The 71,021-nt window shown below is 39.8% G+C and overlaps 2 protein-coding genes across 2 annotated transcripts; one reads left to right on the forward strand and one right to left on the reverse strand.

Annotated features, from left to right (window-relative positions):
• On the forward strand, positions 45,751-49,756 carry LOC109225593 (guanine nucleotide-binding protein subunit gamma 3). The gene is made up of 5 exons (XM_019390312.1): positions 45,751-46,379; positions 48,068-48,120; positions 48,258-48,302; positions 48,399-48,443; positions 49,352-49,756. Exons 1-5 carry the CDS (start codon positions 46,230-46,232, stop codon positions 49,692-49,694), a joined length of 636 nt encoding a protein of 211 aa, XP_019245857.1. The 5' UTR covers positions 45,751-46,229; the 3' UTR covers positions 49,695-49,756.
• On the reverse strand, positions 53,798-57,933 carry LOC109225594 (subtilisin-like protease SBT1.8). Its single transcript, XM_019390313.1, has 2 exons — positions 56,151-57,933; positions 53,798-54,722 (listed from the first exon to the last, which is right to left on the reverse strand). Exons 1-2 carry the CDS (start codon positions 57,772-57,774, stop codon positions 54,052-54,054), a joined length of 2,295 nt encoding a protein of 764 aa, XP_019245858.1. The 5' UTR covers positions 57,775-57,933; the 3' UTR covers positions 53,798-54,051.

The raw sequence follows: 71,021 nt of genomic DNA on the forward strand, positions 1-71,021 counted from the left end.
TCGCAACTACTAGCTCGCATCATAGAAGCTTTCGATGAAATAGCCGATAAGTTCGTAACCGCCCATGCCGGAGCCAAGAAATCTGAGGTGCGAGTAAACAACATATTTGATATTAGGCAGTCCTTGGGAGATGGGCTAAGGGACTTTCTCGCCCAGTTCAACCGAGTAAAGATGACTATGTCAAACATATCCGAAGGGATGGCGGTCGCAGCCTTTCAGAATAGGTTGAATAGAGATCGTTCAAGAGCAACTAGAAAACTGTTGAGACGATTAATGAAGTACTACCAAACACTTGGGACGAAATCCACAATGCTTACTGTGCCGAGGTCCGAGTAGACGAGGACGATCTCAACGGGCCAACTCACTGACTAAACTCAGTACAAGCTGAATCCAGAAAAGAATAAAGAGACGGCACCAGAAGAGATCATTCAATTTCGCGACCTAACAGGGAACGACACCAACCATATGTTAGGACAGCTGCCGTGCCCTCCCTTTACGAAGAAGGCCCGTCCCGGCCAAGAACAAGGACTCATCAGAGAAAAAGATGTATGCCTCCTTTATTATCTGCTCACAATTTTTGTGTCTCACCTACAAAGATAGTCTAAGCTCAGGAGAAACTCGAATTGAAAGTAAACTGGCCGCTGAAGATCAGATCAGACTCGAACACCAGGAAATCCGACGCCCTTTGTGAGTTCCACCAGGAACGAGGGCACAAAACTGACACATCAAAGAGCTTCTAAGCTACAGGGGGAGAACCAATTTCTCCAGAGGACACGAACACCAAGGACCGCAGAAACCATCATCACCGGCTGGTACCATCAACATGGCCATCGGCGGCGGCGATGCCGCCTCTATCAATAGCATGAAGTTTACCACCACCCACAAACTCAAGCGGTCTATCACCCGTGAACGGTACGACAAACTCGAAGAATGTATCATCTTCGACAAGTTTTGACTTTTCTTCATAACGACGCCCTCGTTATTGCTTTACGCGTTTTAGATACCGATGTTAAATGCATTATGATAGATGATGGGAGCGGCGCATGCATTATCCATCCCCGAGTACTCGCCCATAAGACTCGAAGATAAGATAGTGCAGCGCTGCATCACGCTAACTGGTTTTAATAATGTAGTTGAACGGACATCCGGGGAAATTACACTCCCTAGCTTGGCCGGCGGCGTAACTCTAGTAACGACGTTCCATATCATGGACCAGGCCACAGCGTACAACGCCATAGTAGGACGACCATGGGTACATCCCATGAAAGTCGTCCCCTCCAGTCTGTACCAATTGATTAAATTCCCAACACCATGGGTGATATTCTGTATACACGGAGAACATCATACATCCCGTGAATGTTACCGCATTGCCTTAGACAACACGACCACCCAATTGAGAAAAGACAAAGAAAAAGAATCATAGAAATCAATAGGGTCGAGGTCGAATCAAGACGAGACCGGGGACGTCATCAAGGATCCCGACACGGTCGAAGTTGCAAAATTGACCATTGAAGACCTCGACCCTGTTCAACTAGACCTCGGCGACCATAGAAAGAAGGCCTATATCGGTTGCAAACTTCAGGAACCAGGTAAATTCCGTCAATTCTTAAGAGCTAACACAGATCTCTTTGCTTTTAGCCATGCAGATATTCTGGGCAACCCAAAGGAAATCGCCATGCACAAATTAAACGTTGACCCATTCCACCCCCAGTGAGGCAGGTCAGGCGTAAATTCAACCCTGCTATCAAAGATGCGGTCCGCGTGGAGGTGGAAAAGCTATTAGAGAACGACAGTAGCCCAAGTGGATCTCCAATGTATCGATGGTTAAAAAGAAAATAGGAAATGGAGGATGTGTGCGGACTTCACACATTTGAACAAAGCGTGTTCGAAGGATTCATTACCGTTACCTCATATCGACCAACTCATCGACGCAACAGCCGGGCACGACCTATAAAATTTCTTAGATGCTTATTCGGGCTATAACTAGATCCTTATGGAAGAGGAAGATCAGGAAAAGATCTTGTTCATGACCCACCAAGGAACATATTTTTATAGGGTCTTTCCATTTGGACTATAGAACGCAAGGGCCACTTACCAAAAATTGGTAACAAAGATGTACAAGGACCAGCTCGGCAAAACCATGGAGGTATATATAGACGATATGCTGGTTAAGTCCCAAAGGGCAGAGGATCACATCGATAATTTGAAAGAAACTTTCAACATACTTAGACGGTACGGAATGAAGCTGAACCCGAAGAAATGCGCATTCGGTGTAGCCTTAGGAAATTTTTTCGGTTTTTTGGTATCACGGTGAGGGATCGAGGTCAACCCAAACAAAATAAAAGCCATCTAGGGGATACCAGAACTCTTAACCACCAAAAAACAAGTCCAAAGGTTGACTAGTCGTATAGCCGCCCTATCAAGTTTTATCTCACGACCGTCGGATAGATGCAATAAATTTTTTGGCGTACTAAAATTGGACAACGGTCTCGAATGGACTTCCGAGTGCGTGCACGCTCTGCAAGAACTAAAGGCATACCAATCATTACCGCCTCTACTTTTAAAACCTGAGCCAGGGAGCAACTCCTCATCTACCTAGCCGTATCTAAAGTGGCTGTAAGCATTGTCTTGATTCGAGAAAACAAAGGTATGAAATCTCCCATCTATTACATTAGCAAAACATTCGTCGATGCCGAAACGAGGTACCCACACCTCGAAAAATTAGCTCCGGCCTTGGTTGTAGCTTCATGAAAGCTTAGACTCGATTTCTAATTCCACCCCATCTCGGTCGTTACGACTTTTCCCCTGAGGAGCACTTTGCATAAACCCGAGCTATTGGGGAGGCTGGCCAAATGGGCTATCGAGCTCAGTGAGCACGATATCACAAGTGCTCGCTGACTTCAGTACAAAAATAATGTCTGCGGTCGAAGGGGAAGCCATCCAAGCTTCCTTCCAAACACGAGACCTATGGGTTCTATACACCCATGGCGTATCTATCGCATCACGGTCCGGACTGGGACTCGTACTCGAGGTCCCAACAGGCAAAGTGATTCTCTAGTCCATAAGGTGCCCGGATATGACTAAAAATGAGGCCGAATAGGAGGCCTTAATTGCAGGTTTAAAACTAGCACTCAAATATGGAGCAAAACGGTTGAACCTGTACTGTGATTCCCAGCTTCTAGTCAACCAAGTCACATGGACTTTCTAAATAAAGGAATAAAGATTGCAAAAATACCAAACCGAAATGTGAAAGGCACTTCTTGAGTTCGACTAATGTCAGCTCGATCAAATCCCACGAGTATAGAATGCCGAGGCAGATGGCCTCGCCAAACTTGTCACAGCTACCAAAAGCATCACGACCGGAGACAAAAACATGGTCTCCTCAACTTATCACTAGACCAAGTCGAGGTAGAAGCCATAAACTTAACTTGGGACTGGCGCAATCATATTATCGCATATTTGCAGGACGACACACTCCTTGGCGACAAAAATTAGGCCAAGAAACTGAGAACGCAAGCTGCCAGATACAATATCCTCCACAACAACCTGTACAAGAGGATCTACGGCAGCCCTCTGGCAAAGTTCTTGGGCCCGAACCAAACTCTTCGCCTCCTCGAAGAAGTCCATGAAGGCCATTGCGGGGCTCACTCTGGCAATCGAGCACTCGTCAGATGCCTCATACGGGCCGGATATTACTGGCCCACCATGAAAATGGATGCCTTGAACTTCATGAGGAGATACGAGCAATGCCAAAAGTACACCCTAATGATTCACCAAGCAGGCGAACATCTCCACTCGGTCACCTCCCCTTGGCCGTTCATCAAATAAGGAATGGACATCGTGGGCCCCCTCCCGGCAGGGCGAGGTAATGTACAATTCCTTTTGGTTTTAACTGACTATTTCTCTAAGTGGGTGGAAGCATGAGAATTTGCCCAAATACGGGAACATGAGGTAATCACCTTTATATGGAGAAATATCATATGCTGGTTCGCCCTACCCAAAGAAATCAGGTGTGACAACGGACCCCAGTTCACAGGAAAGAAAATCGCCAAATTCTTCGAGAAGTGGAATTTTAAGAGGATACTCTCAACCCCATATCACCTCGAAAGGGAAACCAGAGTCCTCCAATGAGTCAGCACTAAACATCATGAAGAAAAAGCTCGAAGACGCCAATGGATTGTGGCCGAAAGTACTACCAGAAGTATTATGGGCCTACCGAACAACTCCGAAGACGAGCACGGGAGAGACACCCTAATCTTTGGTCTACGAGACCGAGGCAGTAATACCAGTGAAGGTCGGAGAACCCAGCCTAAGGTACTCCAATAAAAGCGGCACGAGTAACAATTAGTGCAGAAGGCAGGAACTCGACGAACAAAGAGATAAGGCCTACATAACAATGGTCACCCAAAAACAACAAGCAGAACGCTATTACAACAAGAAAGCAAAGGTCAGGCCGCTCAAAGTCGGGGACTACATACTGAAAGCTAAAACTCAAGCAAGCAAAGATCCCAGGAAGGCAAGCTCGGAACAAATTGGTATGGTCCGTATAAAAGCACAACCAAAGCAAACAAGGGTTCATTCCAACTAGAGACAATGGAAGGAAAGCTACTACCAAACAATTGGAATATCAGCCACCTCAAATACTTTAACTTCTTAGAGAAAAAACGTCCCCTAAGTCGTACTCTTTTTCCCCTCACTTGAGTTTTGTCCCATTTGGGTTTTCTCAAAGAGGTTTTTAACGAGGTAGCGAATGGAACGCTTCGAGTCGAAGTATGCGAAGGTAGGGCCGTGGTTACTATTTCATTTCTCGACCTCTCAATACTCTCCATGACGACCTATGAAGGGACAAGATAGACTGGGACTAGGAATGGGACTGGAACGCCAACCAACACCCAAAAATATGTAATTTTCTCCAAGTATGTAATTAAAGCAACAATGTCAAAAGAATAAGAAACTTACGCTTATCAACACACCACTCTCGCATAAAGGTTACGTTCGACCAAGCTCGAATAAATACCTATCGTCCCTCGTCCCCAATCTAACAAAAGGTTATGTTCTATTACGAGGGTCCTCGACCGTAATATAACAAAAGGTTACGTTCGACCAAGCTCGAACAAACACCTACCGGCCCTTTGCCGCAATCTAATGGAAGGGTATGTTCGATTATGATCAAACAAACACCTACCGGTCCTCGACCGCGATTTAACAAAAAGGCTATGTTCGACCAAGCTCAAACAAACACCTACCGGCCCTCGGGCTCGTAGTACCCCCTTTGATTGATCCAGCCTTTTCTTCGCTTCGGTAGTGAATCAGTGATTTAACGAAAGGTAATGTTCGACCTCGCTCGAACAAACACCTATTGACTCTCGGCCACATCTCAACAAAGTAGCAAAAATATACACAAGGTACGGAAAATAAACCAGAGGAAGAGAAAAAGATGCAAAGAACAACATTGATATTTCACATACTTAAACTGTTTACAACAAGCTCATGAAGATGCTGGCAAAAAATATATACACCAAAAAAACCCAAAAGAGGAAACTACTGGTCACCATCATTACGGCCTTCAACATCTGATGTAAATGAAGAATCTATGTTAAATTTTTTAACTGTGGCAAAGATCATGTTTCAGAGCTCAAGTCCAATCATATGGACTTATTTTTAAGAAGTCCAAGAAGCTCAAGATTGATTTCAAGAAGTCAAGATTCTTTCCTTCTTAAAATGTGATTTATTTTATTCCTTTTAGAATAAGGATTTTTCTTTTAGTAGGATTCTAGTTTCTTTTCCTTCTCGAATAGGGATTTTACTTTTGTCTTTAATTATTTTATTTCCTTATTAGAATAGGAATTGTAGTCATCAAAGAAGATACTGTAGGCCTATATAAAGTCTCTTGCCTTGTAGAAGGAATTCACGTTTTTTGAGCTTTACCCTAATTTGCAATAGAGTGTTTTTCTCTATTTTGTCTTCTTTATCCTTATTTTTAGTTCCAAGCAAGGTGGTGATAGTCTTTATCTTATTTTCAATTGCGTGTGGTGTATCTTTATCACGTTAATTGATTCCAAGTGGTGACTTTAGGAACTTTTTAGTTCTTGATCATTCAAGAACACGTTTCTTGATCTAAGTTCGTTCGTTTAATACCCTAGAATCAGAACTTTCATTGAACCTTTACAACACCAATACTTACTTGTTTTGAGCGAATAAATAGTCTTTCTTATAGTTCATATTGTTATCTTTCACCTCGTTTTTGAATCATCAGATTCCGAGTCCTAAAACTTGAGACTCGTTGTTTTTTGAAATTGACCCACAAACCACATTTTCGTTTCAAGATCTTGATCCTGGTCGGTTGGTTCTTTTTTAACTTGAAGAATCACATCAACATCCTTTCCAACTTGGCCCTCAACAGCGTCGCCACCCTGACCATCAATACCCTTGCCTTTTCTCCTCGAGCCGGTCTACACCCTCGCCCCCTAGTCTTCACCGGCCTCAGGCGTAGCGGGATCATAACCACAAGCGACTTGAGCTTCATGAGCGTTAATACGAACGCCTTCGAGGGCAGCCTCAGAAACAGAACCCGCCGCGTGCAAATCTCAAAAGACATCTAAACGGGCCTCGACGTGAATCCACTCCTCATATAAATACCAAGGAACGTTGGGAAAATCTTAAGCATGGGAAGAGGACAATTGTGCCAGTAATTGGGACTTCTATGCCTCCAAAGCAACAACTCAATCGTGGAGGCCAGAAGTCTCTCTTTCCAACTCCCTAATCCTTTCATCGTGTCATTCTTCTTTGAGCCTGGTCATCACTAAATTATTTTCCTGCTCAGAACAGAGAGTTTGAATCACCGCCTCAAGGCACTCTACCTTCCTCAAAGCCTCCAACCGCGCAGACTCCACCTTCTCCAGCTCTTCTAGCTTCTTAGCAACCTCACCACTAAGAGCTTCCGCCCTGAGTTGACATTCCTCGAGTTGGTCGTATAACGCAACTGCTTGATCTTGGAGATCGATGCACTGGACTTCGACCCCCTTGTTAAGCTCTAGTTATTCCTCTTTGCTCCTCAGCATCCCCTCCAAGACGTTACACTTCCCCACCATCCGCACCAATTCCTTGTCTCTAGCCTTCAAATCTTCCCTCAATTGGCGCACATCGCCACCATCACGAAGCTGAAGCTCCCAGTACTTCTCAAGGACTCTAAAGTACTTGTCCTTCAACTTCACATAGATATCTTTGCATCTCTGCTCCCTACGGGCACTCTCAATTTCTAAGACAACTGTCTACAAAACGAACAAATGAAGTTAACAGACTATGAAAGAGCAAAACCCAAGGAAAACAACTAACAACAAATGTACTTACCCGAAGGGCGAGGCCGGAAATACTATTCGATAGGTTGCGATCATTCATAATATTGAGGGACGTATCTTCAACCTCAGAATTAAGAGGGACAAGGGAAGGGACAATCTTCTTGGTATACACGAGAAGATTATGGTCCATCGGGATCGTAACAATCCTCGAACCCCCCTCCAACCTCACTTCGAACTGAGTAAGCCCCTCGTTGATCATCTTCAGCTCTTTTATGTCTATGGCAGAATCGGATCCAACATCCTCCTCTATCATCAGGCGAAGAAGGCACGTCCACCGTAAGACTGGAAGATGAGGCCTCTTTGCATCTTGGAAGAATAGTCCTGTCACGGCCCACCACGTATTTGACCGCATCCTCTACAGGTCGTGTATCCATATCCTCTAAGCAAATGGACTCTGGACTAGCCTTTGGTCTCTTCCCAATATGCATTGTGGCCGTCTCCCGAAGGACGAAGCCGTAATCTCCTACATCGGTGGCCACCGACCTCTCTCTCACGACGTCCACGGCTCTCCTCTTACGAGGCATCAAATCACCCTCACCAGGAAAAGGCTCGTTGTCCTCATCTATAAGTCGGTATAATGGAGAAGCCGAGGACTTCGCGGTCGATGTCTCCATGGCCGAAGAAGGAACAGATTCGTACGTAGCAATAGGAGGGACCGATACACGAGTAGAATCAGCCGCAATAGAAGAAGGGGTGGGAGCTAGGGACGTAGTAGCTTTCCTCTTTCGAAACAAGGGTGCGTGAGCTATTGACCTCTTCGAAGATCCCGTAGCCGAAGCTAAGAAAAACACAGGGAAAGGGAAGTGTCGGCAATGGTAAACAAAAAGAAAAAGAACTAAGACACCAATGATAAAAGGAACTTACCAGCCGAAGGGAGAGCAGTCCTAAATTTCTTAAAGAAACTTGACCACTCACGAAACCCTACAATGTAAGGGAGGAGTCGACCAACCCAGTCAGAAATATATTTGACCGAAGGAGGAAGCGAGGCCTTGGCTGCATGAGAAAAGGACAAGAGGTCAAAACCCACGACCGAGCACAGGAGAAAAATCATATACCTACAAGCAAGGAAATTAGGTACTTACGAGTATAATTCCAAAAATCAAGAAAACCGTCAACGTTGGCCACCTGACGAGGACAATGTGTATAGGATCTTCCTGCTCGTGCTTTATCAAATTCTAGTGTAGTTTATGATATCGTCCCACAGAGATTAGAACATCTATGCTACAGACTTTTAATATTTCAACTACTATTTAAGAGAATCAATTTGATGAAAAGTGAGTGAGGTTTAAAGCTTGTTAGTTACTTAAACAAAAACCAGGAACTTTCGGAAGATTTATAATTTAAAAAGAGTTGGGAATCATTGAATTCACTTTATAATATATTACAATAAAATCTCAATTTTTACATGTATTTCTCTGAGGAATAAGTGCTTATTGCTAATACTATTATATTTAGCTCACTAAGAAGTAGTCAATTAATAGCACTCCGTGAGGTTATGTGATAAATTGAGTTAAAACTAGTTACGATTAGACCGAAATATTTTTCTTGCTTGAATTGTGCTAAGAGGTAGGAAAAGCTTCGTGAGAATAGTTTTACTAAAAAGTCAGTAATCTTGCCTACAACAATTCCTCCGTGAGAATTAAAACTGAGGCAAGCAAGATCACGAACTTGGAATAATATTTTACTAAAAATTGTTGGACTAATCCCTTTGATATCCTCTACAGTCCACCCTAAAGCTCTTTTATGTGCTATTAAGACTTGAATACGTCTTTCTTCTTGTTCGGCAGTCAAAGAAGATGAAATTATTACTGGAAATAATTCTTGCTCAATATAAACATATTTTAAATGAGAAGGGAGAAATTTGAGTTCAATTTTTGGTTGAACTTCTTCTGATTGCATCTCTTTATCCTTTAGAATTGCTTTCCAGTCTTTCAACTTCTTTCCTGATCATGGGATCATCATCTTGTGTAGTGCCTGATTTGGTCAAACATCTTTCCATTGAGTCAGAAATTAATTGATCATCTTTGAATTCACCTGCAAGATCACTAATCATGTCAATAGAAAAACACGAAGATGATGCCTCATTTCCTGAAAATTTTAGTATCTTTTGCATATAAAAAATGACTCTTTCTTCATCAACCCTCAAAATTAGTTGTCCTTGATGAACATCTATGATTGCTCTTCCTGTAGTAAGAAATGGTCTACCCAAAATTATTGGTTCATCAGGGCATTCTTTCATTTCAAGCACTATAAAATCTACAGGGAACACAAACTTATCTACTCATACAAGTACATTTTCAATTATTCCCTTAGGTTTCTTAGTACTTTGATCTGCAAACTGAAGAGAAACACCTATGTCCTTCATTTCACCAAGATCAAATTTTCCAAAGATAGAAAATGGCATCAAATTTATTGAAGCTCCAGATCGCAAAGTGCTTTTTCAAAATATACCCCTCCCAAAGTGCATGGAATGGTAAAACTGCCAGGATCACCAAGTTTTTGTGGTAGCTTATTTTGAAGTATAGCACTATATTTTTCAGTAAGCATTACCACAGAAACTTCTTTCAATTTCCTTTTACTTGACAAAATTTCTTTTAAAAATTTAGCATATGAAGGCATTTGAAACAAAGCATCAGTTAAAGGAATATTAATATGAATTTGTTTCAAGATTTCCAAAAACTTTGCAAATTGATCATCAAGCTTTTCTCGTTTCATTTTTGTGGAAGAGGAATTGTCATAGGTGGGGCAGCCATTTTTCAGAATTTTTTTCTTCCTTATTCTTTATTTCTTTCTCCGTTGATGGTTTAGATGATTTTTCAATATTCTTACCCTTGTCTACCTGTTGTTCTGTTTGGTTCTTTTCATGTCTGTCTTCATAAGGTTCATCAAGTTCCTTACCTGACCGTAAAGTGATGGCCTTAAGATGCTCCTTTGGATTTTTCTCAGTATTGCTTGGTAAAAGACCCTGAATCTTTTCTGACACAAGAGCTGCCAATTGGCTTAACTGAATTTTCAGATTTTTGAGGGATGAATTTTGGCTTTCCATCTTTTCATCAGTGACCTTAATATACTTGTATAAAAGGTCATCAAGACTTGGATGAGCTTGTTGGGGCCTCTGCTGGTATGACCCTGCTTGTTGATATGGTCCTGCTTGCTGATAAGGTCTGTAACTTGATTGCCCATGATTTTGACTCTGGTATCTCGGCAGACCCTGTATCTATCATTTCTGGAAGCTTTGAGAGTTTTCTACACCATTTGGGGTACTCCACTGAAATCCTGGATGCCTTTGTGCCATTGGACTCCCAAAAGGATATGGCTTGTAATCGATGACATTAACTTGTTCATCCTTTTGATTGGTTTCTTGACATTCATGGTTCTGGTGGTTTCCTCCACACATGTCACAAGCCTTAGATTGGTTTGATTGATGTGTATTCATCTGAAAAGATTCAAACTTTTGTGCCAAAGAAACAATCTCATCAACCTGATTTACCATAGCAGCCTTTTTAATGATTACACGCTCAGATGGCCATTGGATAGCGTTCTCAAAAATTTCATTCAATAGTTGCAATGCTTCCTCTGTGGTTTTTCCCATTACAGAACCTCCTGCAGCTACATCTATCATATTTCTAGTAGAGGGTTTTAACCCGTGATAGGAAATGTACAATTGTATATGTTCAGGAATGTCATGGTGTGGGCATTTTCTTTACATTGCTTTCAATCTTTCCCAAGCTTGATAAACTGACTCAGTGTCAATCTGCAAGAAATTAGATATGTCTTGTCTTAACTTTGTGATTTTAGCAGGGAAAAAATATTTGTTCAAAAACTTCTGAGTCATTTGGTCCCATGTCGTAATGGACCCTTGAGGCAAACTTCGCAACCAAGTCTTGGCATCTCCTTTTAAAGAAAAAGGAAATAGCCTTAACTTGATAGTTTCAGGAGGTACTCCATTGTACTTAGCAGCTTCCACAAGTTCTAAGAAATTAATTAAATAACTATGTGGATCTTCACTTGTATCACCACTGAAGATACAAGATTGTTGAATTGTTTGAATCAGGCCGGTCCTGATTTCAAAGTTGTTGGCTGCCACTGGGGGCTTCCTGACACTAGATTTACAGTTGAAGCGATCAGGTCTAGCATAATCCCTAAGGATTATGTTTGTTGCCTTGGTGCCACTTCATCATATTGCTCCTCTACATGGCCTGGTGGTGGGATCTCAAGTGGGTTAATGTCCTCTGCTTCCTGATTTTCCATTTCTTTACAAGCTGCTCCTTGAGAAGACGATGTTTGTTCTTTCCTGCGCAATCGAAGAAATCTTTCAATTTCAGGATCGTAACTAGCCAACTCTTTTATAGAAGAGTGGGTCATAAACTGCTTAAAATTTTGAAAGTAAAAAAAAATTAACATTCTAGTGTAGTAGTAGTAGTAGTAGTAGTAGTAATTAATAACTAAACTAAAGTAAATTTCAAAGATAATATAGATAGTGAAGAAAAACAAATACCACAATATTGTAGATAATAATACTAGTAATTAGTCTAATAATAAAATAAAAATATATATAAAACAATGAAACTAACAAGTAAGTGTCACTAGTAATACTAACAACGAATTGAGATAGTATAGTATTATCAATTATAAACAAAAGTTATACTAGTGAATAATAATGATCAGTAAGAATAACATTGTAGAAGTACTACTACTAACAATAATATTATAATATTATAAAAATAATAATAAATAAACAGTGATAAGAAAATAATAATATGTAACAACAAATTATATTGAAAAATAAAAAAAAATACGTCGAAGTACTGGCAATGAGAAAAAAATGATACAACAAGTGATAGTAGTAATAATAGTTACACTAAATATAATGAAGGAAAGCTAATGATAGCAATGATAGGAAGAAGTACTAATATATTTTTTTCTTCTTTTTAAAGTGTTGTTACAAAAAGAAAACGATAATACTAATATGACAGTAGTAGTTATAGTACTACTTAGTAAATAGTAATAATAATAATAATAATAATAATAATAATAATAATAATAATAATAATAATAACAGATAAATAACAATAATAAGTTCTCAAATTAGTACCAAAATATTTAATCTGAAGTAGAAGTATGCCAATCCCCGCCAACGGAGCCAAAAATTTGATGAGGCTAATGTGTATAGGATTTTTCTACTCGTGCTTTGTCAAATTCTAGTATAGTTTATGATATCGTCCCACATATATTGGAACATCTATGCTATAGACTTTTAATATTTCAACTACTATTTGAGAGAATCAATTTGATGAAAAGTGAGTGAGGTTTAAAGCTTGTTAGTTACTTAAACAAAAACCAATAACTTTCGGAAGATTTATAATTTAAAAGAGTTGGGAATCGTTGAATTCACTTGATAATATATTACAATAAAATCTCAATTTTTACATGTATTTCTCTGAGGAATAATCGCTTATTTCTAATACAATTATATTTAGCTCACTAAGAAGTAGTCAATTAATAGCACTCACTGAGGTTATGTGATTAATTGAGTTAAAACTAGCGACGATTAGACCGAAATATTTTTCTTGATTGAATTGTGCTAAGAGGTAGTAAAAACTTCGTGAGAATATTTTTACTAAAAAAATCAATAATCTTGACTACAACAATTCCTCCGTGAGAATTAAAACTGAGGCAAGCAAGATTAAGAGCTTGGAATAATATTTTACTAAAAATTACTCTCATCTACTATTTTATTCAATGGTTATTATATATGAATTTTGCTTCGTGAGAATTACAAAATCAATATAAAAATAACTTAGAGATAAAAATATGTAGAAGTGATAATAATAATAATTAATTAAAACTATTATTACGGCACAATATAAAGTATAAAAAGAAAGTTTCAAGCCAAGGATGTATTAAACTGAGATAGTATTATATAATATATATNCTAAAAAAAGTCGTTTACTAGTTAGTTTTTAAGAGGGGTTAAGTGCGGTTAAAAAAAAAAAGGGATAGTGACATATAGTATCAATATCAGAATCTGCATGGACAACTCACGTGCTATAGTATTAATATCCTCACAATTAGGGCCTCACTCACACATCAATCTCTCTAGTCTCACTCACGGGCTTACAATGTCATGAAGCTAGCCCGGCAACAATGATATGATGTGTCAATATATAATAACTGATACTGCGATATGATATGAATGCATGTATAAGACTGAGTATGAAATATCAATGAAATAAGGGCTATGAAAACAAAAAATGACCACTATGGGTCCCAAAAATTTCTTCATAAAGCCTAAACATGATATCTAGCAAGATTGAGAGGTCAATTACTTTATCACACGGTGAAAACATAGATATCAATAAAATAGGACCACTATATAGTGCCCTGGAAATAACAAAGTCATAATTCACAGGGTACACGTCCATACGCCCGTCAGCTAGAATGTGCGTCACCTCAACATCAATCACATACCACGTAATTCGGGGTTTCATACCCTTGGCACTAAGTTTAGAAGAGTTACTTACCTCGAACTAGCCAAATCTAATACCGAGCAAGCCAAACGATACTCCACAATGCCATCCTGCGCGTACCGACCTCCGAACGTCTTAAAACTAACCAAAAGCAACTCAAATCAAATAATGCCAGAGGAAGCAAACACAATCGATAAAGGTAGAATCTTTAATCAAAAGCCCAAAATCGGCCAAAAAGTCAAAACATGGGCCCGTACCTCGGAACGTGTCAAAACATACAAAATTTGACAACACATTCAATTACGAGTCCAATCATACTAGTTTTACTCAAATCCGACTCCAAATCGATGTTCAAAACTCAAAAATTCACATTATAAAACTTTAGGCAAAACCCCCCAAATTTCTCTTTAAATTCACAAACAAATTACTAAAAACGAAGTTAGATCTACGAAATATAATCAAAACTGAGTAGAGAACACTTACCCAAATTCATATGGTGAAAATTGCCTCAAAAATTGCCCAATTTCAAGCTCCCCAACTCAAAATATGTTAAATTAACAAAACCCTCGTTTTAACACTGTTCTGCCTCGTTTTTGTTCTAAATAACTCTCAAACTCGCTTTTGATGCCTCCAATGGATTGCTTGGTTTCAATTTTTGGAAATAGTGCATATTTTTAAATATGAAGTCAGTGGCAATTTTGTAATTAATCTGTAAAATCTTGTAACCCAATTCTTAGTAAAATGATCATAAAATCCTCATACGATGTCCAAATTCAAAAATTCTTTTGCTATGGCTCCGTAATTACGATACGGATCTAATGCTTCAATCTAAACAGAAATGGGAGCTCATTTTTCAATGTGGTACCATTTATGTTTAAAGAAACGACGTCGAAACATAAGAAAAACAAGTGCAACACAACCCAAACTTATTTGAAACTCACTTGAGCCCCTCGGGACCTCATACGAACATACCAACAAGTCCCGTAATATAAGACGGACCTACATGAGGCCTCAAATCACACATAACAACATTGAAACGAAGAAACGCACCTCAAATAAAACTTAATGAACTTTCGAACTTTCGACTTCCAAAAAATTACGTCGAAACATATAAAATCAACTCGGAATAAACACAAATTTTACACACTAGTCCTAATACATCACACAGAGCTACTCGTGCCCCCAAACTACTTAGCGATGTGCAAATGCTCAAAACGACCGTTCGGGTCGTTACATGCACGAAGGGTGGTGTCGTGCCATATTATTAAGAGTAAAAGCACGAAGGATGATACCATGCCACATTATTGAGAGTAAAATCATGAAGGGTGATGTCGTGTCATGTGATCTTAGAGTTAAAGCACAAAGGGTGATGCCGTTTTATTTCATTTATATTGTTATGCTTTTATTATCGTGAGATCATGGAACGATGGGTGTTTCCGTGCAGGTGAGGACGAGGGACATGCATTATAATGTGATATTTGTTTATCGTGTATACGTTTATGCCTTTACCTTGAGCTGATATTGTCGTACTTATAGATCTTGTATGACATGTTGTTAATGTCCTATCCTTGAACTCTATCTCAATTGTTGTTGTGTTGCCCATGTCTTCTACTTATTTAACTTGCAGATACCATGCTTTCTTCCTGATGTTATAACCTCACCCATGTCGTATCTATTCTATTGCACTTTAGTACAAGCCCTTTTTCTATGAGAGTAATTCAAGCCACTACTTGTTAACTTGTATAGATCATGTATTTCCTTCTTATCTGTTATACATGTATATAGGCCTCCACTATGCTAGTTAGTTGAAGTTTATGTTCTTTGTCTTTCAGTTGCTATCATTACTCATATGCTTCCGCCTATTCTATTAATGTTGCCCACATGTATATCCACGTTCACTATTGCTACTTGCGCATTTCCTACTTGGTAATTCCTGTTATCGGTTGGTATGATTATACATATATTGGGCGAGGATGAGATAAAAGCACGAAGGGTGTTGCCGTAATTGACTTGATATCTGAGTACATTCCTCATGCTATGAGAGTTTTGAAGTGACTGTTGTGATTTATTGGTTTCATTCTATGGAAAGGATTGGTCGAGGTACTTGAATATGCCAAATTGTGATCCCTAGTAACACTCGGTTATTGTTTTGTGTATCCGTTTCATGTATATTTCTCTATTATATCATTGTATAGTTCTATTGCTGATTTATAGTGCAGGTTTTACCAATAAGTATCTTTTAACTAAAAAGCCTTGTTACTAATTCGACGAGGTTAGAAAAGATACTTACCAGTACATGGGATCAGTTGTACTGATACTATACTTCTACATATTGCGTGCAGATTTTTGGAGTGGAGCTGTTGGTAATGTCGGGTGTTGACCTTGAAGATGTTCGTGCATTTTGGATATAGCTGCCACTTGTCCTTTGTAGCTTAGAATAATCTGTTGATGTACATTTCAAACTGATCGTGTAATTATTTGTACTAGCTTTGTAAATTCCAAGTCATACAAGCTCAAGAGTCGTACTACCAGTTCTTGAGTCAATTTGGAAATATTCAGATAATTCTTCACCATTTCCCTATAATCTCATTTGGAATGTGTTTTCTGTTATTTGGCTTACCTAACGAATCGAGTTAGGTGCCATCAAGACTTGTGATTTTTGGGTCGTTACAAGGTTATGATATCGTCCCACAGAGATTGGAACATCTATGCTACAGACTTTTAATATTTTAACTACTATTTGATAGAATCAATTTGATAAAAAGTGAGTGAGGTTTAAAGCTTGTTAATTACTTAAACTAAAACTAAGAACTTTCGGAGGAGTAATCACTTGATAATATATGACAATAAAATCTTAATTTTTACATGTATTTCTCTGAAGAGTAATTACTTATTTCTAATACAATTATATTTAGCTCATAAAGAAAAAGTTAATAATAGCACCTCGTGAGATTATGTGATTAATTGAGTTAAAACTAGTGACGATTAGACTGAAATATTTTTCTTGCTTGAATTGTGCTAAGAGGTAGTAAAAACTTCGTGAGAATATTTTTACTAAGAAAATCAATAATCTGCCTACAACAATTCCTCCGTGAAAATTAAAACTGAGGCAAGCAAGATTACGAACTTGGGATAATAGTTTACTAAAATTACTCTTACTCTACTATTTTATTCATTAGTTATTATATATCATTTTGCTTCATGAGAATTGCAAAATCATTATAACTTAGAGATAAAAATATGTAGAAGTGATAATAATAATTAATTAAAACTATTATTACGGCATAATACAAAGTATAAAAAGAATGTTTCAAGCCAAGGATGTATTTAACTGAGATAGTGTAAATATATATACATATATATATATATATATATATGTATATGTATATGTCAAGCTTCATCAACTATTCCAACAAAAAAATATTACTCCATTATGAAGTAAGAAAAAACTAATTTAGAAACAAAGAATTTATGAAGAAATATTATTCTTCTAAAAGAAAGACAACAAGTAGAAAATACTAAAGACAAAAGAGAGAGACCGAAGAGTAGTTTTCTCTCCTAAGACTCTTCTATCACAATACAATATGAGTGCCTATTTATAGAAAATGTGTAGCAAAGGTGAGATGATGTTGTAACTTTAAGTCTTGATGTTGTACTTCAAAACTTGATGTTGTAACTTCAAAACTTGATGTTGTAACTTCAACACTTGATGTTGTAGCTACAACACTTGATGTTGTGATTTCAAAGTTACATTCACTCTTGTTTACCACGTGCATTGCTCTTTTTCCTTCTTGTTTTGCTTGTAGTCCTCTTTCCTCAATTCATCTTTTCTCCGCAAAACTTGTTAGAAAATATAGGAGAATTGAATATATTTATTCATGTTTTACTTAAAAATCCTTATTTATACGTATGAAAATACATGAATAATTATATTCATCACCACCACGTCCTCGGTTCTAACAAAGAAAAAGTTGAACCATAATTGGCGATTAGCTTTGTCGTCCTTCTTCACCACCAAGCATGTCACGCCCCAAACCTGGGGAGGCGTGGTTGCCACTCGGTGCCGTACTGGCCCGAGCGAACCACTTTGTATCTCTTTCTTTTTGTAACTATCATGGGTCAACATGGCCACAACTCGTAATGTATAACTATAAGTGGGCAAACGATGTATCAATGAACCATCGTTATTAAAACATGAATACATATGGGCCATCAAGGCCTCCGACTGTAATGACCCGGCTGGTCGTTTTAAGAGTTATAGCCCCGATCCCCTATTAACTGCTTCCACCGTATCTTTTTCTGCTTATGTGACTTACCGGGAGGTTTCATTTTGGTTTTCGGAGTGTATTGGGACACTTAGTCCCTAAACGGAGGCTTAAGTCTTAGAATTTGGACTCTACTCGAAATTGTGTGAAGACGGCTCCGGAATGGAGTTCCGTCAATTCCGTTATCTCCGTTGGGTAATTTTGGACATAGAGGCGTATCCGGATTGTGTTTTGGAGGTCTGTAGCATATGTAGGCTTGAAATGGCGAAAGTCGAATTTTTGATGTGCTTTGAGGGCACGACTAAGTTTGTATGGTGTTTTAAGACTTGTTTGTATGTTTTGTTGAGGTCCTGGAGGCCTCGGGTGAGTTTCGGGTGCTTAACGGATCAAAAGTTGGATTTGTGCTGTTGCTGAAGTCTTCAGGCATCGGGTGGGGAGACCGCAGGTGCGGGACCGCAAGGTGAGGGGTCGCAAGTGCAAGGTGAATTCCACATCTGCGATGCCTGCAGATGCGCTAGGGAGATCGCAGGAGCGGTGAAGGGTCGAAGAAGCAGACATAGGTCCGCAGGTGCGACTTTTTGATTGCAGAAGCGGACGCCGAGTTTTAAGTGAAATCTGCACCTGCAATGGAATTTCCATAGGTGCGGGACCGCAGATGCGGTGGACCCCTCGCAGAAGCGAGATCACTGGCAGAAAAAGGGCCAAGTCGAGGGTTTTATCCCATTTTCAATTTTGGGATTTGAGAGCTCGGATTGGGCGATTATTTGAGGGATTTTTAGAGAAAGCTTTTGGGTAACGATTCTTAACTCCTTTATGGTTATATTCCACTAATCTATGGTTGATTTCATCATCTAATTAAGGAATTTGGTTGAGAAATTTGGGGGGAAATGGTAGAAGTTCTTCAACTAAGATTTTGGTTTTTGATTGGGATTTTGACATCTGATTTAGATGATTTTTGTACGAGTGAACTCGTGAGTGAATGAGTGTTCATATTTTGTTACTTTTACTCGATTCCGAGACGTGGGATCGGGGAGATTTTTCGGGGCGATTTTCCAATTTCTTACTTTAGCTTTGATTTCATTAGCTATATTAGTTTCTTGTAGTTATATTTATGATATGCAATTGATTTTGGCTAGATTTGGGCTATTCGTAGTCGGATATTTGTGAAAAGCGCATTGTTACAGATTGATTTGAGCTTGGCTCGAGGCAAGTGGCTTGCCTAACCTTGTGGGGGGGGGGGGGGAACTCCCCTTAGGATTTGGTACTGTTTGATATGTGAGCGCTGTGTACGTGAGGTGACGAGTACGTACACAGGCTAATTGTTGTGAAATCCGATTTCTTCTGAGGAATAACCTGTCTTGTTTCTATTGGAGTTATATCATCATGTGTAGTATCGTGTTAGCTTAGAATAGCATGTCTACTTGCCTTAATTGTTTATCTGAACTCTGTGCAGCGTGTTTAGTGAATTTCCTGTTTTCCCTTGACTTGAACTTAGTCCAAACTGTAGGTTTTCTTGCGTTAATTTTTATTTCCGTTGTTTGAGATGCATATTTATTTTGGGACTACGGAACGGTATTTCGGGAGATCCCCTTGCACATTTACTTTGGGACTACGGAGCGGTACTCCGAAAGATCCCCTTGCATATTTACGTTTGGGACTACGAGACGGTATCTCGGGAGATCCCCTGTTGTTATCTCTGTGTACTGAGCTGTTACCTTCTATGATTTCATTCTTGTTAATTTCAGTCTTTATTTTACTGATATCTCATTCTATCTTGTTTTTATTATATATATACCAGTAGGGCCCTGATCTGACCTCGTCACTACACGACCGAGGTTAGGCTTGGCACTTACTGGGTACCGTTGTGGTGTACTCATGCCTTCTCTGCACATGTTTTCGTGTGCAGATTCAGGTACCTCCTACCAGCCTCGTTTTTAGTTGCACAGTTGCTGCCATTCCGTAGACATCAAGGTACATGTGTTGCGTCCGCAGACCTCGGAGTCCCCTTCTATCCCTTCTGATGTTGCTTCCCTTTTATTTATTCTAGTACAGATGTATAGAATAGTTAGAGATTCGTAGAAGCTTGTGACATACGGTGTTCCGGGTCTTGGGAGAGTTGTGTACATTTAGAGAGTAATTTTTTGTATATGCCAAGCGGCATCGCAAATGTTTTATTTAAATTATCTGTTTCTAATAGTTATTAATTTTTAAGTTTTTCATTTCTTTTCCGCAAATGTTAGGCTTACCTAGCCGTAGAGACTAGGTGCCGTCACGACAATTCACGGAAGGATAATTTGGGTCGTGACAAGTTGGTATTAGATCTCTAGGTTCATAGGTGTCGTGAGTCACAAGCCGGTTTATTAGAGTCTTGCGGATCGGTACGGAGACGTCTGTACTTATATTCGGGAGGCTATGGAACTGTTAGGAAAAATTTCACTTCTTTTGACTCCTTGTCGTGCGAAATTGTTGACTTCGAAATTCTAAACTTCTATTTTCTATTCTCTCTCAGATGGTGAGGAAACGTGTAGCCGGAGATGACCATGCACCTGCGCCCCCTGCTAGAGCCGCCAGAGGCTAGGGCCGGGGTAGAGGCCGAGGATACCCACGTGGTGCTGCCAGAGCACCCAAACGAGATGCCATAGAGGAGCCACTTGTAGCTCCCATCGGAGCGCATGCACCTGAGACGCCTACTATTACTACACCAGCTCTTCTGGAGACCCTTGCACAGTTCCTGAGCATGTTCGGTACTCTAGCTCAGGCAGGGTTGATTCCCCTTGCTCCAACCACATCTCAGGCCGGGGGAGGAGCACAGACTCCCCTCGCCCGCACCCTAGAGAAGCGAGTTCAGGTTGATCATATTCTTGAGGTTTTACCGGTGCCACCTATAGCCTCAATTCAGCCCGAGGGTAGGGCAACAGTTTCAGAGGAGGAGGAGCATAGGCTCGAGAGGTACAAGAAGTACGACCCTCCTACATTCAGTGGCCTAGCGTCAAAGGACGCTCAAGGATTTCTGGAGGAGTGCCACCATATCCTCCGTACTATGGGCATAGCAGAGTCGAGTGGGGTTTCTTTCGCTGTGTTTCAGCTTAGAGGAGCAGCTTATCAGTGTTGGCGTGCTTATGAGTTGGACAGTCCCGCTAATGCAGCTTCACTTACATGGACTCAGTTCTCGGATATGTTTTTGAGAGAGTATGTTCCCTAGAGCCTCGGATATGCATGGCGTGCCGAGTTTGAGCACTTGCGCCAGGGTGCTATGACTGTGTCAGAGTATGCAGTTCATTTCAATGATTTGGCTGGACAAGCACCGGCCTTGGTTTCTACAGTTCGGGAGAAGGTCCGTCGGTTTATTGAGGGACTCCATCCCATCATCAGGACTAGCATGGCCCGGGAGTTAGAGATGGATATCTCGTATCAATAGGTTGTGAGTATTGCTAGGAGAGTGGAGGGCATGCTTGCTCGGGAGAGAGAGGCCAAGAGGTCTCGAGAGTCTGGCCATTATTCTAGTGCTCGTGTCCCAGCGACAGTTCGACATGGTAGGGGCTGTTTGAGTCGCCCCATTCATTCAGCTCTTCTAGCCGCCAGTGGTATCCCAGCTACTTCTAGGCCTCAGGAGCCTTATTATGCACCTCTAGTGTCTAGTGTGCCTCCTGCACGGGGTGTATTCAGCGGTCAGTCTAGCAGACCTGGCCCGAGCCAACCACTGTAGCCACACCCTCCCAAAGCTTGTTTTGAGTGTGGCGACACCCGCCATATGATGAGGGATTGTCCCAGGGTGCACCTACACAGACTTCTCAAGCACCGCTTTCTCCACCGGGTCCTCAGGCTATGATTCAAGCATCAGCTACTACTCCACCTGCTCAGCCAGCTCGAGGTGGAGGTCGGGGAGGTAGAGGTTGCCCTATAGGGGGAGGTCAGGCCAGATACTATTCTCTTCCTGCTTGTACAGAGGCAGTTGCTTCTGATTCTGTCATTACAGGTATTTTTCTGGTCTGTCATAGAGATGCATCGGTTCTATTCGATCCAGGCTCCACTTATTCCTATGTGTCATCTTTTTTTGCCTCGTATTTGGGCGTATGTCGGGATTCTATGAGTTCCCCTATTTATCTGTCTGCTCCTATGGGATATTCTCTTGTTGTGGACCGCGTGTATCGGTCGTGTTTGATTGCTCTTAGTGGCTTTGAGACCAGGGCTGATTTATTATTGCTCTGCATGGTAGACTTTAATGTTATCATGGGCATGGACTGGTTGTCGCCCCATTATGCTATTCTTGATTGTCACACCAAGATCGTGACGCTGGCTATGCCAGGCTTACCACGATTAGAGTGGAGGGGTACCTTAGATTACACTCCTAACAGAGTTATTTCATTTCTTAAAGCTCAATGAATGGTTGAGAAGGGGTGTGACGCGTATCTAGCTTATGTGAGAGATGTCAATATTGATACCCCTACAGTTGAGTCAGTCCGAGTAGTGAGGGATATCCCTGATGTATTTCTAGCTGATCTTCCGGGCATGCCGCCCGACAGAGATATCGACTTTGGTATTAATTTGTTGTTGGGCACTCAGCCCATCTCTATTCCTCCTGATCGTATAGCCCCTTCTGAGTTGAAGGAGTTGAAGGAATAGTTACAGAAATTGCTTGATAAGGGCTTCATTCGGCCCAGTGTGTCACCTTGGGGTGCTCTTGTCTTGTTGTGAAGAAAAAGGATGGTTCTATGCGTATGTGCATTGATTATTGCCCGTTGAACAAAGTCACAGTGAAGAACAGGTATCCTTTGCCTCGTATTGATGACCTATTTGATCAGTTACTGGGTGCCAGAGTGTTTTCCAAGATTGACTTGCGTTCAGGTTATCATCAGTTGAAGTTCGGGAGCCAGATATCCCAAAGACTGCTTTCAAGACTCGGTATGGTCATTAAGAGTTCCTTGTGATGTCACTTGGGCTGACCAACGCCCCTGCAGCATTTATGCATTTGATGTACAGTGTATTTCGGCCTTATCTTGATACATTAGTCATCGTGTTTATTGACGACATTCTGGCGTACTCCCGAAGTCGTGAGGATCATGAGCAGCACCTGAGGACTGTGCTTCAGACCTTAAGAGAAAAGAAGTTATATGCAAAGTTCTCAAAATGTGAGTTCTGGTTGGATTCAGTGGCATTTTTGGGTCACGTAGTGTCGGGTGAAGGGATCAAGGTGGATCCAAAAAAGGTGGAGGCAGTGCAGGGTTGGCCTAGTCCGTCCTCAGCTACAGAGATCCGGAGCTTTCTTGGATTGGCATGGTATTACAGTTGATTTTTTGAGGGATTCTCATCTATTGCAACACCTATGACCAGACTGACCCAGAAGGGTGCTCCGTTTAGGTAGACGCTTTCAAAAGCTCAAGACAGCTTTGACTACAGCCCCAATATTGGTATTGCCTACAGGTTCGGGGTCTTATACTATTAATTATAATGCTTCGCGGATTGGTCTTGGCGCGGTGTTGATGCAGGATCGTAGGGTGATTGCCCACGCGTCCAGACAGCTGATAGTGCACGAAAAGAACTATCATGTCCACGACCTTGAGCTAGCAGCTATTGTTTATGCCTTGAAGATTTGGAGGCACTATTTGTACGGTATCCCATGTGAGATCTACACTGATCACCGGAGTTTGCAGCATCTGTTCAAGCAGAAGGATCTCAACTTGCATCAGCAGAGGTGGTTAGAGCTGCTTAAGGATTATGATATCACCATTTTGTACCATCCCGGGAAGGCCAATGTGGTGGCCGATGGCTTGAGTCGCATGGCAGGGAGTTTGGGGAGCTTAGCATACTTGCCAGCAGCAGAGAGGTCATTGGCACTGGATGTTCAGGCCTTAGCCAACCAGTTTGTTAGATTGGATATTTTTGAGCCGAGTCGAGTTTTGGTTTGTGTGTTCTCTCAGTCTTCTCTTTATGACTGTATCAGGGAGCGTCAGTATGATGATCCCAGATCTGCTTATCCTTAAGGACACGGTTCAACACGGTGATGCTAAGGAGGTCACTATTGGGGATGATGGTGCATTGAGGATGCAGGGCAGGCTATGTATGCCCAATGTAGACGGATTGTATGAGTTGATTCTTTAGGAGCCTCATAGCTCGCGGTACTCCATTCATCCGGGTGCCACGAAGATGTATCAGGACTTGAGGCAGCATTATTGGTGGCGTAGAATGAAGAAGGACACAATGGAATATATAGCCCGGTGTCTAAATTGCCAGCAGGTGAAGTATGAGCATCAGCGTTCTGGTGGATTGCTTTAGAAGTTAGAGATTCCGGAGTGGAAATGGGAGCGGATCACCATGGATTTTGTTGTTCGACTCCCACGGACTCAGCGGAAGTTTGATGCAGTTTGGGTGATTGTGGATAGGCTGACCAAGTCAGCTCATTTCCTTCTCGTGATGACTGCCTATTCTTCCGAGCAACTAGCTCGAGTTTATATCCGCGATATTGTCAGGCTTCATTTCATCTCGGTATCTATCATCTCAGACCGGGGTACGCAGTTTACATCACAGTTCTGGAGGGCCGTACAATATGAGTTAGGTACTCGGGTGGAGTTGAGCACACCATTTCACCCTTAGACAGCCGGACAGTCCAAGCGCACTATTCAGATTCTAGAGGATATGCTCCGTGCGTGTGTGATGGAGTTTGGAGGTTCTTGGGATCAGTTTTTGCCACTTGCGGAGTTTATCTACAACAACAGTTATCAGTCCAGCATTCAAATGGCACCGTACGAGGCTATGTATGATAGGTGGTGTCGGTCCCCAGTGGGTTGGTTCGAGCCGGGCGAGGCCAGATTATTGGGTACGGACTGCACAACCCAATCCAGACAGAAAAGTTATGCGGGTCGGAAGGTTCGCGATGTTGCATTCATGGTTGAAGAGCGGGTCTTGCGCTAAGTTTCGCCTATGAAGGGCGTTATGAGGTTTGAAAAGAAAGGCAAGTTGAGCCCAAGGTTCATTGGTCAATTTGAGGTGTTGCAGCCAGTTGGGGAGGTTGCTTATGAGCTTACCTTACCTCCTAGTCTAGTAGGAGTTCATCCGGTATTCCATGTTTCTATGCTCTGCAAGTATCACGGTGATCCATCTCACGTGTTGGATTTCAGCTCAGTCCAGTTGGACAAGGATCTATCTTATGTTGAGGAGCCAGTGGCTATTTTGGACAGACATGTTTGAAAGTTGAGGTCAAAGAACATTGCTTCAGTGAAGGTTCAGTGGAGGGGTCAGCTGGTCGAGGAGGCGACTTGGGAGACCGAGCAGGATATGCGCAGCTGTTATCCTAATCTTTTCACCACTTCAGGTATGCCTCTATGCTCGTTCGAGGACGAACGATTGTCTTAAGATGGGGAGGATGTAACGACCCGGCCGATTTTTTTTAGAGTTATAGCCCCGATCCCCTATTAACTTCTTCCCCCATATCTTTTTCTGCTTATGTGACTTGCCAGGAGGTTTCGTTTTGGTTTTCAGAGTGTTTTGGGACACTTAGTCCCTAAACGGAGGCTTAAATCTTAGGATTTGGACTGTAGTTAGAACAGTGTGAAGACGACTCCGGAATGGAGTTCTGTTGATTCCGTTAGCTCTGTTGGTGATTTTTTGGACTTAGGGGTATGTCCGGATTGTGTTTTGGAGGTCTGTAGCTTATTTAGACTTGAAATGGCGGAAGTCGAATTTTTGGAGATTTCGACCGGTAGTGGACTTTTTGATATCGGGGTCAGAATCTGATTCCGAAAGTTAGAGCAGGTCTATAATGATAAATATGACTTGTATGCAAAATTTGGGGTCAATCGGACGTTGTGTGATAGGTTTCGGCATTAGTTGTAGAAATTTGAAGTTTCAAGTTCATTAAATTTGAATCGGAGGGTGATTCGTGTTTTTAGCTTTATTTGATGTGATTTGAGGGCTCAGCTAAGTTTGTATGGTGTTTTAGGACTTGTTGGTATGTTTGGTTGAGGTCCCGAGAGCCTCGGCTGAGTTTCGGGTGCTTAACAGATCAAAAGTTGGATTTGTGTTGTTGCTGAAGTCTTCAGGCATCTGGTGTTTTCGCACCTGCGGTGGGGAGACATGGGTCCGCAGGTGCACACACACAGGTGCGACCTTTTGATCGTAGAAGCGGACGCCGTGTTTTAAGTGAAACACACACCTGCGATGGAAATTTCGCAGGTGCGGGACCGCAGATGCGGTGGACCCCTCGCAGAAGCAAGATCACTGGCAAAAAGGGCCAAGTCGATGGTTTTATCCCATTTTCAATTTTGGGACTTTGAGAGCTCGGATTGGGCGATTATTTGAGGGATTTTCAGAGAAAGCTTTTGGGTAATGATTCTTAACTCCTTTATGGTTATATTCCACTAATCTATGGTTGATTTCATCATCCAATTAAGGAATTTGGTTGAGAAATTTGGGGGGAAATGGTAGAAGTTCTTCAACTAAGATTTTGGTTTTTGATTGGGATTTTGACATCAGATTTGGATGATTTTTGTACGAGTGAACTCTTGAGTGAATGGGTGTTCATATTTTGTGACTTTTACTCGATTCCGAGAAGTGGGTCGGGGGAGATTTTTTAGGGAGATTTTCCGATTTCTTATTTTAGCTTTGACTTCATTAGCTAGATTAGTTTCTTGTAGTTATATTTATGATATGTAATTGATTTTGGCTAGATTTGAGCGATTCGGAGTCGGATATTCATGGAAAGAGCATTGTTACAGATTGATTTGAGCTTGGTTCGAGGCAAGTGGCTTGCCTAACCTTGTGTGGGGGAACTCCCCTTAGGATTATTGTTTGATATGTGAGCGTCGTGTACGTGCGGTGACGAGTACGTAAATGGGCTAATTGTTGTGAAAACCCTATTTCTACTGAGTAATAACCTGTCTTCTTTCTATTGGAGTTATATCAGCATGTATAGTATCCCGTTAGCTTAGAATAGCATGTCTACTTGCCTTAATGGTTTATAAGAACTCTGTGCAGCATGTTTAGCGAATTTCCTATTTTCCCTTAACTTGAACTTAGTCCAAACTGTAGGTTTTCTTGCTGTAATTGTCATTTTCGTTGTTTGAGCTACATATTTACGTTGGGACTACGGAACAGTATTCCGGGAGATCCCCCTGTTTTGCAAATTTACTTCGGGACTATGGAACGGTATTTCGGGAGATCCCCCTGCACATTTACCTTGGGACTACGAAACGGTATTCCGGAAGATCCCCCTGCATATTTATGTTTAGGACTACGAGACGGTATCTCGGGAGATCCCCTGTTGTTATCTCTGTGTACTGAGTTGTTACCTTCTATGATTTCATTCGTGTTAATTTCTGTCTTTATTTTACTGCGATATCTCATTCTGTCTTATTTTTATTATATACATACCAGTAGGGCCCTGACCTGACCTCGTCACTACTCGACCGAGGTTAGGCTTGACACTTGCTGGGTACCATTGTGGTGTACTCATGCCCTTCTCTGCACATATTTTTGTGTGCAGATCTAAGTACCTCCTACCAGCCTCGTTTTTAGTTACCGATCCTTCGTTGAACGCTAACCTCGTCTATTTTGAGGGCTCGTCAAACCGATTACCTATACCTGCAAGCATTAATGCGGCGTCCACAACAAAAGGATGTCAGTACGAATAATGTACCGAGTATGTTAGGCAGAACTAAAACATAACAATAAGTCAACATTAATTAAAGAGATATAAGAATCAACCTGAATCTCTGTATATTCATACTTATTATACTTATATATATAATGCTTCTCTTTGAGACTATTATCCATATCGTATGATGCATGACTGCCCAACTTATCAGTGGTAACTGCCAGACCAGCCGTAGCTCGGTGGTAAATGCATAACTGCCCAACTGGTGTGGTAAATAATGATACATAACTGCCCAACCGGTGGTAAAGTAAGATGCATGTCTGCCCAACCGGCCGTAGCACGGTGGTAAATGAAGATGCATATCTGCCCAACCAGCCGTAGCACGCTGGTAAATAAAGATACATGTATCACTATATTATAAATATTAACATCTTTATCAAATCTTAAATAGAGACTTAGAAAAATACTTAGACATGCTTGAATATCACTTTACAGGAATGAATCACATAGACATCCTTAACTGCTAAGAGTAGAACCACTTGTGGAATAACATTACGTTTACGTATCGTTACTTGGATCATGCCAAAAGGAAAGAAGGGATAGCCTTAACATACCTGAGCCGATTCTCTTAACAATCCCTCTAACCCACCTCTTTTGCGAAAAACACGTAACGGCGGATCGAAGTAGGAAAAAATCCGTATGATATTCTTGAGAAAGATTGCAGTCTTCTTCCATAGAATACCACTTACGTCTGCTACCATAATATAAATTCACGTTATATCTCCTCCAAATATGGAAATATATGATTGCTCATGTACTTTTGTTGTTGCTATTCATTGAGCTTAAGGGTATTTCTATTATTCTTGCTGTATATATCCTTTGTTTGTTTCCTAGAAAGCCACCTAAATAAGGATCCCCACTTATAACTTCAATGCTTAGCAAGCCTTCTCATCCCAAAATGTGACACCACCGTATGATTCACACATATTAGTCACAACTTACTTTAGTTGTCATATACAATTCTTACACTTATCCACTTAAATCAATAATTAATCAATTATCCACATAATTAAGGATTATCTCAAATTACTTAAAATACTACTCACTTTTAACACACTTTATGTACCTTACTATAATATAATTTACTATCATGGTCGTGTGGTATATTGTATAGCACTAATCCATAAATATCGGGTGTTATAGCTTGGATCGTATTTTATCCCAAAATGTCAAACTTCAGCGATACTCAATTTCTTCTATTCGTTTACCCTCTGATCTTTATAATACTTACTTATCACTTGTTTGACATATCATAAATACTTATAACCTCAAAAATAGTCTTGTCCTCATTCTAAAGTACTACTATTAAAATATTAATAAATCATGGTATCATATAAAATTAATACATACATTATTATTTTATTAAAACATCCATGTAAAAATACATATATTTTTTCAACTTCTAATTTTCCTAATCTCATATAAAGAGTACAAATTTTCGTACGCTTAATTCTTAAAATGGTAAAAAGATAACCTTCTTTTCTTGTGAAAAAAATAACTTCTATCTTTACAATAAAGAAAATCTCATAAACTTTCTCATATTATGTGTATAATTTAAAGCATATCCGAAAGTAGTAATATCAATAACTATATAAAATCATATTTTTGAAACTTTTTTACAAAGATATTCCACTCAAAATACCATATCAAATGTATATAACGGTATCAAGGTTGTTAAACTTACAGAGTCTTACAATAACATAGTCACAAATCCTATATAACCTCATGAATGGTCTTAACCCCTTCAAGCTCATATGGATTACTATGACTCATCCTAATATTAAAGTACGGGATGTAACAAAGCACTTGACTCCTCGGTGGCGAAGATTCAACATCGCCCCTATAAAAGCTAGGGGCGAACATATGTATTAAATGCCCAAGTGTCCGTTCGACCTCGGCTAGCTCGGCAAATTTTGTAAGCATCCTTATAAGTTTATAAACGTATGGCGCGAGTTGAGCTGGGCAAATGCCATAATAACGACAGAATTCCTCTGCCAGCGGAAGGAGAGGGAGAGTGTAGCCGACTTGGAAGGGGTAGGCATGGAAGGCGCAGTACCCAGGACGGTGGACCTGCACCGTATTCCACCCAGCCGGGATTAATTCAATGTGACTGGGAAGGCCGAACTTAGCCTTAAGATCTTCCAATTCCTTCACCGTCATCACTAACCGAGAGGCTCCAGGGTCAGTTATAGGTAATTTGGTGAAATTAGATCTAGAATCAGGGTTGCAGGAACATTCTCATCGTGAGGGGGAAACACCATTGCCAAAGGGATCAAATCACTTCCCTCACCAGACTCAAAAGGCATGTGAAATATATTTTGATAAAAGAAAGATAGGTATCAAACGATGAAGAACTAAGAACAATACAAATCACTGGACAGAGAAGAGGGATTTAAAGCAAGAAAAGAGAAAGAGAGTAATGTAGGATTTCGAAACAACGGAAAACTTAAAACCTCAAAATTGCATCCAAATACCTCTATTTATAAGGGTCTTGGCACCAGGACCGAAAATAGCTCATAATTAAAGAGCACCGGAACCGAAGCGGTAGGTTCAATCAGAGGTCACACGCGAAACGAAGCAACGCATCAGGAATGTAAGCCCTAATGGCAAGGTTTTACGTAAGAAGTTTCAAGGTATCAGTAGTATATTGTAGGTCAATATTGCGGCAAATCATAATGGATGGACAAAAGTCACAAAGTATGAACTGAGATTAGGTCGTCATTCTTAAGATGAATAGTAATGAGGAAGCATTAAAGGACTTGGATTTATACAAATGGGATGAGCAACAAGAGTAAGCTGGAATCTGGTAGCAGACCTCCGCAACGATAAATCGAAGTAAGAATTATGGTATAGTATGGCCTACTTAGATGTAGTAAAGCTAATGACGCCCAGAGGGACAGCTTGACATAATTTTGTATATGTTCACAAAGTGAAGCCTAGAAATTGGCTAAAAGCTGGAGGAAAGAGAAGAAAAGAGTCGCATAGGCGCACATACAAAGTTAGAGTCGTAAAGGCTACACGATGGAAGGTTGCAACAGTTACGAGATTAGAAGGATTCCGACTACAAGTCGTGGTGTGAGAAAGAGTCTTAAAAGGGAGAATGCCCTAGCATTTGGGATTCATTCACAGAATAGTTGCCTAAATGGCAAGAAGAATATTAAAGTATTCGTAGGAGCTATGGGTTATGAGAATGATAAGTGCATCAGTCAACATTCGAGGACGAATGTTCCAAATGGGGGAATGATGTTACACCCCATATTTTCGTACGTAAACGTATGCCATAAGCGAATTGGTGAAAGCTCGAAAATGAGATATTACATCCCGCTTTTTTCGTACGTTAAAGTTTCATCGTAAGTTAATCGACGTAAGTTCAGGAATGAGATTATTTTAAGATTATAAGCATTCTATGCTATTTCAAACAAGTAATGAGTAAATTCGTAAAGGTGAGAAGGTAAGCAAATCGAAGAAAAAGAATTTCGTCGAAGTATGGCATTTTGGGATAAAGTACGGCCCGAGCTAAAATATTCGGTATTTATGGACTAGTACCATACAAGGTACCCCATGGCCATGATAGTAAGGTATATAAAGTATATTAAAAATGAGTAGTATTTTTAGATAATTCTCAATAACGCGGGTAATTGGTTAATTATCGGGCAACGAGATATTACCTAATTACCTAATAAGTGGATAAAGATTAATAACTTCCACCCCACCTCTCCAAAAACGTGGCAATTGGCCACTTTGATAGGTGGCAATTAAATAGCAAAGGAAGGGACACTACATGTCTTGTGAATTATTACACAATTCAAAGACATTAAAGTTTGGCAAATCTAAAAAACGTTAGCCTTCTTCTCACATCTTGAAAACATTAGCTTTCTTTAGCTATTTCAAAAGCTTTCGACAATCAGAATCTTAGGAACTTTTACAATTCAAAAGGCATTAGCATTTACAATCCAAAGAACGTTAGCTACTTCAAAGCTTTCAACAATTAAAACGTTAGAAACAGTGACGATTCGAGCTCCTACAAAGAATATTATACAAATTTTCCCTACTCCAGGTATGTTAAGGCGATCCCTTCTTTTTTTTTTGGCATGATCCAAATTATACAGAAGAAACGAGCAAACGCACTGTTTCCATAAATTATTCTATTCATAGAAATACTAGGGGTGTCTATATTCTTGATTCCCCGTGTGTCATATTATTATATCTTCTGTTCATAGGTCCCAGAAATACGTATTTGATAATGTTTATCCGAAAGGCATATTAATTTTATGGCATTCCGAGAAAATTTTATTAGCGCATTTCTTATGCATTTCATGGATTTATACATGTACATTGACCCATGACCAGATGACGTTATATACGCGTATATATGTATATTATATTTATATGGGATACGGAAAAAAGGTTACGGCGTTATATATGCACCACCACCTGATCAGCCGGTATACGTTGATGATTTGCCCACAGTGGCCGAGATGATATGATGGGATGCCCCCAGAGGCTTGATGAAGTTATGAACACATATACCCATGCATGGTATGGCATTTATACGTATACGCATGACATTTTAAATATTAAAGGATTTCACAGAGCTATTCAGAATTTACATGTCGAGTCTTTTACTCCATGTTTCTCTCATGTCTATTGTTTTCTGATTTTCATTCCTTACATACTCGGTACATTATTTGTACTGACGTCCCTTTTGCCTGGGGACGCTGCGTTTCATGCCGGCAGGTCTCGATAGACAGGTCGAGAGTCCTTCAAGTAGGCTATCAGCTCAGCAGAAGATGTTGGTGCGCTCCATTTGCTCCGGAGTTGCTTATTTGGTCAATATGATTAGTATATGCATTGATTGGTTTGGCGGGGCTCTGTCCTGACCTTTACGATATTATGTATTCTTAGAGGCTTGTAGACAGATGTCATGTATACGGTTTCTTGTATGGCCTTGTCGGCCTAAGTTTCGAGTATATAAAGGATCATGCCGGCCTTATAGGACCATACGTCATATGTATAAGTTTGGATTACATGTTGAAATGTCCAATGTCGAGTATTTCTCCATGTTTTATTCTACTTATCTCACGATAGCCTCTCTGGCTCATTTACCCATAATAGCATGATACAAAATATACGTTACGTAGGTACTCGGTTGAGTAAGGTACCGGGTGCCTATCGCGGCTCATCGGTTTGGGTCGTGGCAACAGCATAGTTTCAGAGAATCGCCCGGAAAAAATAAAGCATTTGAAATAAGCGGCCCACGTAAGGCCACACTGCCAACTCGCCGCAACCACTGCGACCTGCATAGCTCGCTCGATTGTGTCGACCACATAGAACCAGATTCGTTCATCAAACCTGCCTGAAACCGGCCTCAATAAGCGAGGACTAACTGTATGGGTCAAAATCTATCCTTAGAGTATTTAAACCAAGATAGTATTAGGGGAAGAGTTCCCAAGTCGTCATTTGTCGAAATGGCCCGAGAAGCGGCGAGGGGTCGACTCCGACACTTACTAAGGGCCAACAATATAATAACATGAAATTCTAATTAAGCACGATATATAGAGATAAGAATAAAACTCAGAACAAGAAATAGCTGAACAATACTCTCATCATATTTAAGAACTCAAAACACTTCCTTCATTTAAACAAATGATCTCTCAGACAATGAATTCATACAAGTTATGAAAAGGACTCCCAGTTCTATTATCACACACAAATTTCACCGAGGACGTTCGGCACAATCCAACACAAATGTAAACTGTGCACTGCCGAGGGTCGAACGACCCAAACCATAGATGCATCTAATCACCCCGCTCGCAAATCATACATGCGACGCGGTCAAACATAAATTTATCAATAAATCATAATCATTTCTTGATTCTTTTCAAAATAAAGACAATTCAACTTGAAGCTTTTAAATCCTTAGAATTCCTCAACTTAATTCCATTTGATAAAATTAACAAATATAATCAAATAACGGTGTCCACATAGAATGGTGTAAGCCTAAGACTACCCGGACGTAAACAGGAATAGTAGCTACGTACGGACTCTTGTCACATCGTGCGTACGTAGCCCCCACAAATAAATCACATATTAATTAAGTTCACATATGGGGAGATTTCCCTCTTACAAGGTTAGAAAAGAGACTTACGTCATTTCAAGGCCTACTTCCAATTCAAGAATGCGCTCAAACCCTCTAATCGGAGCCGAACAATTCAAAACTATTCAAATAGCGCAAAAAACTAATCAATATATGTTCGAAAGCTTATATTCTAACTATTTAAGTGATTGTCCAACCCTAAATGTAAGGTTTCTAAAATTCACCCCGGTTTCTAAAATTCACCCCGGTTTCTAAAATTCACCCCGGGCCTACGTACCCGGATTCCGGAAATGTTTCAAGAAAGTTATCTCCCATAACCTTAAGAACATAAATATATGATTTTCACTAAGATTCATAATCATTTTCGTGGTAAAATTTTATTTTTATCAAAACCCTAGGATTTCACCTAAACCCATGATTTTTACTAATTTACATGTGATAATCTACCTATAAACTATGTATCTAACTCACATTGTATAGGAATTACTTACCTCAAAGTGTTGGGTGAAATTCCCTCTCTAACAGCTCCAAGAATCGCCCCAAAATGAAATAATGAGCTCAAAAATGCCTAAGTACCGTATTAAATGAAGTCCACTGCCTCCAGCAATTTTCGCACTTGCGGTCATAGGGCTGCATCTGCGCCCTCGCTTCTGCGGACAAAAGTCTGCTTCTACGGAACTCCCCTGGGCCGGCTGGAATCGCATCTGCGGAAGGGTTTCCGCTTCTGCGGTCCCGCTTTTGCGGAGGATGGTCCGCATCTGCGAAAATTGGGTTGCCCTTCCTTGGCCGCTTCTGCAAGGCTTGGCTCGCACCTGCGGCTAGCCAAGTTCAGGTGCGATTATGACAGATCTGGGAAGCTTCAGCTCTTGCTCCAAGTTTCCAACTTGGTCCGAGCCTCATCTGATGCCCCCGGGGCCCCGCCCGAACATATCAACAAGTTTGGAATCATAAAACGGACTCGCTCGAACTCTTGGAACGCCCGAAACAACATTAAAACTAAGAATCGTACCCCAAAACCAATTGAATCAAACTTAAGAACTTCAAGTTCTTCAATTTACTTCCAATACGCTGAAACGTACTTAAACTACTCGGAATGACAACAAATTTAGCGTGAAAGTCTTAAATTACATTAATGAACTACTCCCGGTCTCGAAATTCCGCTTGGACCTCTATATCACCTAAACTTGCTCCAAACCAAATTTAAAGAACTTCTAAAATCTTTAAAGAACCAACTTTCACTATTAGGCGCCAAAACGCTCCCGGAACATCCAAAACCCGATCCGAACATACGCCCAAGTCTGAAATCATCACCGAACCTATTGAAATAGTCAAATCTCGATTCCGAGGTCGTTTACTCAAAATATCGATCGAAGTCAAACTTTGCCTTTTAAGCCAACCTTAAGGAACCAAGTGTTTCGATTTCAACCCGAACACTTCCAAATCCCGAACTAACCATCCCCGCAAGTCATAAATCAGTAAAAGCAAGTACGAAAAGTCTTATTTAGGGGTACCTCTTAAACAAACGTTCATCCTCAAACGGGTTTATATTCATACCTGAAGTGCTGAGTAAGTGTGGATATCTGCTCCGCATGTCCTCCTCAAACTCCCGGGTCGTCTCCTCGACTGGTTGGCCCTTCCACTAGACCTTCACCGCGGAAATCCTATTGGATTTCAACTAGCGATCCTGTCTAGCAACAATGAAAATTGGCTCCTCCTCATATCCCAAGCTCTCATCTAGCCGAATAGTGCTGAAGTCTAACATATGTGATAAGTCGGCGTGATACCTTCGGAGCATAGACACGTGAAAAATCGGATGAACCCCTGATAGACTGGGAGGTAAAGCAAGCTCATAAGCAACCTCCCCAACTCGCATCAACACCTCAAATGGGCCTATAAACCTTTGGCTTAACTTGCCTTTTCTTTCCGTATCTCATGATCCCTTCATCGGCGAGACTTTCAAGAGAACCTTCTCGCCTACCATAAATGACACATCACGCACCTTCTGATCCGCGTAACTCTTCTGTCTGGACTATGCTGTGCGAATTCGTTCCTAAATCAACTTTACCTTTTCCGATGCATCCTTTACCAAATCAGTACCATATAACTTAGCCTCACCGGGCTCAAACCACCCGATAGGAGAACGACATCGCCAACCATATAAAGCCTCAAATGGAGTCATCTTGATGCTGGACTGATAACTCTTTTTGTAAGCAAACTCGGATAAAGGCAAGAACTGATCCCACTGTCCCCCAAAGTCAAACACACATGCTCTGAGCATGTCTTCCAATATTTGAATTGTCCGTTCTGACTGCTCGTCGGTCTGTGGGAACACATAGACGACCCTGGAGTCATAGAACACCATTCTCGCCGATAGAAACCTCCTTGGCACAACCTTGTAGTACTGTCTCTTTGAGAACTGTCAAGTGCGGATCATCAAACTGTCGAGCCTTGATATGCTCCAATAGTGAAGATCGAGCAACAACACATGCGAGAACCCAGCTGGGCTCTGAAATATCCAACCTCACAAGTCTGTTAGCCAAGATTTAAATGTCCAAGGCTAGTGGCCTCTCCTCTGCTGAAATGAATGCCAAGCTACCCATACACTCTGCCTTTCTGCTCAAGGCATCCGCGACAACATTCGCCTTGCCCGGATGGTAAAGAATAATGATGTCATAATCCTTCAGTAACTCAAGCCATCTGCGCTGCCTCAAATTGAGATCCCTTTGCTTGAACAAATGTTGTAAGCTGCGATGATCGGTGTAAACCTCACATGACATCCCATAAAGATAATGCCTCCAGATCTTAAGAGCATGAACAATCGCGGCGAACTCTAGATCGTGCACAGGGTAATTTTTCTCATGGGTCTTCAACTCACGCGAAGCATATGAAATAACTCGCCCCTCCTGCATCAATACACAACCCAAGCCAACGCGTGAAGCGTCGCAATACACCGTATACATCCCCGATCCGGAAGGCAACACTAGAACCGGTGATGTAGTCAAAGCTGTCTTGAGCTTCTGAAAGCTCGCCTCACAATCATCGTACCAACGGAACGGAGAACCCTTTTTGGTCAATCTAGTCAGAGGTGTTGCAATGGATGAAAAACCCTACACAAATCGGCGATAATAACCTGTTAATCCCAGGAAACTCCTGATCTCAGTCACCGAAGTGGGACGAGGCCAACTCTGTACTGCCTCAATCTTCTTGGGATCCATCTTAATACCCTCTTCTGATACAACATGCTCCAAGAATGCCACAGACTCTAGCCAAAACTCACACTTGGAGAACTTAGCATACAACTTCTATTCTCGCAATGTCTAAAGCACCACTCTCAAATGTTGTTCGTGCTCCCCCAGGCTACGCGAGTAAATCAGGATGTCATCAATGAAGAAAATAACAAAGGAATCAATATAAGGCCTGAACATCCGGTTCATCAAATCCATAAACACCGCTGGGGCATTAGTCAAGCCGAAGAACATCACTAGAAACTCAAAATGGCATATCTAGTACGGAAGGCAGTCTTCGGAACATCTGAGTTCCGAATCTTCAACTGATGGTACCCGATCTCAAGTTGATCTTAGAAAACACCCTAGCACCCTGCAACTGGTCAAACAAATCATCAATACGTGGCAACGGGTACTTGTTCTTGATAGTAACCTTGTTCAACTGGCGGTAATCAATGCACATCCGCATAGTCCCATCTTTCTTCTTCACAAATAGCACTAGTGCACCCCAAGGTGATACGGTTGGCCTGACGAACCCCTTTGCTAGCAACTCCTCAAGTTGTTCCTTCAACTCCTTCAATTCTTTTGGAGCCATACGATACGGTGGCATAGATATAGGCTGAGTGCCTGGAGCCAAGTCAATACAGAAATCAATATCACGATTTGGTGGCATGCTTGGGAGGTCAGAAGGTAACACATCGGTGAACTCCCGTACTACTGGCACTGAATCAATCGTCGGAGACTCTGCGGTGGTATCCCGAACATAGGCTAGATATGCCAAACAACCCTTCTCGTCCATATGTCGAGCCTTCAGAAAAGAGATGACCCGACTAGTTGTACTAACAGAGGAACCCTTCCACTCTAATCTCGGTAACTCTAGCATCGCAAAAGTAACAGTCTTGGCATGACAATCAAGGATAGCGTGATATGGGGATAACTAGTCCATGCCTAGGATGACCTCAAAGTCGGTCATATCAAGGAATAGAAGGTCCGCTCTAGTCTTGTAACCACAGAATTGACCACACACGACCCAAAGATCCGATCCACAACCATAGAATCGCCCAAAGGAGTGGACCCATAAATAGGAGTACCCAAGGACTCACGAGGAATATCCTGGAAATGAGAAAACAGAGATGATACCTATGAATAGGTAGATCCTGGATCAAATAACACCGAAGCATCCCTATCGCAGACAGAAATAATACCTGTGATCATGGCGTCTGAGGACACTGCATCTGGTCTTGCCGAAAAAGCATAGAATCTAGCTAGAGCTCCGGCTGGCTGGCCTCTACCTCACTGAACAATAGCTAGCTGACCTCCCCCTACCTGGCCTCCACCTCTAGGACGGCCCCTACCAGCCTGTCCCCACCTCTAGGTGGTCAGACTACTGCTGCTGCAATCATGGGCTGATAACCCTGTTGTACTGCCTTGCCCCGAAGTCTAGGACAGGTTCTCTTCATGTGACCCGGATATCCACACTCGTAACAACCTCTCGGTACCATAGACTTCTGCCCCGAAGTCTGACCTGATGGCCTGAATACCCACTAGAAGGACCCTGAATGGCTGGTGTGCGGTATGAACTCTCTGGCATGGCACTGAAATAGGCACTGGAAAGACCCTGATGAGCTGGTGGGAGATAAGAACTCTCTGGCATAGCACTGAAATAGGGTCGCGCTGGAGCACCCCGAGGAGGTGGTGGTGCTGGATATGTGGGCCTGCTGGGCTTACCATTCCCAAACTGACCTCTGCTCCTAATCGGGGCACTTCTAAACTCTCTAGAGAATCGGGCCCTCTTGTCCTGTTGTATCTGCTCTCTACCCCTCTAGTGATAGCCCTCAATCCTCTGAGCAATCTCCACCACTAGCTGATAATCAGTACCCATATCAACCTACCGAGCCATACTAGCCTGAATACTAGGGTGCAACCCCGCAAACAATCTCTGCACTTTCTCTGCGTCCGTAGGAAGCATCATAAGTACATGGCGAGATAATTGAGAAAGTCTCTCCTCATAGACATCTGACCCTGCTCGAGATGCTCAAACTGACACCGCAACTCTTCCCTCTGGGAGGGTGGAATATACCTATCCAAGAAAAGCCGCGTAATATGGTCCCAAGTCAGGGGAGGAAAACCCACTGGCTTGTCGAGAAGATAAGATTGCCGCCATCTGCGGGCCCTGCCCTCCAATTGGAAAGTAGTGAAATCCACCCCATGCGACTCTAATATCCTTATGTTGTGCAGTGTGTCCCTGCACCTATCAATGAAGTCCTAGGGATCCTCATGTCGCTCACCTCTGAAGACAAGAAGGTGTAGCCTAGTCCATCTGTCCAAGAGCTTTTGCAGCTCGCCGGCCGCAGCTGGTCTAGGCTCACGTACAGCCGCTGCAACTGGCTGGGCTCCGCCCACGGGTAGTGTACCCGGAGTCTGATATACTATAGCTGCATGCCCAGGAGCCTGAGCAATAGTGGTCTGTGCTCCCCCTTCCGCCTGAGATGTGGCTGGGTCAGCTATGTGGCTGGGTCAGCTGGAAATAAACCAGCCTAGGTCATAGAATCCATGAACCGCAGTATACGGCCCATGACCTCCTGAAAGCTCGGTGTTGACATGAAATCTACCGGGGCTGGCTCTGCTGCGGGCACTCGCCCTGCTCCTCAATGATGGGATCCTCTACTGGATCCGCTGGTGGTGCAACTGGGGCAACTCCGGGACGTCCTCTTCCCTACCTCGAGCATGTGTCCTCCCCCGGCCTCTACCTCGGCCTCTAGCAACGGGGGGAGCAGCTCCTCCTGGGTACGGAACGTCTATTGTGCGCGTTCTCACCATCTGTGAGAGAATAAGAGAAAGGAACTTAGTATACCATCAACTGCACGATAGGAGATAAATAATGAGTAGTTTCCTAACACCTTATTGCCTCTCGAAGATAAGTACAGACGTCTCTGTACTGATCCGCAAGACTCTACTAGGTATGCCCATAACTTGTGAGATCTACGTGAACCTAGTGCTCTGATGCCATGTTGTCACGATCCAATTTCCATTTCAGGCCATGATGGCGCCCAACACCGTCATTAGGCAAGCCAACACTGATCAAACTAGTGGTTTCCCATTTAAACAAATTGCTAAGTGGATGTTACTTTCCCATTTATTAAAAGATTTAGAAAATTTGCAAATTTAACACAATGAAACGGAAGCAAATGAGTACAAATCATAATCATGTAAACAAATCAAAAATCATAAGTCTACAAGTGTGTGACAAGACCTAGTGTCACAAGTATGCAGGCAATCTAATAGAATATACAAAAGAATGCTAGCCTACTGTCTGAAAAGAAATAGACAGAAAAATATAACATAAAGAAGACTTCAACTGCTGCAGAATGGCTCAGAAGGCAGCTCACCGTGAAGTCTCGAGATGGGGGTCAAATCTGCGCGTCGGACTAGTGGCCAGATGCACCTGCCTCAAATCCTGTACAATTAAGTACAGAGTGTAGCGTGAGTATATAAAAATATGTACCCAGTAAGTATCTAGTCTAACCTCAAAGAAGTAGTAACGAGAAGTCGACTCCGACTCTTACTAAGGGCCAACAATATAATAATATGAAATTCTAATTAAGCATGATATATAGAGATAACAATAAAACTTAAAACAAGAAATAGTTGAACAATTCTCTCATCATATTTAAGAACTCAAAACATTTCCTTCATTTAAACAAATGATCTCTCAAATAATGAATTCATACAAGTTATGAAAAGGACTCCCAGTTCTATTATCACACACAAATTCCACCGAGGACGTTTGGCTCGATCCAAAATACCTGAGGGTCAAATGGCCCGAACCATAGATGCATCTAATCATCTTGCTCGCCAATCATACATGCGATGCGGTCAAATATAAATTTGTCAATAAATCATAATCCTTTCTTGATTCTTTTCAAAATAAAGACAATTCAACTTGAAGCTTTTAAATCCTTAGAATTCCTCAACTTAATTCCATTTGATACAATTAAAAAATATAATCAAATAACGATGTCCACATAGCATGGTGTAAGTCTAAGACTACCCGGACGTAAACACGAATAATAGCTATGTACGGACTCTCGTACGTAGCCCCCACAAATAAATCACATATTAATTAAGTTCACGGAAATTTTCCTCTTACAAGGTTAGAAAAGATATTTACCTCGTCTCAAAGCCTACTTCCAATTCAAGAATGCGCTCAAACCCTCAAATCGGAGCCGAACAATCCAAAACTATTCAAATAGCGCAAAAACTAATCAATATATGTTCGAAAGTTTATATTCTAACTATTTATGTGATTGTCCAACCCTATATGTAAGGTTTCTAAAATTCACCTCCGCGCCCACGTGCCCGGATTCCGAAAATTTTTCAAGAAAGTTATCACCCATAACCTTAGGAACATAAATATATGATTTTCACTAAGTTTCATAATCATTTTCGTGGTAAAATCTCATTTTTATCAAAACCCTAGGTTTTCACCTAAACCCATAAGTTTTACTAATTTACATGTAATAATCTACCCATAAACTATGTATTTAACTCACATTGTATAAGAATTACTTACCTCAAAGTGTTAGGTGAAATCCACTCTCTAAGAGCTCCAAGAATCGCCCCAAAATGAAATAATGAGCTCAAAAATGCCTAAGTCCCGTAATAAATGAAGTCCACTGCCTCCAGCGATTTCCGCACCTGCGGTCATAGGGCCGCATCTGCGCCCTCACTTCTGTGGACAAAAGTCTGCTTCTGCGGAACTCCCCTGGGCCGGCTGACGTCGCATCTGCGAAAGGGTTTCCGCTTCTGCTGTCCCGCTTCTACAGAGGATGGGCCGCACCTGCGGAAAGTGGGCTGCCCTTCCTTGGCCGCTTCTGCAAGGCCTCGCTCGCACCTGCGGCTGGCCAAGCGCAAGTGTGATTATGACAGATTTGGGGAGCTTCAACTCTTGCTCCAAGTTTCTAACTTGGTCTAAGCCTCGGCCGATGCCCCCGGAGCCCCGTCCGAACATACCAACAAGTTTGGAATCATAAAACGGACTCGCTCGAACTCTCGGAACGCTCAATACAACATTAAAACTAAGAATCGTACCTCAAAACCAATTGAATCAAACTTAAGAACTTCAAGTTCTTCAATTTACTTCCAATGCGCCGAAACGTACTTAAACTACTCGGAATGACACCAAATTTTGCGTGCAAGTCTTAAATGATATTACGGAACTATTCCCAGTCTAGGAATTCCGTTTGGACCTCGATATCACTAAAATCCGCTCCAAACCAAATTTAAAGAACTTCTAAAATCTTCAAAGAACCAACTTTCATTATTAGGCGCCAAAACGCTCCCGGGTCATCCAAAACCCGATCTGAACATACTCCCAAGTCCGAAATCATCATACGAACCTATTGAAATCGTCAAATCCCGATTCCGAGGTCGTGTACTCAAAATATTGATCGAAGTCAAATCTGGTCTTTTAAGCCAACCTTAAGGAACCAAGTGTTCCGATTTCAACCCGAACTCTTCCAAATCCCGAAATAACTATCCCCGCAAGTCTTAAATCAGTAAAAGCAAGTATGGAAAGTCTTATTTAGGAAACGGGGTTCTAGAAGACAAAACGACCGGTCGGGTCGTTACATCTATCTAGGGATTTTATTGTTAGCTAAGATTAACCCTCGTTTACATAAATTCAATTATTTGAACCAAGATCTATATTTTTTGGTCAAACAACTTCGACATAATTGGTAAAGTTGATGATATGTAATCAGGAGGTCATGGGTTCGAGCTGTGGAAACAGTCTCTTATAGAAATACAGGATAAGACTGCGTAGAATAAACTATTGTGGTCTGATCTTTTCTCGAACCCCGCGTATAACGGTAATTTAATGCACTATGCTGCCTTTTTTTTTTCAGTTCAATCTGCAGTTCCTATTTTCTCATAGTTATTTCTCAAAACTTTATTAAAGGTTCAAACTAAACTAAACTTGATTGAAACGCCAAAGATATAATATAATGGTGCCGTTGATGGGAAATATTTTACTTGACAAAAAGAAAAGTCAAATTCTTATTTACCAAAACCAAAAATATAAATAATAATAAAATTATTGTCTCGGAAAAAAATTAAAAAAAAAAAGTGACAGAAAGGTTTCTGACTATCTGAGTCATTGTGAGAGATGACGTGACTTGAGCTTACCAAACACACCTTACAGAAAGGCTTAGGTTTTGTTTACTGTCACCTCCTTCACTAAATTTTATGTTTTTTCTCTCAGAACTACACGACAACTATTTTGCACCTCTTTTTAGATGGAGGTTTTTTGTTTTTATAATTTTTTTCTTTTTTCACTCAAAATAAATATATTATGCCATTTTTTGTGTACTTGTTTACACCGTTACAGAATCTCCAAATCAAATTATTCCCTCTGCTCAAAAGCAAAAAAAAAAAAAAAAAAGCAACAAAAAGAAAAAGAAAAAATAACACACAACATGGCTTACAAAGTATAGTTTTAAAATATGTGAATTTTAATGTGAATCCAACCTCTGTTCTTCAAAAAAAAAAATAAGAACCAAAGTCCACTTCGATTATATAACTTAGCTTTTTTTCATATCAATGTTCAAATGTAAATAGTATTGTTAATCTATTAAAATTTTCTTTAATTTCTTCGATGCTTTTTTCGAGCCAGAGTAATTATCAAAAATAGTCTCTTTACCTTCAAAAGATAAGAATAATATTTACGTATAAACTATCTTTTTCAGATGCCACTTATAAAATTACACTAAAATTATTCATTTTATGTGATTGGTCAAACTCTGTCTCGTAAATTAAAATGGAGTAAATAATAATTTAAGCGTTATAAAGTCAAAGTTATTAGAATTAGTTGTGTCAATTTTGACAGAAAGATGAAAGGGCAAAGAGGAGTTTCCTAAGATTTTCCCAATTTACTGTGAAAACTAGGATATGACCGTATACAGTAAAACAGCACAGTCAAATTCTCCTTAATACCCTGCTTCTTCTTTTTTTACTGTTTCTATTTTTTCTCTATCCTACGCGACCGTCACGTGCGGTCTGAACCCATTAACGTTGAGCTTTTCGGCCCTCCCAACACAACCTACAGTCCCACTCTCTGCTCCTCTCTGCAACTACTGCACCCATACACACCATACAGAAATAATACTACTACTCCTACTATATATATATATATATATATATATATATATATATATATATATATAAAAATAGTTTGGTGCATGAAATATTCTCGCATTTATGTACAAGTCCTATGCACAAAACTCTTGTTGTACTCAAGGGCCGAAGAAAGACCGGACCATAAGAGTTTATTGTATGCAGTCTTACTCAACATTTCTGCAAGAGACTGTTACTGTAAGAGGCTATGTTCCACGTTTATGTATAATTATAAAAAATTATGTTGCTTCCCAAAAGCGCAACTAGAAATTCGGTAACTTTTGCTCAAACAATACATTATATAAAGAAATTCATTAAATATTAAAAAAAAAATTAATTTAGGACGCATATATTAATATTTGAAGTTGTTGAACTAAAATTCAGAACTCATATAATTAAAATCTGGTCCTACCACTGTAAGCCATCTATTTTAACGCAAGTATTACTAACTGATTTCACGATATGAATTCATGTCACATAAATACTACGGTAAAGAGCACAGCAACCTGGTGCATATAGCATCCTGTATTTATGCAGGTTTTTGGAATGCCGCACACCAAAGAACGTAATATAGAGTGTCTACCCTAATGAAAGCATTATTAACTCCTTCTACAGCTCGAATTTTGTAACTTATAGTTCACGCGAATACAATTTTATCGTTGATCCGAAACTCGCATTTAATCCTAATGCTGTAGAGAAAGAAGAAATTACTACTAGTACAATAGAAAAGGCTCTTACTTCAACATCAAGATGTCCTTCAAACCAACACTAATTGCAGCCTTTTTTTACTAGTAGCATCATCATAGACTCTGTGTACATCTTTTTCTCTATTATCATTGTCCAGAAAAGAGGATTTGTCTTCACAGACTCATCACTGCAGTAGTAATTATTACACCCTTTTTAGCTTTCTATTTACTCTTGAAAAAAGAAAATAGTAGAATCTTAGGAGTCTGGTTTTAATATCATTAAATGAAAACTTGAATTTTTGCATGAGGATATATAAATGAAATTTAATAGAAAGAGCATTTATCCCATTTCTACCCTCCTTATATATACATTTTCTTCATTACTAGTAATAAATTACTACTGAAGGGGAGTTTTGGAACAACGGTTAAGTTATTTTCGTATAACCTATATGTCACGAGTTTGAGCCGTGAAATATCATCTCCTTTAGAGTGTGGCCCTACCCGAATTATACGTGAACACGAAATATTTTACGTACCAGACTATCCTTTTACTATAATTACTACAGTTACTAATGTGATGTGTATGTGTGAATGAATGGATTGTTGTACTGATACTTCTGTCACTACTGGTAGCTGCTGCTCTTTCTTGGTTGTTGTAATTTCTCATTAGTTTTGGGGTCCTGTTTTTCTGCCTCTTTCTTTGGACCCCACCCACCCTATCCCACCCCCCTAACCCCCCCACCCCCCTCCTAATTATCCCAAGCATCAGTAGTAGTAACTATAGTCTGTAGTAATAATAATTTCTCTTCTCTCTTCACCTTCTTCCTTAATTTCACTCCCCCCATTCTTTTATGTTTTTACTCAAAGGCCCCATTTTGTGGGTATAATTACTATCTTTCGCTTCGATTTTCTTAATATTTTGCTTGTGTTATTATTTGTTGTCCTTTCCGCTACCCAAAACAAGAATAAGGTCCGCGTAATTACTATCCTTCCCAGACGTTATTTGTGGGAATTCATTTGTGAAAAATAAAGAAAGGAAAAAACTTTAATATGTTATTTCTGTCAGCAAAAGACATTATAACAACTATAGTACTACTCAAGACTGCAAAACTGCAAACTTTCAATATTATTAAGTCTTTAGGTGTCCTTTGTTGTTTGCCCATTTGCAACTCTGAACTTAGTAATAAGTTCATTGTATTTCTTAGATACTCTCAACTTGTTTGGTAAATTAGAGAAACCCCTTTTATTTTTATATTATATGTAGAAAAATCAGTGTTGGTTTTATTTTGGTGGTGAAAGAAAGAAAAATGGCAGGAGCTGGTTCAAGAAGAACTGCTTCAGTGCCATCTTTACCACCACCTCGCCCAAAATCACCACCTCAATATCCTGATTTATATGGAAAACGTCGCGAATTCGCCAAAGTTCAAATGCTTGAGAGAGAAATTGGTTTTCTTGAGGTCAGTTTTCTTGTTTAGAATGTTGTTCTAAGCATTAAAGTTGTTGTTTTTAGTTTTTTTTTTTTCATATTTGTTCTTGAGATGAAGAAAAGAATGACTGTAGATTACCTGCTAATGAGGGTTAAGAGCTGAATCTTTGTTTAATTTGATTGTTATTTCACATTAGCTTTGTTTTTTTTTGGTTCCCCGCACGGTGTTCGGTACCCGCATTGGAGCCCGACTATGAATTCGTGCCGTGTAGGGCCCATTCGGGGGAAGCGCTCCCTACCATCATACCCAGGTCTCGAACTCGAGACCTCTGGTTAAGGGAGGAGCAGTCCCATCCACTGCACCACATCCTTTGGTGGTATTTCACATTAGCTTTAGTTAAATCTTTGTTGGGATATATCAAATTGAGGAGCATATTTGTAATTTACTAATATTCCATGTTTGCTTAATTACTGTCATGTGCTAATTTGAACTATTTTAGGTTGAACTTTGTGCAGATTAATATAGAATTAGTGGACCACTTAAATTAATTACTGTCATAAAATTTGAAAAGACATGGAACCTGACATGCTAATTGAATTAAGTAATTAATTAAAATGAACAAAAATGATCCAAGATTCTCTCAAATAGGGTGCTTAGACTTTCTGGCAACCCATTTGTTTTATAAGTTTTGAGTGCTTACTGTTGGAGGATTAACTTAAGCTTTGGTTAAGTTGAATGCAAACCAATAATTTACTTCCACCGGAATTTGTACAACTTGCACATGACTTGCTGCTTAACATTAAAACTTTGGAATCTCATGTTTTTAACCGGTTCCATACTTGTGTTTTTCCATCCTCTTACATTTGGTGGGCCCATCCCGCCGGAGGCGGAGGCATGATTTGAAGCTTTTGAGTATCAAATTCTAGCTCTTTTTAAGTTGATCGGCTCTAAATTTGATAATTTGTATATATCAAATGGATTTCTTAAGACAAAAGACTTTGAAAAAAGTTACTGGATTCGGCCGGACCCGTATCTTCAAGGCTAAGTCCACCCCTGCATCCCTCCCCTCGCCTCGTCCTACTCCTTCCATGATAAATGACGGAAAAGGGGGGGTGGGGGGAAGAAAATAGATGAGATCTATGGTCACACTTATAAAGTAGCATACTGCATCAGGCTTTAGCAGTCTTCAATAAGCGGATTGTTTATCGTTTTTACCTATAAAAACAGAGAAGGTTACCTCACGATCTAACAATTAGTTATCTCAACCTATCCCTGAGAATTTTATGTTGTGTTTCCTGGAGGCTCCTCATTATATATATTTGTGACGTACTGTAACTTGTGTCATTTCGGGCGCATTTCCAGAATTCGCTCCTAGCAAGTGTGTAGACAATTATCTGTTGCAAAATAACCTTGAATTTAACATGCATATAATCGTGAAAAGAATGTCGTTAGTTTCATTGTTGGGATATAAGGAAAAGCTTAATTGAATTTTGATTGAAACCTAAGATTAATGACAAGTGTAATGAGCTGCGACTTAATGTTATAAAATTTACTAGAAACTAGAGAAGAATATATTGGATATTTACAGTTAATTTGATTGCACTTTGCTGTGATGAATGTGAAGTATCTTTAATGATACAACGACTTGCTTTAGATATTTCTGCATGAAGTTATTTTCACTTTGTTCGCCTCATCTCAATTCAAATTCTTATGAGCAGGAAGAACTGAAATCCATTGAAGGACTTCAACCCGCTTCTCGATCCTGTAAAGAGTATGTACTGAGCATATTTTCGACATGTGCATTTATTTCCACATGCCCTGTACTACTGAAGTCATGTGCAATGAATTTATGCATGTTCCTTTAAGGTGGTACCTCTGTGTATTGAATGATGTTTGACCATTTGACAGGGTGACAGATTTTGTGTTGGAACATTCAGATCCTCTTATACCAACGTAAGAAAGTATTCCACAATCGTTTCTACAAACTTTTAAGTGTAATTGTAGTCTTAAATTTTACACTTTCTCATTGCCTTTTAACCCTCATTTCAGAATAAAGAAGAGTCGTAGATCCTGTTGCTTTTGGAAACGGCTCTGGTATGCTAAGTTTTAAGCTTATAATTACCGTTCAAGATTCTATATTGATATATTAGAGTGAGATTCATATACAAATTAAAGAGATAGCGAGTGATTATTTTGACATTAACTGCATGAGAGGACGAAAACTTAAACATCAGAAACTTTTTACACATGACTATGAAATATTCTTAGGTTTTCTTCTAGATAAAAGTTTAGCATCCTGTTAGGCTACTTGCAATATATTGTGCATAATCTATTCAGAGTTATATGAAGAGCCGATACCTTTGCGGGTCATAAGCTAGAAGAATAGAAGGTATATAGTAACCAAGGTTAGTCGCGACTGTGCTTCGACGTGGCTAATGATTTCTCACAATTTTAAGTATTAGCATACTGTTAGGAACAAGTACTTTATTGGTGGCGAATACGCTAGAAGAATAGATAGCTAATAATAACCAAAGTTAGTGGCAATTGCGCCTCAGTGGCCACTGGTTCATATTTTTGTGGGTTGTGCTCTTGCTTCGCTCACAAGCTTCATGAAATTTAGTTTTGGTAATAAGGTCTTTCCGGGTGGAAACGACTTTAAAACGCGTCACAGGGGTCTAAGGCCTGTTTACTTATATACCCAGCATTTTGCCCCACCACTGTTCAAGGTTACACGCGGAGTGACTCTAATACCATATGTAACAACCCAACCCACTAATAATATTGTCCGCTTTGGTCCTAGGCCCGCATGGCTTTAAAACGCGTCATTAGGGTGTAAGGCCTGTTTACTTACAGTCAATTAAGAGGTTACATGTATAAGTGTCAATTGGGGTCATATGAGACTCGCTTATTTGGTTCTCAGGAGCTTCGGTATAATTGGATGTATTGAATGAGTTTAATCACCGTTGTAACTTCTAGTGACAAACTTTTCTTTGACGTTGTAGTGGCTCGTCATGTTTCAATATCTCATGGATGTGCTGCTGGTGCCGGTGTTCTCATATAAAGATGCCAGACTGCTGTAAATGTAATATATGTAACTGCTGCTCATCTGTCAGTTGCTGTTGCTCAATACCTAAGTGTCAATGTTTCTCGTGTCCGCCGTCTAATTGCTGCAGCAAGCCTGTCTGCTGCAAATGGAGTTGCTGTTGCAGCTGTAGCTTTAAATGGCCTTCTTGCTTAAGCTGCTCTTGTAGCCCATGTACATGTTCTTACCCTAAATGTCCAAAGTTAAATTGTAGTTCTTGTTGTAAAAAGTCATGTTTCTGCCCTTGCTACCTTTGTTGCTAGTTGTACTATTAAATCATGCAATAATTCCTATATAAAAGCTTGGTTCTATATAATTGTGAATATCTTTGTTGTTGGCACCTCAGTGCTCTCAAAATAGAAATAATAATTGTTGACTTTTTTTTTTTTATTTTTCCTTTCCTAAAACAAGTACTTAAAGTGTAAAATTCAGTTGCTACATAAATGTTGCCTTTTGGTTATGCAACTGCTGCACCTTTTCCAATTAGCTCATCAAGGTCAGTAAGGATCCAAAACATACCTGAACTCTTAGGGCTCGTTTGGTCTGAAGATAAATTATTCTGGGATTAGTTATGCTGGAATTAATTGTCCTGGTATTATATTTTATTGATTGTTTTGTATGTTGTATTAATCTTGGAATTGTCAGTTTTACTGTTTTATCTTGGGATAACTTATCCTTGGATTACTATTCCATCCTCTGGTTGGTATAAGTTATTTCCGGTACTATTTTTAATCCTCGGTTAACTTATCCCAGGATTAATAATCAAATAAAGGATAAGGCAGTACTAAATTTTTATCGCAAAATTATTTTTGCTTATGCATCATACCAAACGACCCCTTAGTCTTTATGCTGACTAGGCCCTGAAAATTCCTCCCTTTCAAGTGGTAGTGAATAATGGATCAAATTCCTAGATCATGGTGCAAATGTAAAAGGAATTTTTACCTCCTATAGCAAAGGTCAACACCTTATTTATTTTAAATAAATACCATTTAAATAAATTATATTCTATAGATACCTTTTAAGGTTTATAGCAAAATATTTAATTTTGGTTACCTCCTAGCCCTAAGCTACTAAATACGCTAATCAGCAATATTTTCTTTCTCTCTCTACTTTGATACATCCCATTCTCTTCCCCCATCCCATTAAAATCTTCGATTTTCTTCCTCTTCTCTGTCTAGCCAACGATTCTTTCCCTTTCATAAAACAACCAAATTCCTTACGAAATATTCGAAGACCAAGAGGAGTAAACAAAGTTTTTCAACTGAAGCTGTTCAAGCCTCAGTTGGTTATCTTTCTGCGTTGATTTGGGAATACAAAAGTGAGGCAAGGCAAGGAAAACCCTACATCTGAACTTGAATTAGAATTGAAAGGCTTAAGGCTAGGGCACAAATGAGTAGAAATAGCGATTTTCTCCATTTTGGAGTAGAAATTGAGAGGAAAAGAGGGAATCTAGGGAAAAAGGGACCTTTTCTTTTTTGGGTTCTTGATTTGGTTCTACTTATCCTCCAGCTCGACGAGACGACATTAGGGTTGTTCTTGAACAAAGACGACGGAGTTTGGGGCTGAGCAACTTGAATTTTCTGTTAATATATTGCGATGTATTTCAATGTATCTTGCTGTATTTCCATGTATTTCACTATATTTATTGTCTTTTTTTCATTGTATTTCAATGTATCCCGCTGTATTCTATGTATTTCATTGTATTCACTATCTGCTATATGCCATGAATGTATTCATAAGTTTTTTTTAATTAATATAATTTATGTATTCAGATGTATTATATAATTTCTCTGAAGATAGCTATGTTTTTGGGGTATTTTTCGGTTGAGAATCTTTTTTATAACTGAAAATACAAAATTTGTGTGTTATAATTGAGTTTGTTGAGTCATATTAGGAGTCTATTATGTTAATTGATTCACTTTCCGTTTTAAAAACAATGTAATCCCCTATTTCACGCCGTGAATACAGTCGAATACAATAAATCTGTCCAGCTGTAATCCCATGTTTCACTCCATGAATACAGTCGAATACACTCGAATAAAACAACTGATTAGTTGGACTTCTCTGATTCACGCCTATTTTTGCTACTGTATTCATGAATACAATAGGTTAAATACATCAAATACATCTTATAACCACAGAAAAGGTATCTATAATCCGTAATATAGCAAATGGTATCTATAAATGGCTAATTACTACTAAAAGATGGTGCTTTATGAAAATTTCTCAATGTAAAAAGGTTAGTAGTATTGTTCATTTTGGCCCAACAAGTCTCACATATTTGGTCCTTATGGTATGCCATATCGAGCCTAAAAATGTGTATACAATGTGAATTTGTGTTATTGCCTTATAAAGCATTTTCACTTTCTTCTTTCATTTGGACGTGGGATTCACTTAGAGTATGTTTGGAATGCTACCTTAGAAATGGATTTGGGTGTAATTGGGTGTAATTACACAGTTTGACATGTTTGTTTGGTTAAGTAATTACTTGGTCAGCATGGAATTGGGTGTAATTTGAGGGGTGTAATTACACTCTCCAATTCTCAAGGGGGAGGTGAGAATTGGTGGTAATTACACTGTGTAATTACAAGGTTGCTTTATAGTNGACATATTTATTTATATACCAAGCATTTCTCTCGTGTTTTGTCGATGTGAGATTCGCTTAAGGTATCACTTACACCCCCTTGAGACTCAATGATGTGGACTCAGCGTCCTTCCTGAGGTTTGACCCACCACTGCTCAAGGTTGCACGCGTAGTAGCTCGAGGTTTGTCCCACCATCGCTCAAGGTTGCACGCGTAGTGGCTCTGATACCATATGTAAGAGTCCAGCCAGCTAGTGATATATTTTGAAACTACACCTCCTAATATTAAAAATAATGAGTCATTAATAACTTGGCATATAATGAATGATGCAATTAAAATGGAATTCCGTTGTTGAATTTGGTTATAAACTTATCATGTTTCCTAATCTTAAGTTGCAGTGAGACTTACTATTATTACGTTGGAATTTGACATATGTTAAACTATTTTTTTTTAATTATGAAATTGTGTTATATTAATGGTTCCAATTTACTTGTTTTAGTAGTATTGGTTCATATTGTATGTTGTTCATTTTTTAGTTAGAATTTGTCAAACATTTGAATAATGTTATGACACTATATTTATAAATATTAATTTATTTTATCAATCATGAATTCCATGATGTTCTTACAAAACGTATATTTAATTTTTGTAAGTATCTAAACTAAATATTATTAATTTAAAAAAAACTAAATATATATATATATATATATATATATATATATATATATATATATATATATAAATTATTTTCTAAATGTATATTCACGAAAAAATATACATTTTAAATATCAAATATAATATCATTTATACTTGTAAAAATTTATATGCTTTATTATATGTATTTGTAAGTTTTGATAATTACTTAATTTAAAATTTAATCTAACTGTGTAATTATACTTGTGCAACCAAACAGTAAACTTGTAATTACACTGTAATTATACTATGACAAACAAACAGGTTATTGTAATTGCACAACTGTGTAATTACTAGGCTGTGTAAATACTACCCAAGTAATTAATTCCAATTATAGGGTGGCTTTCCAAACAGACTCTTAAGGTGTTACATGCATCTTTCTCCATCATGAACATTACGTTATACCCGCTTAAGTTCTCCCTTTATGCTAAAACATTTCGAGAAATGAGTTAGTTTTACTTGTTCATCTTCATTTAATCAGTTGCATGTCTTGTCCATCCGTAGTTATGATCCCAAGGCCCATAAACCTATTGTAGAAATATTCAAAATAAAAATCACACAACATAATCTTAACGATAATATGGTATGATCGCGTAGACAAGGCGTTTCTAGAAAACTATCTCTAGAATAGTAATTTTCCTCACACGGTGCAATTGGTTAATGACCCCACCTGTGAGATTATACTGGGCATGTTGTAGTTTGATGTAAATGGTTAAGGAGAAAGCTTATCCCAGGATACAATGTCTACTCTGGAAATCGAAGTTGTACGCTTTGAATTCTTCTACGAGAACTCAACCCAATTGGAATAAGAATATTTAGAAGTTGGTACATATATATATATATATATATATATATATATATATATATATATATATATATATATATATACTAGTTTCTGAACACGTGGTCACTCAACTTTTAATGGGTAAATCTATAAATTAACTTTGACTTAAGGTGTTCTCTCACACACACACATATATATATATATATATGTTCGAAGGTTCACTTATGTTTCACTGATTTTTTTCCATTACATTAACTTCTTTGGAAGGTCAAAGAGCAGTTAAGAAAAACCATCAGTTTCAGTAATTAATTTACCAACTGCAAAAGTATCTGTTAAATTAGAAAACCACACTTATTTTACATCACAGACAGAGATAACAGGGCTATAATTGCATTGCATAACTTTACTTAGAAAAGAAAATCTAAACTTTGGAGAAACTTCATCCTCCCTATCACTCAATTACTAAAAATACTTCCATTTGCAGATCTGATTACCACAATTTCGTTGGTAAATCAAAGGGAAAAACCATAAAAACATTAGATTAAAGGTGAAAAACCTTTCAGTCTAATAGTTGTGACCAGGAATATGAAACTGGACTCCTAACTTGGTTTTGAGCATTATTCCAAGAAATGGAACCAAATGCACTCTTTCTCATCATGTCAACACCCTTCTTAGACACGAATGTAACGGTGTAACGCAGCCTCTCTCCTACCCTTTTGAATACAAGTTTTGATGGCTTCACGGTTACAGTAACAGACGGGGGAGCATCAATGGTTACCTCATAGACGGATCCTGCAGCTCCCACGTTGGTCACTGCACGGGTGTAACGAACAACCCTTGATTTCCCAAACAAAACTGAGAATGAAGGGTAGTTAATCTGCCCGGGATCAGCAAATTTCTTAGCACAAGTGACATTCGGGCGCTTGACAATGGCTTGTATGTGGTTCAACTCATAGTCTAAGGAGCATAAGAATTTGATGTAGTCCTCCGGGGTAATATCATAGATTAGACCGGGAGAAAGTGCCTTGTGGGGATCAACATGACCTGATCCATGAGCGAAAGGAGTGGAGAGTTGGCCACCTTCAGCGTCACGGAGAGGGGAGTTGGTTGTGTCGCGAACATAGGCAGTCGTCATAAGTGCAGATTTGATCGCGCTTGGACTCCATTCTGGATGCGCTGCTTTCAACAATGCAGCTAGCCCACTGATATGAGGACAGGACATGGATGTGCCTACAAGAGTTCGAAGTGAAAAATGATCAAATAATGTAACAAAATACAATTTTCAAAGTATGAGATTTGTGTCGGATTTTCAAGAAAAATTCAATATCTTGCTATTGTTATTGCTGGTTTCTACTGCTTTGTTTCATATCTTTCCTAAGCCGAAGGTCTATCGGAAACATTCTTTTTACCAAGATAGGGGTAACGTCTGTGTACACACTACCGCCCCCAGACCCCACTTGTGGGATCACACCGGGTGTGTTGTTGTTGTTGTTGTTGTTTCAAGAAAACTCAAAAAGTTCATGAACTTATTTCCAGCCAATAAAGTGATTAAGGTAGGTCCAGAGTGCTCAGATGGGGCAAAGGGTTGATGTTAAATCCATGATAAGGTTATGACCTTTTGTAGTTATGTAGGGACCAACAATCTGGGATTCCTAGGGGACCAGAACCCACTAGTGGAAGACAGACCATACTACTTTTCCTAGGTAGTCTCTTAAATTATTTTAAAAACGGGTCAAATATAGATAAGAATCATATTATCCATTTAGAAAATGAATAACCAATGAGTAACTAATCGATAACCAATGGGTCTAAGTTTTACATTTGTAAGCCTCAAATTGGGGCTTCCTGAAGTTAGGTAGACCAAGAATTCTCCCTAAAGTGATCATATACGAGAAGTCATGGATAATATGGTTACCCATTATCAGCCGGTTAACCCGTTATACGTACTAATATGGATCGGATCGGATCGGATAATTGATCCGTTTTAATTACCCGTTTTCAACCGGAATCATATCCGACCTGACCCGACCCGCCCGTTTGTCACTCCTACCTTGCACATTCCAAGGGATGAATTTCACGCTATTGGCTTATCTATAAAAATAACTTCACATAATGGTCTATAATAAGTGAAATTAGTGACTTGTTACGATAAATTACAATATATTGTTTTCAAATACCATTAGCCTATATTATTGAAATTAATTAATAAATTCATCTCTAGACCTTGTTCATATCGAAACTCCTAACACTCCTACAGCGAGCCCCTCTTAGATTTCTTCTGTGCCTTTCTTGCTATTTTAGCCATAAATTTGATATAGGCTTGGGCACTTGTTTTATTTCATTCACACGTCACATCATACAAATAAGTCTAAATTTTAGTCAATTTTTTTATTGGAAATTGCATTAATACTATTTAATTATAACTAATGTAATTTAGGATTAACTTATCAATGCTACACATGTGAACCCCTCTAAACTTTAGGCATGTGGTCCAGATCACTACGCACCAATTAACCATGTTCCTCTTTTTCCTTTTAAGTGTGTACGATTAGTATTAATAATTGCGAGATCTAATAAATATATAATTAAGGCCATAATTAATCTAAACATTAAAAAAAAAAATTATGACAAAAACTAGCCGTTGTTGGTAATACTTACCAGACATGATGTTGAACTTAGTCCTTCTGGTATCCTTTTCAAGCCCAGTGGGCCCAATAGCCTCAGACCAAGCAGCCAAAATATTGACTCCAGGCCCAATAACATCGGGCTTCAAAATCTGTGGAGTTACAGTATTGGGCCCTCTTGAACTAAACGCAGCCACCACCGGCGACGGTTTCACATTCACCACCGTCCCACCAAAGCTGAGCACGGCGGCCGGATTCTTTTCACTCTTTACATACTGCCTTATAAAATCTCCCAATTTCCTACCGACAGCTACCGCCGGTAACAAATGACTATCCGCCACCAATTCCTCGCCGCTCTCCGCCGTATTCGCTATTATCATCCCAACTCCACCAGCTTCCTTCACTACTAAACCCTTTTCTACTCTCGCATTTGTTCCTCTATCACACAACACTATTTTCCCTCGGACCATTTTCGGGTCAAGTGAACCCGCCAAACAAAGACTTGCGCTACTGTCTGTACTGTAAACTAATGGAACTGCCTTTTTACCCATTCCTTTTCCACTGTATAACGAAACTCCGGTAATCTTTTTCCCGTTACCCAAAGTAGCAAAAGCAGGGAAATCACGATCTATGGTACCGGCACCAACGGTCATGATCCAGGGAGCTGTATTTGCAAGTGAACCTTTAGCTGGACCGCTATTTCCAGCTGAACAAGAAACAACAATTCCTTTTTCCATAGCAGAGAAAGCACCAATAGCAATTGTATCACGATAATAAGGACCCGATCCACCACCCAAAGATAATGAAAGTACATCAACTCCATCTAAAATAGCACGTTCCATACCAGCTAGAATATCAGAACCAAAACAACCAGTAGGCCAGCACACCTTGTACGTAGCTACACGCGCTCGTGGTGCCATACCACGCGCGACACCACTAGCGTACCCGAGAAGGCTAGCGTTCGCCACCGGTGCACCAGCGGCGGTGCTGGATGTGTGGGTCCCATGACCGTCTTGGTCACGAGGTGACTCCGGCTGTCTAGGTTGGTTCGTGAACGAGCCAGAGGCCGACATTTGATAACCTTTGGAGAAAAAACGAGCACCTATCAGCTTTTTGTTGCAATGTACTTTCGGATCGAAATCGGGACCCGATTCACATTCACCCTTCCACCTCGACGGCACATCGGGCATACCGAAATCGTTATAGCTCTTCGACTCCGGCCAAACGCCGGTGTCGAGAACTCCAATAACGACATCCTGAGCAGCATTGTTGAGTTCCTGTGGACTGTGACCAGCCCAAAGACCGAGATCATTATTCAGCCCAAGAAACTCGGGAGTCCTTGTTGTATGAAGTGTGTAAACAGTATCCTCGTAAACTCCAACAACATCATCAGATTGACGGAGAAGTTCAGCTTCATGTGGGTCAAGAGAAGCAGCAAAGCCAGAATAAGCAGTGTCGTAAGAGTAAAGAAGGGATGATTCGTCAGAGGTAGTAGAAGAGGACAAAGATTGGAGCTGAGCATTGTACCAATCATGGTGTGTAGCAAAAGAAGAAGGTATTTGGTGATTTTTCATGTGAACAATGTAAACTTTCTTGGCTAAACATGGCTGAAGAACAAGGAGAGCAACAATGACGGAGAAACAGAGAAAAGAACCCATTTGGAAAAATGGGGAAAATGGGAGATGATTTTAATGGTGTTTTTGTTTATAGGGAAAATATCTCAGTGAGGAAAAAGAGAAAGGAAGAATGGAAAGGAGGAGACAGTCGCCGTGAAATGCGACTGACAGAAGAAGATAGAAAGAAGTATGGAGGACTAATGTCGGGTTTATATTACCAGTAGGGTTATTATTAAGGCTTGGAGTTTTCTCTTTTTACAACAATGCCACAATCGGAGGTGGATTTTTGACCGCCGTGGTTAAATATGAGTTATTAATGCGATTCACATTTTCACCCCACTAGTGCCGCTGTTAAAAAAAAATTCACCATTGAACCTAGCCAATCTCTTTTTCTGATATAAAAATAATAATAATAATAATAAAGTAAAATATAAAAAAATCTCTTTTTCTGATATAGCTCATCTATCCCAAAATATTCCTATATAATAGTAGTACATTTTACTAGGAGGATAAAAAATATATCTATAATTTTTTGTGTAATTTTGGTAATTTATTTATATACTAGTCCGGAAAAAATGTTGAAACAAATTATATATTAAATTTTTATAACCAAATTTACTTGAAAAACTAGTATATTGTCTTGCGAATGCATGCTTTGATGATAGTATACATTGCCTAATTTTTAATACAATTAGAAGAAATAAAGATATTCTGTTTTTTTATTATCTCAAAGGGGTTAATTATGATGTGTAATTGTGTATAGTGATAAAAGTGATGTAATTACTTTCTTGAGCTACTTATTTATTTCTTGAAGCCAGGTAGCTTTGTGGAAAGGAAAATTAAAAGTTACTCCCTCCGGTTCAAAATAAGTAATTGTTTAGTTGTTTTCACACAGATTAAGAAATCCACCTTTTAGCATTAATTAACAATGAAATTGACCGTATTGACCTTTGCTATCTTTTCACATAAATACTTCTAACACATACTCCAACACTATTTACTCCAAGGGCAATGTAGGAAAAAAATAATAAATTCATTCTTGAAATCTGAAAAAATTACTTATTTTGGACCACAAAAAAAAGCCAAAAAATTACTTATTTTGGACCTGAAGGAGTACTTACTTTACTTCAAACTCAAATAGCACCTCCTAGCTTTCTTCTTTACACTTATTGTCTTTTGCATCTATTTATAATATACAATTAAACTTCTCTATAACATATTTGTTTATTTCGAACATTTTTTAATTATTATAAAGGTCGGCTATTGTGGAACGGTTTGACTGTATTTGTCAAATTCATTAAAAATATTTGCTAATATTGTGATTAATAGTCTCATATCACTAAAATAATTCATTAGTTTTCTAGGATCACATCATTAGAAATTAAAGATCTTATCTTTAAGAATGTGATTACCAAATTGCAAACAACCATCTTTTTTTTTTTTTAACTTTTCATTAAAAGAATGTTGCATAAAATACAACAAGGTGTGGCACATTCATAATCATACTCAGGAGATAAAGAACTCTACATCATTGCATGTTTCACATAAAGATCACTAATTACCCTCACTTCTTCCTTTATTTTGACCATACAATAAAATAAAAAAAGTGAAACAGTATATATATAGGTATACAAATTATTCTTTGGCTTTCCAAGATTATGAACTATATTCTTTTACTTTGTTTGGTTTTTTTCACTTTCTTTTGTCCTCTTTGAATAAAGGGTTAGGTTAGAAACATTGCATTATCACTTATAAATGGTCTATCTACTAAGCTTTGATTTCTAGGGCACATAAAGGTAGTTGAATTTGAAACACATTTATTTTCCATCTTATAATTATGTGTTTTGGATACAATGAGGGAGTAGAAAGTTATGAGTTTAATAAAGATGTTAAATCATGATTTGTACCACCATAAATTGCCTTTTCTATTATTTTTATTTGGGATATGCGGACGACTATTATAGTTAATCGTTCATTTTATTTAATATTTCTATTATAATTGTATAAAAGGACTTTATTTGTTAGTTAATTAGAGAGGAAATTTTTATTAGTGGTAAAATCATGACTCTTCTTAATAAAATAAGGTATATGAATCTTGATAAGATGGAGATTAGATATCTTGTAAACAAGAAGAAATGATAGAAATTCGTGTTACAAATTATTTAGTGAAATCCAAACCCTAACCATAGTCCATTCTCAATTACCAAAGGAAATTATAAAGGGACAAGAAAATATGGCCAAAGCTTTTAGGAAGAAAAAAAAGTGTTTTGAAAAAATTAGCTTTTTTTTCAAAAGTATTTTTAAAATTTTAGCCAAACAAAAATTGCTATTTTAATATTGACAAATAGTATTTTTTAAAATTTTTTAACCAAACACATACTTCTATTTTTCAAAGTACTTTTTTCGAAATGCATTTGGGTAAAAAATATTTTTCAAAATAAGCAGATTTTGAAAGGTTGCCAAAAATGCTAGTATAAAGTAGAAAAGGTCCCGATCTACATAAAAATTTACTTGCATGGGATGTTTACACTGATCATAATCACTTATTATGATTAATTAATAAATTAAAGTAAAAAATATTAATTAATCGTAACTTACAGCTTGTTTGGATGGTTGTTACCTATTGTGTCATATCGTATTGTTACTTCAAATACGATGTTTGTTTTGGTTGTTACTTAAATTTATTGTATCGTATCGTTAGATCCGTCGTTACGTAACGGAGAAATATGTCACTTTATGTAACGACCGATTTGGTGTGGTTGCGTCGTTATCTTGTCTTTTTCTCTCATCTCACCGTTCATTATTATTAAATAATTTTATTTTATAATTTACCCTACCTTTTTATATAATAAATATACCCCATATTATAATTTTTTATATATAATATTGCAAGTTTATTCTTCATATTGCTGGTGCGCGATATCATGAAATAACAACAAACGATACAATCTATCAAGATGTTGTATTCATCAAACGATACAGTGCAATACAATATAATACAATACAATATAATACAATACATTATGAAACAGACGTGTAACAACCATCCAAACAAATTGTTAGTTATATTTGTGAAGACATGTATAATGTATTTAAGGATAGGAAAGTTGTTTAAGTCTCCAAAAAAAAGTGCCTCATAGGGACTAGAAAATGTAACGTTGCCCATAATTTGCGACATAAAAAGTAAATAGTGATAGAGACAGGACCATTTTATAAATAAGGAACTTTTACTAAAACAATTCAAAAAGAATTTTTTAGGCTGTTCAATTGATTACGGACAAAATTCTAAATTCCTCTAAATCTCCACTGAATTTCTTTATTGAGATTTCAGTACACTAATTTCGGTCTTTACAGCATTCTTGAGAAAATGACTACTCTGTTTCACGGATATTAATTGCAATTTGGATTAATTATTTTTTAAATTCTAATTTTCCAGTCTGTTAAGCAACGAAAAGTAAATAAAAAGGGTCAATTAGAGAAATTTGAAAGAGAAGTGCATTTAACATTATTAAAGATTGAGACCCCACATTTCATTTTTAGATCACACCTTAATAAATTCAACTGTATCTCTAAAATTTGTTTTTTCCTTCTTTCACATAAGGTTTATATAAGTGGAAATTGAGATTTATTGCTTTGCTAGAAATAGAAAAGAAGAAATCTATTGATGATTAATGAAATTATTTATTTAAAATTGAGGTTTACGTTGAATTCATTTTTAATAAATTTGAACATATTTATCGGATTAAAAAATATTAAAGACCTTCTCTGTTGTATTCTATCCAAAAATATCCAAAAGATATATACCACCAAAATTAATTAATCGATTTGGTTTTATTTATATTTTAGAAAATGAAAGTTCTCGAAATGTTGGCTTGTTATCAATTTAATAGAGAAAAATGGTGAGTAAGAATTTATATTAGCAATTATCAATTATTTGAAAATGAGACATAGTTATTTATATTACTTTAGGTGATTAAGAAAGAAAAAAGATAAAAAAAAAAAAAGATTGTGAGAATTAAACTTATACATATTGTGTTTGCTGATTCGATTGTATTTGTATACATGGAATTAATTTTTACCGTGGATGCGCGCATAAGTGGCCGTTTGGACATAAGAATTGTAAAATTCCAAAAAAAGTTTAAAAAAAATAAAATAAGTGAAAATGGTATTTGAAAATTGTCACGACCCCAATCCCGGACGTGATGGCGCCCAACACTAATGCTAGGCAAGCCCGACCAATTAAATACTCTCAACCCAAATACGCAATCCGTTAACAAATAATACGATTAAAATAGCAAATATCAAGGTTCCAATCCGAAACTAAATAAAATAGTACGGAAAATAATAACGAATATCTGAACATTCCCCAATAGATCTGGAGTCATGAGTCTAGAGCCTCTAGATGTAACAGAGTAATATATCCATAGTATAAGGAAGTCTAGGATATGGAAAGATAAATGAAATAAAGGGGAGGAGTCGGGTCCTGCGGACGTCAGGCAGCTACCTCAACAACTCCTGAAAATAAACTTCACGAAAACAGCAAACAGCTCCACTAAGTCTCCGGAGCACCTGAATCTGCACACATGGTGCAGGGAGTAAAGTGAGTACTTCCAACTCAGTGAGTAATAAACATATATAATGGCTGAAAGTAAGAAATCCCGAAATATTACAATATAAAGTTATAATCAGCTATTCAGAACATAAAACGGTGGGACAACAACAATACCAGGACAAGTAAGACAAATAGGTATAAATGCATGAATGTAATGCAATGCACATGACCGCTGCGGCGCGCAGCCCGGTCCATTTGGGTACCCGCGCTCACTGTGGGGGTTCAGACTCCGGAGGGGCTCCTACAGCCCAAGCGCAATATCATCGTAGCATTCGCTGCGGAGTGCAGTCCGATCCACACTCAGTCCAGATATATATATGCATGCAAGCCACTCGGGCACAGTCAAATTGTCCATTTTTAGTTTCAATTATTAGGAATTATAGAGCTAAGTGTGTAAACCTTTATTTATTTACTAACATTTCAAGGCAGTGTCTAACTCAGGACTGATATCATAAAATATGCTAAGTATCATGGAAGCAGTGATAAGGATCCCTGAAGGATGCAAATGCTAGGCACAAGGCCCGAAACATATTCATAAAAATCCAAGTAGGATGATTACCAAACAATTTCTAGTCAAAAAACACAGTACGAACATCAATCGAAACGGACTAGGTCAAAATCCCAGTCACAATCGACCCCGCACTCGTCATAGCGTACGTGTCTCGCCTCAATATAGCGTCACAATGTGATACACCGGGGTTTCAAACCCTCAGGTCATCATCTACATCTATTACTCACTTCAAGCCGGCCACAAGTCTAGCTCGCTATGCCTTTGCCTTTTGAATCAACCTCTTCGCACGCCGAATCTGATTAAAACCACAACGAATACATTACAATAGGCTAAAGAAACATAACCCAATCGAAAAGACTCGAAAAATACCAAAATTCACGAAGTTGGCAAAACCCGAGCCCCGGGCCCACTTCTCGAAAAATTACGAAATTCACATTACCGGATTCCTCGTCTCGCCACGAGTCCGTACATATAAAATTTACCAAAATCGGAGCTCAAATGCCCCTTCAAATCCCAAATTTTCATTTCAAAACTCAAGCCCTAGTTCTTCAAATTTATACCCAATTTTCCAAGAATTAAAGGTTGATTCTTCAATAAAATAGCATTTCTAGGTCACGAGACTTACCTCCAATCAATTCCCGTCAAAACTCTCTTCAATTTCCACCAAAAAGCTCTTGAGGTGGTTCAAAAATGGAGGAAACAATGAATGAGTCGCGGATGAAATATCATAATTAAACCCTTCTGTCGCCCAGCTTTCCTTCTACGCGAACGCGGTCAACACCCCGCGTTCGCGAAGGCAAATTTTCCTTGTACCAAACGATACCCTACGCGAACGCGTCGACCCTCACGCGAACGCGATGGTCCAGCTTAACCTCCTACGCGAACGCGATACTCCAAACGCGAACGCGATGCACAGGAACGTCCTCTTACGCGAACGCGACTCCCTCATCGCGAACGCGATGAACAAACTAGGTAGGGTCCCCAGGCCCTTCTACGCGAACGCGAGGCCACGATCGCGAACGCAATGACCCAGAAATCACAACTACGCGAATGCGACGGGCACCTCCGCGAACGCGAAGGCCAAAAGTGGCCTGCAACAGCTGTGCATTTTTTGCAACACTCAAAGTCCAAAAATCCTTCCGTTGATCACCCGGAATCACCCCGAGGCCCCCGGGACCTCAACCAAAAACACCAACCTACCCCAAAACATCATACGAACTTGTTCCAATCATCAAAACACATCAAACAACACTAAAATCATCATTTCACATCGGATTCAAGCCTAAGTTTCTTAAAAACTTCCGAATTACGCATTCGAATCACAAGCCCAACCAAACGATGTCCGAATGACCTGAAATTTTGCACACATATCCAAAATCACCTAACGGAGCTACTGCAACTCTCGGAATTCCATTCCGACCCTCGGATCAAAATCTCACCTATCCACCGGAATTCGCCAAAATGCCAACTTGCCAATTCAAGCCTAATTCTACTCCGGACCTCCAAAATCACTTCCGATCGCACTCCTAAGTCACAAATCACCTCCCGAAGCTAACCGAATCACCGGATTCACATCCGAGCCTTCTAACTAATAAGTCAACATTCAGTTGACTTTTCCAAACCAAACCTTCCTTAAAGAGACTAAGTGTCTCATTTACTATCCAAACCAATTCAATTCAACTCTAACTCACCCATTGCTGATAATAAAACATGAAAGAGCAATAAATGGGGGAAACGGGGCTGTAATACATGAGACGACGGGTTGGGTCGTCACAAAAATTAGAGGTATGCTTGGACATGAATATAATTTTGGGTTGTTTTTGAAGTTTTGTGAGTGGTCCGAGTGAAAATTTTGAAAAATGGTTTTTTGAAATTTTTCAATTCGAAAAATTCCAAAATTCATCTTCAAGTAAAAATTAAAAATCTTATAGCCGGACATTGATTTCGAAAAATAGTGAATTTTTATTTTTAAAGAAAAGTAAAAAAATTCTGGCGTGAGGGTAAAAAAGGGGGCCACATTAAGCTAAAAAAAATTATTGGCCATGAATTTGTTCCGTTAGTAGTCGTGGACTCGTGCCTAAAGTAGGGGGAATGTGCAATAAACAACTCTGATGTAAATTTGAAACGGCTAGTATATCATTTCTAGGCTATTCCTCAGTGTGAAGTTTTACCAAAAAAACGAGTGATAACAACATGTCATAAGTGACAAATCTCTTACATTTCTAATAGAGAAGTTTGAGAAAATTATGTGACACGTCAAATATTTATATTGTATTTATCGTTTGTAATTATACTTTTAGCAAAGTTAACATTCATATCTATATTTAAATTTTACAGCAAATATATGAAACAAGATATAAATTGTTTTGAACTAAATCAAGAGAGTAACAAGTTATCACAACTCAATTGGTTAGAGGGCGTGCTTAGTTAGTGGAGGTCTTGAGTTCGACTCTCAACATATGAGCATTTTACCAACTTATCTTTCTGTATTTCTCTATACAACACCTTTTCCTCCTTGGTTACAGTTGATACATGTTATTTTCATTGCGTGAATAAATACAACTGTGCAAACGAATACACTTGATACAAGTCGTATTGGTACAAGCTAGTAACAATTTGAAGAGTAGCTACGAATAGTAATTAGGCAAATTATATTTACACGCCTGTTAAGAAATATTAATTAGGAAAGAGATTGGACTATTCTACGCTTATTTATGTCATAAGATATAATCTCTCTTCATAGAATATTTTATTCTATTTATGTGTTATTTCCATCTTCAAAAACAATTATTACTAAGTGTAAAAAGGGGAAAAAATAATCAGTTTTGTCTTGAACTTCTAAAATGACAAATAATTTGAGACAACTATTTTTAGGAGCCACTGTTTAACCAAAAAGTGTTAAGCCTTTTAGTTAAACTAATTAATGAAGAAAATAGAGGATAAATCCTAGCCAAACATAATTAACTTTAGATCTAAGCATATTGAATACGAGAATCACATAAGACCAAGCTTGCATAACATTTCTTAGGACGATGAAAGAACATCAAATGTAAATGGTAAGCTTATATCTTTGACACCAACTTGCTTTGTATCTGAAAGAGCGAAGAAGAAAAAAAAAGGAATCTCGTTGAGAACTAAGAGATCTATCTTTATTGATTCAATAGTAATGATTACAAAAGCTTGTAACCAAAATCTAGGCTTCTACTTTGTTGTTGAGGGTCTCCTCCCGTTCTTCTGTTCCATTTTCTCTTTTTTTGGAGACTCCCCCTCGTTGCTTTCTTCTGTCATATATATATTACCCATCTTCCCCTTTGTCCAACGGTCTTTAACCAGCATACCCCTTCTTGACTATACCCCCCTTTACTCGCTCAAGCATGACTACATATACTCTGCCGTGCAAGCCTTTCGATGGCTTGATCTCGGCAGTGGACGAGACACTCGTCGCCACTACGCCTTACGGGTGCGTCCATGGCTTGGTCGACCCCTTACCATTCCTTTTAGTGGCAATCCACTTGTGGTCAGATTTTGACCCATACAGTTAGTCCCTCCGCCTGCTGAGGTCGCCTCTTGGCGAGCTCGATGGGCGGATTCTGTTGATTCGAAAGCTAGGAGAAATCTGATCATTATGCGAGGGTCGAGGTCCTTATGGCAAGGTAGCGACGTGACGCTTCAAGAATCTCATCGGACCGTTACATCAGTTCAGAGTTGGGTCGTCACATCAATTCAGGATATCATGAATGCTTACTATGCGTCAATATGGCACACGTTTCCCAAGCGCCGTATCGTTTTCTATGCCCTTTCCGTTTCCTGATTGGCGGCTCTCGGATTTCCCACTCAGGACATTTACGTTTCTGTAAATAGGGGAGCCTCGACTGTTGCGCTTTTCGATTTGTCTAAGAAAGAAATTCTGCAAATTTCCTCCTCCTTCTCTGATATTTCATACTTCTGCTTTTGCTAGAGCTCAATGTGACCATCACCTTTTTTTTTCTTCACCGTTCTTGATTATTTCGATCTAAGAAGGCAAATGGCTAGTACTCATTCTCAATCTGATAGAGCTGTCGGTGCTCCGCTGCCGAAAAACGTATCCCTATTCGAAGAGGGAGCGGAGGTGGTGGAAGACGAAGGATTTCCGACGGTGGATAAGGCAGTTCCTCGTCCGGGGAAAACGAGGACCGATTTTAACAGCCCTGTTGGGGATGAACCGAAGCTTGTTCCCTCCATTATGGATGAGGCAATGATCACGGTGCTCAAAGCTAAGTGGGGAGTTCTTTCTCATATCGAAATGGTGCCAGGGAGGAAGGATATTGTGCATTTACACCGCCCGGGATACTGCGCGTTTTACGCGTATCCCTTTGTTACCGGGTACATGCTTCCCCTTCCTTCTCTGGTGGTGGACTTTTGCCGCTTCTACGAAGTGTGCCCGGCTAAACTCTCTCTGTATGCGTACAAACTCTTTCTTATGCTCATCAAGTACGCAGAGCTGGCCGGCCGAGGAATTTCCCTGGGGCACATGCTTCACATCTTTGCCCCTCATTTTCTTCGGGGTACGATGATCCATATGCACCATCGAGGAACCAAGAGTTTGGTGGTGAAGATGGATGATAAGGCCAATCACAGCTTTTGGGCAAGCTACTTCTACGTGCGGATAGAGCACCTCGTGGCGAACCCGACAGGGTTTCCAAAGACGTGGAACGTCGCTCGTGATTTTTCCTTTGTTTACTTTGTGATCTTTCTTAAGACGGTCGTTGATCGTCCTCCTTTAGGCAACATTGTTGAGGACTTGTTTTTGCTTTTGCAGCCGAGAGACTACCTCCCCCGCTAGTTGCCAATATCCGCGAGTGGGTAGCGCAATTCATCCTCATGCGGTGGGGATTCGTGAGTGGGCGCCCTTCCATGAGAAGTTTGGGCGCAAGTCTCTTACTGGTGAGCCGTCTTGTTGTAGTTTCGCTTTGTTCTCTGCTTCATAGTTTAACTTTATCGTTATATGATCTAATCCCTTCCTGTCGATAGGTCAGAGAGGAGTGAGAAGGACGAGGGCTCCTCCGCTTGCATTCCATCAACCGGCGCCCCCTACCCGGCCTGCATCGAGGGATGCTGCACGGCCTGCACAAAATGCTACCACTCGACCTACGCCCGTGGCCGAAGCCATGCGCGTGGAGGTTACTTCTCGGCCGGAGACTCCGATTCCCGCAATCCGTTTAGCGGGCGAATCTTTCCGCATTGGTAGTGGAAAGGCCCCGTCGAAGAGACGACGGGTAGTGTTGGAAGAGGCTTCTCCGGCCGAAACGCAAGGTCGCCCCTTGAAGACGTTTCGGCCGGAGAAGCCTCTTCCAAAACGTCTTCTGCGTCTTGATTTCGCACTGACTCTTTCCTGTTTCTCTTTTTTCTTTTTTCAGACCTACATGTTGGAGGTTAAGAGTGCTCGTAGGGCCAAGATGCAGGCCGAGATCTTTCTAAAAATGGGCGAGAAGTATCGACGATATCGCAGCAGATGTCGGGAGATGCACGAGCAGCTCAAAGCGGGTTTGGGCACCCAATCCATCAGGGAGGAGTTGGAGAGAAGAGATGAGGAGCTGATGCGGTCTATCTGCAAATGTAGTGAGCTTGAGGAGCAGCTTCTTGCCAAGGACGAAGAGCTTGAGGTGGGCAAAGGGATTGTCGCGGAGTGCAAGGACCTTCAGACGAAGGTATCGTCTCTACAAGATGAGCTTGAGCAGAAAGCCACTAGGGTCAACGCTCTGAGCACCGAATGGACGGAGAAGGTGGACGAGCTAGAGAGGAAATTGGCCAAGATGGAGAGAGTCGAGGATGCTCGAGTGTCGGCTTTAGCGAGGGCGGCGGTGCTAGAGGACACTATCCGCGTCCTTAAGTCTGAGCAGGAATCGGAAAGGGCGACAGCCATACTGAGGGAGGCACGACTAGAGGAGCGGATTGGCGAACTTGACTAGGAGGCTCCGAGCTTGGGAGATCGAGTCGCTTTCCTTGAAGCTGAGAAGGCGCAGTTATTGGCCCAAGCTCCCCCCCAAGAGTTTGCTTCGGTTGCTGTTCCCCACCGCCTGCACGAGCTATGGGTCCATGCTGAGGCTCGACGTGATATCTACATGGACTTGTGGGAGGCGGGGAGTGAAGATGCTCGAGCGAAGGCACGCGAGGCTCGTTTTTCCTGCGGCTACGACCCTGCGACACCGTAGGCGGTGAGGGGGTTGAGGCTGAGGATGGGTTTTCTTCTGATGATGATGGTGCTCGGGAGAGCGCGGTGGAGATGACACCGAGTGAATCTTTGTTGCGACTTCTGTACTTAGTTTTATTTTTTTATTGCTGTTGTTTATTTTCATCTTTTTCTTGAGGGCCTCTTCCGGCCTTTTGTAAGACGCGGCTGTTGCGCGTGTACATTTGAATAAAGTAGTTACTTCGCCTTCGTTTGTGTATCTTCTGACCCTTCTCTTTCTCTCTCTTTTTTTTATACTTTCTTTCTTGGGGAGATCTTCAGATTTCTTCGTGATGAGTCCCTGATATCCTAATCGGGAATCCGAATGAGGGCGGATCTAGTTTGCTAGATTCGAACGAGATTGGATCTCGTTGTGGGGGTTCGAATGAAGTCGCTCCGGACCTACGGGTTCAGGCGAGGTTGACTTCTGATTATTTAACTTGTGCGGAATCAACCTAGATTTGTATATTCGAACAAGGTCAAATTCAGACTTGCTAACTTGGTCGAAGTCAGTTTGGCTCGTACATTCGAGCGAGGTTAGATTTAGAGTTGCCAACTTAGGCGGAGTCAGTTTGACTTGTAAATTTGAGAGATGTCAAAATTAGAGTTGCCAACTTGGGCAAAATCAAATTTTCGGGGCGAGTTCGGCTATGGTCGATGGCCGTAAGGGTGTTAATTTGAGCAAGATCGAATTATAACCCGTCGTAAATTCGAACGAGGTTGAACTTTCCTTTCATTTGGCGATGGCCGTAGTGGTGTTAGTTCGAGCGAGGTCGAAACTGTAACCCGCTGTAAATTCGAATAAGATTGAACTTTCCTTTTGGTGATGGCCGATGGCCTTAGGGGTGTTAGTTCAAGCGAGGTCGAAACTGTAACCCGTTGTATTATTTTTGTTGGAGAACATTTCTTGTCGCCATGTTGTTTACGCGCGCGTCGGGGCAAGTCCCGGTTCGCTTAACTTTGCTTTCATTGGAGAATACTGTGTGTTTCATGGGTGAACCCAGTTTGCTTAACTTTGCTTTCATTGGAGATTGTTTTTCAATAATTGACCTGTGCCGAGCCGTTTCTGTTATTTGTAATATGGTGCGGCTTTGAGGGCTTTGCTCGGTCGTTGCTCGTGAGATGGCGTGGTACGGAACCTTTTCCTGGGGTGTTTTGGCGGTGTTTGTTCCTTGTTCGCGTACCTATGGGAGTGCTCGTGTTCCTGTTTTGAACCAACAAGAGAGAGTGATAAGATAAACCCAAACAAAATTGCATGTTACCTTGGCCTGGCAAGTCGGTGAAAGGAGGAGCGGCACTGTAGGGTTGCTCGCTTCGCCTCGTACTCGAATGATGGTTGCAGATTTGGCAGCCATGTTTGGCTTCGTCATTAATTGCGTCTAGGCTTCTCATGAGTTGGGCTTACCTCGCCCATTGGGATACCGAGGCCGAGTCCCAGTCCGACCCCCTCCGATATGCGCAAACAATAAGGGAAACATGTCATACTTTGTTCATAAAACATCTAGCGTGTGTGGGTACGAAAATAAGACAGGGTATGCTCGCTATTTCAGAGGGTCACACAGTAGGCTATCATCCCTTCCTAAGAAGCGAAGTACGGGCCAGTTTACAAGGTGAATACGTCACATGGGATTGCGGTTGTGCCAAGCGCATAGTGACCGTGATTCTATTTTAAACATGCATATGACGTGCTAAACCCATCGCTACAGGTGAGGCGTGGGTTTTGCATAGACATCGGTCACAATTTCTATTTTATATAGAGATTTGACCTAGACTAGTACGGTTATCTCAAAAGCTTATCTACCATTCTTTTCGAGTTGGTATTTATACCGAGATGGTGAGGTTGTAACAGCCTGGAAGTAATACTTGGCTAGTTTTAGATCTAAAGGGAACTAAAAAATTTGGCTAAGAAATCCCCACAGACAGCGCCAAATGTTTGCCAAAAAAGTGTGTGCCGTTTT

Source organism: Nicotiana attenuata, chromosome 5 (assembly GCF_001879085.1).
Source record: "Nicotiana attenuata strain UT chromosome 5, NIATTr2, whole genome shotgun sequence".
NCBI classification, from domain to species: Eukaryota; Viridiplantae; Streptophyta; class Magnoliopsida; order Solanales; family Solanaceae; genus Nicotiana; species Nicotiana attenuata.

Bases quoted from the DNA above. Each gene is read 5' to 3' on its own strand.
- LOC109225594 (XM_019390313.1), bottom strand. From the start codon at position 57,774: ATGGGTTCTTTTCTCTGTTTCTCCGTCATTGTTGCTCTCCTTGTTCTT. The intron at 54,723-56,150 runs GTAAGTATTACC...GAACTCTTGTAG, and splicing joins TAAGTTCAACATCATGTCTG to GCACATCCATGTCCTGTCCT.
- LOC109225593 (XM_019390312.1), top strand. From the start codon at position 46,230: ATGGCAGGAGCTGGTTCAAGAAGAACTGCTTCAGTGCCATCTTTACCA. The intron at 48,121-48,257 runs GTATGTACTGAG...ACCATTTGACAG, and splicing joins GCTTCTCGATCCTGTAAAGA to GGTGACAGATTTTGTGTTGG. The intron at 48,303-48,398 runs GTAAGAAAGTAT...CCCTCATTTCAG, and splicing joins TCAGATCCTCTTATACCAAC to AATAAAGAAGAGTCGTAGAT.